This window comes from Gopherus evgoodei, unplaced genomic scaffold (genome assembly GCF_007399415.2).
Source record: "Gopherus evgoodei ecotype Sinaloan lineage unplaced genomic scaffold, rGopEvg1_v1.p scaffold_64_arrow_ctg1, whole genome shotgun sequence".
NCBI classification, from domain to species: domain Eukaryota; kingdom Metazoa; phylum Chordata; order Testudines; family Testudinidae; genus Gopherus; species Gopherus evgoodei.
In genome coordinates, this window is record NW_022060085.1 from 176,425 (window position 1) to 248,165 (window position 71,741).

General features: G+C 45.9%; 4 protein-coding genes across 4 annotated transcripts; 3 read left to right on the forward strand and 1 right to left on the reverse strand.

Moving 5' to 3' along the window:
• The first annotated feature begins 5,429 nt into the window (after nucleotides 1–5,429).
• On the forward strand, nucleotides 5,430–6,377 carry LOC115643613 (olfactory receptor 52K2-like). Its single transcript, XM_030547622.1, has one exon. The coding sequence runs from the start codon at nucleotides 5,430–5,432 to the stop codon at nucleotides 6,375–6,377; it is 948 nt and encodes a 315-aa protein (XP_030403482.1).
• Nucleotides 6,378–11,704: 5,327 nt separating this feature from the next.
• Nucleotides 11,705–36,862, forward strand: LOC115643605 (olfactory receptor 52M1-like). The gene is made up of 3 exons (XM_030547614.1): nucleotides 11,705–11,812; nucleotides 33,763–34,323; nucleotides 36,779–36,862. Exons 1-3 carry the CDS (start codon nucleotides 11,705–11,707, stop codon nucleotides 36,860–36,862), a joined length of 753 nt encoding a protein of 250 aa, XP_030403474.1.
• Nucleotides 36,863–49,853: 12,991 nt separating this feature from the next.
• LOC115643606 (olfactory receptor 51G2-like) lies at nucleotides 49,854–50,888 on the forward strand. Its single transcript, XM_030547615.1, has one exon. It carries the CDS (start codon nucleotides 49,854–49,856, stop codon nucleotides 50,886–50,888), a length of 1,035 nt encoding a protein of 344 aa, XP_030403475.1.
• A 4,949-nt stretch (nucleotides 50,889–55,837) lies between these two features.
• LOC115643607 (olfactory receptor 51G2-like) lies at nucleotides 55,838–56,794 on the reverse strand. The gene has a single exon (XM_030547616.1). It carries the CDS (start codon nucleotides 56,792–56,794, stop codon nucleotides 55,838–55,840), a length of 957 nt encoding a protein of 318 aa, XP_030403476.1.
• Nucleotides 56,795–71,741: the final 14,947 nt, after the last annotated feature.

The following is a 71,741-nucleotide window of genomic DNA, read 5'->3' on the forward strand; positions in this document are numbered from 1 at the left end:
ACTTTGCTTAATGTTAGCAAAGTCTTGACCATTACTTTAGTTCAGGCCTCAGGCCTCATACTGGGCCTTTATCAAGGCCTTCACTTACTACAAGCCCGTTGTTAATATTTAAGAGAAATAAACAAAGTTCTTTAGTCTCTGTCTCTGTCCGGCATTTTCTGCAGCTTCCAATTATTTTTGTGGCTCTTTTCTCCACCAGCTCAAATTTTTCATCATCCCTTTTGAAATGTGGACCCCAGAACTAGACACAGTCGGTTTCACCAATGCCAGATGCAGAGGTTATCATAAACCTAGTCCCAGATTTGGACCTTAGCGTCCAAAATATGGGGGTTAGCATGAAAACCTCCAAGCTTAGTTACCAGCTTGGACCTGGTAAAGCTGCCACCACCCAAAAAATTAGAGTGTTTTGGGTCACTCTGGTCCCCCCAAAAACCTTCCCTGGGGACCCCAAGACCCAAATCCCTTGAGTTTCACAACAAAGGGAAATAAACCTTTTCCCTTCCCCCCTCCAGGTGTTCCTGGACAGATACACAGAAGCAAACTCCGTGAATCTAAACAGAGGGAGTCCACCCTCTCTATTTCCAGTCCTGGAAACACAAGCACTTCCCTCTTTACCCATAGGGAATGCAAAGTCAAGCTAGTAAATCTAACACACACAGATTTCCCCCTGACTTCTTCCTCCCACCAATTCCCTGGTGAGCACAGACTCAATTCCCTGGAGTCCCCCACTAAAGAAAAACTCCAACAGGTCTTAAACAGAAAGCTTTATATAAAAAGAAAGAAAAAGTACATAAAAATGGTCTCTCTGTATCAAGGTGACAAATACAGGGTCATTTGCTTAAAAGAATATTGAATAAACAGCCTTATTCAAAAAGAATACAATTCAAAGCACTCCAGCAACTATATACATGTAAATACAAAAAGAAAAACAATAGAAACCTTACTGCCTTACTATGTTGTACTTACAACTTGGAAACAGAAGATTAGAAAGCAGGAAACAGAAATCACTTCTCATAGCTGAGAGAGTACAGGCCGAAGACCAAAGAACAAAGGACTCACCAACCAACTTCCCTCCACCCAGATCTGAAAAAGTCCTGTTTCCTGATTGGTCCTCTGGTCAGGTGTTTCAGATTACTTCTTTCCAGGTGAAAGAGACGTTAACCCTTAGCTATCTGTTTATGAGAGAGGTAAATTGCTTCCCTGCTTCAGCTCACCACTCCCCTATTTATGCATCCAAAGCAGGGCCGTCCTTAGGCATAGGCAGAATACGCAGCTGCATAGGTACCACATAATTTGGGGCACCAAATTTCATGGGGCTCGAGGCAGCCGCTTGCTGCGTATGCGGCGCTGACTCCAGCGGCCAGCCCCATCCCCCAGCCAGCCCCCCTGATCTGCCCCTGGCCTCCCCCCATTTGACCCCTTCCCCCCAAGCCCCTTCCATGGCTCCACCTTGCCCCATCTCTTTCCGCCCCTGTTCCCCCCCACCACTCCCCCATTCCACCCCTTCCTCCACACCCCCTCCCCCAGGCGACATGGTTCGCGGGATTAGCAGAGGTACTGGAGCCGGCAGAAGGGGTCAGGCCTGCCCCTGCACTCACCAGGGGTGGCCGCTGGAAACAGAGCAACTGGGCCCCAGCTTGCTTCACTCTGCCAGCTCGCAGCCGCGTTGCTCCTGCTTCCCACCACTGGTGAGTGTAGGGGTGGGCCTGACCCCTTCCTCCAAGAAATAGGGCTGGGAGCTGCGGAAGTGGAGTGGGCTGAGGTCGGGTCGCTCTGCTTCCCGCTGCCACTGGTGAGTGAGAGGGGGCAGGCCCATCTCCTGTTCCCAGTGCCAGGCCCCCCGCTAATCCCTGCAGCCCTGATCCAAAGATCACATCAGCACTTTTGACCACAGCATCGCACTGACAGCTCACAATGAGATGATTGCCCACAGTGTTGCCCTAAATTCATTTCAGGGTCCCTGCATTCCATAATACAGTGCCCTAGTCTGTGGATCAGGCCTGCATTCCCTGTATCGAGAGGATCACTTTTCATGTGACTGGATAAAAACATTTTGTTTTCACAGGCCCAGCTCACCAAATGCTCCAGATCAATTGGTGTGCCTGCCCTAGATGCTTCATTGTAACCACTCTGCCAATCTTTGGGTCATCCACAAATTTTGTCTGCAGTGATTTTCTATTTCCTTCCAGATCCTTGATGAAAATATTGAATAGCATCAGGCCTAGAACTGATCCCTGCAGAACCCCACTAGAAACACCTCCATTCCCTGCAATACCTCATTGACAATGGCTTTCTGAGATCTGTCAGTCACCCAATTTTTAGTCCATTTTACGTATGCTCCACTGATATTGAACAGTGTGGGGTTTTTTTTATCTGAATATTTTCCCCTACTAAATCAAATGTCTCAGAGAAAATTAAGTCTATTGCATCTGCGCAGTTCCCTTGATCAACCAAATGTGTACAATTATTAAAGGATGAAATTGGGTTTATATGGCAAGACCTGTTTTCCATAAACCTTGTTGCTTACTGGCATTAATTATATTCCTTAGAGGTTTTTTTCAACTAATCTCATATCAGCTTTTCCATTGTTTCTTAACTTTGTTGAGGTTGATCAGTCAGTTCGTAACTCTGGTGTTTGTAACTCTGAGGTTCTCCCTTAGATACTGTTTAACATCCTCCTTGACTTCTAATGGACTGGAAAGTATTTCAACATTTCATGTGACATTAGTACTTCATACTGCTTCTTTCTGAATGCAGAACAAAATGATTTATTTAACACACTACTTTTTTTGAAACATAATGAAGCTTCCTTTCTCCTTTCAGAATTGGCCTACATCTTTTCTATGATTTCTTTTCTATTAATATACTTAAGATACTCCTTATTTAGATCCTTAGCCCTGCCAAGCATGGATTTTTCCCTGATACTTTTAACATCCCTCATCAATTTTCATATAGATTCCAGTTTGTATTATTTGCTTTCTATTTTTCCTTTCTCCCATTTGTTTGATATTGTTTTTCAACTCTAATTGCTGCCTCCACTTTGCCACTGAACCAGCGTTTTCTCCAAAGTTGTCCACTTTCTTGACTGTGGACTTGTGGTTTTAAGCTATCTAAAAATCTCTTCTTCAAGAAGTCCCACATTTCATTCCCATTTTTCTGTCTAAATTTTTCCTCCCAATCAGTTAAGATGATAATTTTGCTCAGCTTTGGGGAATTAGCTCTTTGAAGAACGAAGTATCTATAGACATTACTGGTTGGGAACTGTTCTCTATCCATTTCAATGTCAATTGTTCCATTCTTAATTTTGCTCTCATATGTCATACACGCCCTTTGTCTCTTCTCTAAACTAAACAGTCCCAGAGTTTTCAGTCTGTCTGAATATGGCAACCTTCCCTATTCTCATAGCCTATCTCAGAAATCCCCTTTCTATCTGCTATATCCTTTATAGCATGGGTAGGCAACCTATGGCACGTGTGCCAAAGGCTGCACATGAGCTTATTTTCAGTGGCACTCACACTGCCCAGGTCCTAGCCACCGGTCTAGAGGGCTCTGCATTTTAATTTAATTTTAAATGAAGCTTCTTAAACATTTAAAAAATCTTATTTACTTTACATACAACAATAGTTTAGTTATATATTATAAACTTATAGAACGAGACCTTCGAAAAACATTAAAATGTATTACCAGCATGGGAAACCTTAAATTAGAGTGAATAAATGAAGACTCGGCACAGCACTTCTGAAAGGTTGCCGACCCTTGCTTTATAGAGACTGGGTGACCAAAGCTGAGCAAATGTCCATCCCTTTCATTCGATATCTGAACTTTGTCTTTCTTTTGGCCACAACTGCCAATGAGCAGGTGTTTCTCTGGAGCTGCTATCATCTTTTCACTGAGGTGTATTCTAGGTGGGATGTTTCACCCATCAAAGATTTTTCCACGCTTAGATTTTGAGTCACCAGGTGAATGGAGAACTGCCTACAGCATGGACTCTCTAGCCCGGCATTCATTGGATCAAGGAGCAATGAGGGATAACCAGTATCCACACTCGTGTTTCCTGCTGGTGCTTTACCACACTACGGCATGTAGGAATAATAGATACATGGCATCAAATATGGAATTGGCATTAGTAGGGTCAGTTGTTTATAATTAATTTCCCTAATGTGACAAAGTTCATCCTCTACCTTGGTGGATCCTGCGCATATTGGCAGATTTGCTCACTTTAGTGATCTTCCCCACAGTCTGGGTCAGCTCCTTCTGTGTGTGAACAGGAGTTGGGAGGTTTGGGGGGAACCCGGGCCCACCCTCTACTCTGGGTTCCAGCCCAGGGCCCTGTGGATTGCAAGTGTCTATAGTGCCTCCTGTAACAGCTGCATGACAGCTACGACTCCCTGGCCTACTTCCCCATGGCCTCCTCCAAACACCTTCTTTATCCTCACCACAGGACCTCCCTCCTGGTGTCTGATAATGCTTGTACTTCTTAATTCTCCAGCAGCACACCCTCTCACTCTCAGTTCCTTGTGCCTCTTGCTCCCAGCTCCTCACACGCACTTCCTCTCCTCTGGCTCCTCCCTGCCTGACTGGGGTGAGCTCCTTTTTAAATCCAGGTGACCTGATTAGCCTGCCTTGATTGGCTGCAGGTGTTCTAATCAGCCTGTCTGCCTTAATTGGTTCTAGCAGGTTCCTGATTACTCTAGTGCAGCCCCTGCTCTGGTCACTCAGGGAACAGAAAACTACTCATCCAGTGACCAGTATATTTGCCCTCTACCAGACTCCTGTACCCCACTGGCCTGGGTCTGTCACATTGAATAATGAAAATGTCAATTCTTAATGTGTGAAGAGCGACCAATCTGCTTCACCCATGAGAACAGCCCCCAGTAGTGCATGTAGTGTCCCATATTAACACTGTCTCTCCATTCAAGCATTTGGACTGTAACCATCACCCTAGACCCTGGGCACATACAAAAAGTTTGCATATGACATCCTCCTCCATTCTCACAACCTGTCTCACAAATCCCCTTTCTGTCTGCTATATCCTTCATAGAGACTGGATGACCAAAACTGAGAATATATCCAGAGCAGGGTTCTCCATCGCATTCCTTCAAGCATCCGAACACTCTCATCGGCCACTGCTGTGAATGAGCAGGTGTTTCTGTGGAGCTACTATCAATGATGCCAGGTCCTTTCCCTGAGGTATGTTCTAGTTGGGTTGTTTGCCCTGGCATGTCTTGGAAAAGGTTTGGTTTTTTTCCACTCTCAGATCTCCCTAAGCTTGTGCATGCAGTTTCTCATGTTAACTTCGTCTCTCCATTCAGGCATTTGTTTTCTGAGGAACACCCTAGACTCTGGGCACATACAGGAAGTCAAGGGAACGTATGGTACATACAGGAGACACCATTTTGCTCAGAGTTGGACACCTTCTCCCCTACTCCATGTCTGATTCCAACACAACTGACTTCACCAACCCCTCCACCTTCATCTTGCTGGGCATTCCTGGCCTGGAGGCAGCTCATGTCTGGATCTCCATCCCCTTCTGCACCATGTACACCATAGCCATCTTGGGGAACTTCACCATCCTTTTCATCGTGAAGATGGAACTGAGCCTCCATGGGCCCATGTACTATTTCCTCTGCATGCTGGCCATCAGCGACCTTGTCATGGCCATGTCCATCGTGCCCAAAATGCTGAGCATCTTCTGCTTCAATTCCAGGGAAATTGATTTCGATGCCTGCCTCACCCAGATGTACTTCATTCACTGTGCCTCAGCGATGGATTCTGGGATCTTTGTGGCCATGGCTTTGGATCGCTATGTGGCCATCTGTGATCCCCTGAGACATTCCATCATCCTGACAAACCCCATGGTGGCCAAGATCGGCCTGGCTGTGCTGCTTCGCAGTGGCTTGCTAGCATTGCCTTTGCCTTTCCTGGTAAGGCAATGGCCATATTGCAGAACCAACATCATCCGTCAGCCATACTGCGCACACATGGCCGTGGTGAAGCTGGCCTGCGCCGACACCCATGTCAGTAGTTACTATGGCCTCTTTGTGCTATTCTGTGTGATGGGTCTGGATGTGATTTTTATCACTGTGTCCTATATCCAGATCCTCAGGGCCATCTTCAGCCTCCCCACAAAGGATGCCCGGCTCAAGACTTTTGGCACCTGCGGCTCCCACCTCTGTGCCATTTTAGCATTTTACATCCCAGGACTCTTCTCCTCCCTCATATACCGGTTTGGGCAGAATATAGCCCTGCATTTCCACATTCTCATTGGCACCATATGCCTCTTGCTGCCATCCATGCTGAACCCTATCATCTACGGGGTGAGGACCAAACAGATCCGGGACAGAGTGCTCCGGCTCTTTACTCATAAAGAGACCTAAAGTTTTCTCCTGGTGCTCTGGCTCTCAGACCAAGCTCCATGCAGAGCTGGCTAGTGACATGGTGCTGGGCACTGTTCCCTGAATCACGGACTGGACAGTCACAGGGACATTAAACCCTTCCCTAACCTTACTGCACTGTGTCATCCTGATAAACTGGAGAATCAGTCTGTATACAACTCCTTAACTCATTGGGTTGCCACCTTTCTAACTGCTGGTAACTGGACCCCGTGACTCCTCCCTACCCCCCCATTCCTTTAAGACACTGACCTCTGCCCCATGTATTTCCCCTAGGCCCCTTCCCATGCCCCACCTAGTCCATTGAGACTCAGCCCCATTTCTTCCACCATTGCCCTGCCCTTGTCCCTGGCTTGTCTACTCCCCTTCCCCCATCACTCACTAGTTCTTCTCCACCTCCATCTCTGCCACAAGTGGGATCCCTCTTGTCTGGAACTGGTTGGGGGCAGCTGAAACCTGACTAGCGGCTTGCCTGTTGGTATGATGTGGCCCTGGCTGAGCAGAGGCAGGCGTGGGTTAATGACCCAATGTCTGCACCCTGCTCTGCAGGAACTAGACACAGCCAGAAGTCCTTCTTGGCTGGACTGTCTAGTTCAAAACCAGGCACCCGACTGTGACAGATTTTCATTACCAATTCACCCAGGATGACAGTTGATCAGGCTGTGGCCATGGGAACTTTTGGGGAGGAGATGACATAACACACCAAGTGTCTAAATTTTAAAGGTTTATTGATAAAATAATAAAATCACTGCAGAGAGTGCTGGGAACACTCCCACATCACTCAGGGGAAGAAAGAAAGTGTTAACGCCCCCAGGCCCTAACCCACTTTCATACTCACACACACGCGGCCCAGACTGGCCAAGTCTGGGTGAAACATCAGAAGAAGAAGGGGGAGGAAGGGTGGACGAGGGTGCTGTTCTGGGCCCAGGCCGTCTCAGAATCTGTTGTGCTCTCCAAATTGCACCAGCTCGCACGAGAGTTTTAAGTCTTGGGCTTCTTTGGGGGTATTTTCATCCAGAGCCATCTGTTCCTGGTGATCTTTGCACCAGTCCAAACGAGCTTTCTATGTGTCACAGGGGTAGCCGTGTTAGTCTGGATCCGTAAAAAGCAACAAAGAGTCCTGTGGCATCTTATAGACTAATGGATGTATTGGAGCATAAGCTTTTGTGGATGAATACCCATTTCATTGGATGCATGCAGCTACCCCTCTGATACTTGACAGGCTTGCTGTGGTCTCTTTCCCTTTCTCAAAACATTCTAGCTTCAGGGATTCCTGACATGGCTCTCCCTCTTCTTGTCTCACCTATGTTTTCAGACTGGCAGGTCTGGGCTTTGTTTTCCTCTCCATTGGCTTTGCTGTTCAGCAGGTGCAGATCAATGTAGTCAGTTTCCCACAGCAGCTTGGGCTATTTTCAAGCCCTCATCTTTCTCAGCTATCATCCAACTTTTGGCTGTGAGCAGTGTCCTTGGGCGGAGACCAGCATGTTATCTTCAAACTGAGCCTGCCAGCTGCAGGGCTAAGTTCACCTATTGTCTTCTCTCTTTTTCCTCCACTTTTGGCCTCTTGTACCCACAAAGGAAACTTCCACTGTCCATTCACACCTTTGACCCTCCCAAAAATGCTTTGTGATGCTTGCAACATTGTTAGCCACATACAATGCTGATCTGCCTTCCCCAGAGGACTCCCTATGGTGAGGGGGCCATTGGGATGTGACACAACAATCCTGCATTGCACCCAGATACAGAAGCCAAAAAACAGAGTGTCCAGATAAAACCTAGATGGATGGAAACCCCATTAACTCACCCTTTGTTATAGAAACCTCCTGTATACCCTATGTCTTTGGGCTTTTCCTGTATTCTTCTCTCACACACCTTGTATGAAGGAGAAGAAGGCTGAAGCATAGGTTGGTCATTGACTCTCAGCCCTAGTGAGAACTCATCCAGTAGAAAGGAGTAACTGAATTATATATAAAAGCAGTCTTCTCCAGCTTCTCTGCAGAGGGGTGGCCATGGGAGGAATGGAACCTCCCCAGAAGAGGAAACAGAGAAAGGAAGTGTTGTTCCATGCCTTCAAAAACACAGAGACTGGATGAGTCAGAAGAAGCTGGGGCACGAGAGAGGCACCAGGGCATCAAAGGGGACTCTTTGGTTGCAGGGCTCTGGCTGCAGCAGAGACAGGTTTCAGCGGGAGAAGAAGCCAGGAGTTCCAGGAGGTGGCCCCTGAAAACCCTAGAGGGCTTTAACCAATCCCAGTGATGCTCCAGGATGATGTGGACAAAGTAATGCATATTGGAAAACGTCATCCCAGCTATACATATAAAATGATGGGGTCTAAATTGTAGCCAAAAATTTTAGTTCATTTTTCATTTATTTTGTGATGTTATGATTAATCAATATGTTATACTTTATTTTCACTGTATGTTAATTAGGGTTAAGTTGTGGAATTGTAGAAGTGTGAGACTGATCAGTATTTAGAGGAACCAAGTACTAGACATGAGTAAGACAAGTTGAAATGCAAGAACCTGTAGGCTGAGGCCTGCAAGATTTTAGTTTAGCTATTGTAGGCATTGGAGACAAGAAATGATGGTATAAGTGACTGAAAAATAACCCGATGCCCTAAAATTATGGGAAAAGAGGCAATAAGTGATAATATTGTTCAAAATTACCCAGAAGTTTAATATTAGATCATAAAAATACTGTAAAAGCAAACTTGTCTCAGACATATGTCTTAATCACAGGATACAAGTTGTGCATCAATGGTAATAAGAATAAAGGGAATTTACCACACCTGTAGAAAATTGGGTTCCATTAAGTTTTCAGGGGACAAAATGTAGATATAGACAGAATCATATTATAAAAAGGGAATGTCCAGAGTGGCAAAAATCAACTCTCTATGGAAGATTCCAACAGGATCCATCCGTCTACTGATGATCAAGCTATGAGAGACCTATCAGACCATAACACTATTGTTAAGGATGGGAATATAAGTATATTTGAAACTGGTGCAGAGGTGTGCATAGAATTTCTATATACTTGGGTAATTGTAATTTTAATAAAACCTATAAAGTACACCAGACCTTGTACTGATGAATGTATGTGTGGTCACTACCTTTGGTCTTTATGTGTTCCTAGAGACTCTAAATTTGGAGCAAGCAGCAGAAGTGACTTTCACTCTGTTAAGATTGAAACTGTAATCACCAGGGCCGAAGCCACAGTGGTGTAATGCCACATTACAAAATTTATTTTAAATAAAACAAAAGGCAACAAAATCAATGTTCCATCTTATTTTTTCCTATTCATTTGCAGAATGAATTTTGCTCTTTGAATCAATATCAACGTAATGTGCAGATGTGCGCCACCAATAGAAACAAATCTCTCTCTCTCTAGATAGATAGATAGATAGATAGATAGATGGATAGATAGATACACTCAAAGAATTAAATTTAAGTGTAAGAGAGAAATAAAATTTTGAAATGCACAGACTAGTCAAAAACCTAAAATAACAGCACTTGGAAAGAATAAAATCACAGAGCATATATGTGCACTGCAGGAAGTATCAAGGAGTAAGAACCACAACAACACTTCAGTTTATTTACCTGCAAGCCTTCCTGTGTACTTGTGGGCCATCCCGTGGTTAATGAAGAATGAGGTCTCACAGGGGCACGTGACCATGTCACCTGACACTGAAATCCATCTTAAATCTTGTATTTTTTTCCTTTTTGAAGGAAGGGTGTGGGCCAAGCACAGACAGAAGATTTCAACCTTATGGGGCAAAGGGTGCAGCAGTCATGAGGAAACCCCTGCTTACCACCTGAGATGTCTGCTGGAACTAACAAGGAGTTTACCAGGGGAAAAGATTGGGCCCAGACTAGGAAAGAGTCTAGTCTGTGAAATAAGCTTATTGGAACATCTTTGAGGGTGAGATATTACCTGTAATCAGTTTCTTAATGTATTAGGCTTAGACTTGCATGTTTTGTTCCATTTTGAATTGTGACTTACTTAGTTCTGTTGTGACAGATTTTTGTTACCAATCTGCCTGGAATGGCAGTTGATCAGGCTGACACCACAGCATCTTTTTGGGAGGAGGAGATGACAAGGCACACACCCTCAGTTTCTAAATTTTAAAGCTTTATTAATAAAATAATAAAAAAGGATAGTGGTAAGTGCCAGAATTGCTTCTACATCACTCAAAGGAAGGAAGAAGCGTTAGTGCTCAAACCCTGATCCAATTTCATATTCATAGCCAAGCCTCCTCAGGCTGGCCAGGCCTGGGGGTGCCATCAGATGAGGAAGGGGGTGGGATGGATGGAAGTCTGTCCTGTGCACAGGTTGTCCGGGTTCCACTGCAAAGTTTCCAACCTGCTTCTGCTCTTGAGAGAGTTTTATGCCCTGGGGTTTCTTGGGGGGGTCCCCCTCAAAGATCTTTGTCTCTGTGCTTGGTATTCCAGTCCAGACCACCTTTTGTGGCTTCTTCGGCTTTCCCCAAAACAACCAGCTTCAGGACCATGAGACGGTCATGTTTTTCTCTTGCTGGCCTTCATCAGTCTCATTTCTTTTTACAGCATCTGCATTTTGTTCTGTGATTCTCCTTTCTCACAGCAGGGCAGTGCTGAAATCCCCCCGCCTCTTTCTTTCTTGGCAGGTAGCAGCACATCTGCGGCCTTGAGCTTGCTGAAGCCAACGTCTTATGTCGGGTCTAGCAGGAGTGCAGAGTTAACCCATTTTCTGCTTTTTCTCTCTCTCTCTCTCTGCTGTTTTTTTCTTCCCCCTACTCCTTGGCCTCCTGAAACCTGCCAAGGAATCTTCCATTCCACACCCACACCCTTAACCCCTTCCATAATGCTTTGTGATGCTTGCAACAGTGTTAACAACATACAGTACTGATCTGCTTCCCCAGGGAACTCGAGGGAGGGGGCCATTGGGGTGTAACACTGTCTGTTATTACTTGAAACCACTTAAATTCTACTTTATATACTTAATAAAATAACTTTTGTTTTTTAATAAACCCAGAGTAACTGATTAATACCTGGGGGTGGGGGAGGGGGGCAAACAGCTGTGCATATCACTTTATTAGTGATATAGAGGGTGGGCATTTTATGAATTTAACATGTATACGGTGGTATCCCATCACATCAAGTGACAGTCTTAAGGGGGTCTCTGTGACCGAACCTGTCACAAGGGGGTAGGGCTGTCCTAAGAGAGAAAGCCTTAAAAGCCTTAATTTAAGTGAGAAGGGGGAGCTAGTGAACAGGGGACTGCAAATAGGGGAGTTTGAGAGGGAGTTTGTAAGAGGATGTCCTATGATAGTCACTATGGTTAGGAAGGTCCACATCGCCTGTGGCAACACTGCTCGTGTCTCCTCCGCCTGCATCAGTATCCAGACAGACAACCTGACCATGGACGCTTCTACCCAGATTCTGGTGTGGCCTTGCAGAGCCTGTGGCCTGTCACTCTCAGAAAACCAGGGGGGGCGGAGCATCCAGTGTAAAAGGTGCCTGCTGGTCGAATCTCTCAGGAAGCAGGTGGCAGAGCTACAGGATGAGGTGGCTAGGCTGAGGCAATATTGATATGGAGATGTCAAGGCAGGGGAAGCTATCCACTACAGAGGGCTACTGACACACTACTGGGGGAAGGGGAGATGGCTCTGTCAGGGGGAGAACTCTGCCAGCTAGTTACTTCTGGCAGCAGGCAGTGCTGCACCCCTAAACACAACCCATCCACTGTGGTGATGGAGAACTGTTACGCTGCCCTGGCAATGAGAGATGAAGAATCACCCCTTAAGGTGCAGGAGGAGAAGCCATGTACCCCCAATGCTGAGAGGTCTTCAGCCACCACTCTCAGGAGGAAACGTAGGACAGTGGTAGTTGGAGACTCTTCTGAGGGGGACCGAGGCACCTCTCTGTCACCCTAACATGGGAGGTATGCTGATTGCCAGGGGCCCATATCAAAGACGTTATGGAAGGACTGTCGAGGATCATCTCGCCTTCTGACTACAACCCCATGCTACTCATCCATGTGGACACTAATGACACTGCGAGCTATGACCCTCAGCCGATCTAAAGTGACTCCCAAGGCTCTGAGAGTACAAGTGAAGGAGTTTGGAGCACAGGTGGTGTTTTCTCTGGTTAAAGGTAGGGGCCTGGGCAGAGACAGATGCATCCTGGGAGTGAATGTCTGGCTTCAAAGATGGTGTCACCAAGAGGCTTCGGCTTCCTTGACCACAGGATACTGTTCCAGGAAGAAGGACTGCTAAGCAGAGATGGGATCCACCTATTGAGCAAGGGGAACAGCATATTTGGATATAGACTGGCTAACCTAATGAGAAGGTCTTTAAATTAGGTTTCCAAGGGGGCAGGTGACCCAAGCCTACGGGTAAGTAAAAGACATGGATATCTGGGAGAAGGGTCAGAAATGGGGGGAACATGGGCTCTAATAGCAGGGGTCATGGAGAGACAAGACAGAAACTGGGGGGAGGAGATCAAATCAGTAACTGAAATGTCTGCATACTAATGAAAGAAGTATGAGGAATAAGCAGAAAGAACTCATAGTGCTAGTAAATGAACACAACTGTGACATAGTTGGCATCACAGAGACTTGGTGGGACAATATGCATGACTGGAATATTGGTGCAGAAGGGTACAGCTTGCTCAGGAAGGACAGGCAGGGAAAAAAGGAAGAGATGCTGCCTTATATATTAACATATATATATACTTGGTCTGTGGTTGAGATGGAAATAGGAGACAGATTTATGGAAAGTCTCTGAGTAAGGATAAAAGAGGTTAAAAAAGGGGTGCTGTCATTGTAGGGGTCTACTAGAGACCGCCAAACCAGGAAAAAGAGGTGGAGGAGGCTTTTTTTTAAACAACTAACAAAATCATCCAAAGCACAGGACTTGGTGGTGACTGGAGACTTCAATTACCCAGACACCTGTGGAGAAAATAACACAGCAGGGCACAGATTATCCAACAAGTTCTTGGAATATATTGGAGACAGTTTTTTATTCCAAAAAGTGGAGGAAGCAACTTGGGGAGAGGCTGTTCTAGATTTGATTTTGACAAATAAGGAGGAACTGGTTGAGAATTTGAAAGTGGAAGGCAGCTTGGGGAAAAGGAATCATGAAATAATAGAATACATGATTCTAAGGAATGGTAGGAGGGAAAACAGCAAAATAAAGAGAATGGATTTCAAAGAGGCAGACATTAGCAAACTCAGAGAGTTGATAGGTAAGATCCCATGGGAAGCAAGTCTAAGAATAAAAACAATTGAAGACAGTTGGTATTTTTCAAAAAGACATTATTAAGGGCACAAGAGCAAACTATCCCACTGCATAGGAAAGATAGGAAGTATGGCAAAAGACCACCCTGGCTGAACCAGGACATGCTGAATGATCTAAATAAACCCAAAAAACATGTCCTACAAAAAGTGGAAACTGGGTAAAATGACAAAGGATGTATATAACACAATTCTGTAGGGGAAAAATTAGAAAGGCCAAGGCACAAAAGAAGATCAAACTAGCCAGAGACATAAAAGGCAACAAGAAAACATTCTACAAATTACATTTCTTTTATACTTCTGTAACTAGCTAAGTTATAAGAATACAGCTAAATTCTGAAAGTATAGACATTTGCAGACAGGCATGAACATCTATATCCTAACACTTCTAATGTAATACAGCAAATGAAAGAGGATTGGTGGACATGGAAAGCAGTCAAACTTCAAGACACAGACAACAGACTTGATCTTAACGCATTCTAGGATGAACTGAAGGCAGTCTGTGGGCCATGCATTTCTGGCAGGCGCTATGCCAGTGTGCTTTGCCGGGCTGAACATTTTCTCAATTTATTAAACCAGACATCAACTTTTGACAGCAGCATTCTTGAAGAGATTTCTCAGTGGGCTAATGATTCACAGCTCATTATACCAACAACTCATGATGTGGTACAAAAAGATGTAAAACAGATAAAATCTGGAAAGGCACCTAGCGGTGATGTGATTCCATGAGAGATTTACAAAACTCCTGTATCTAAAACTAGAAATATGAAATATAACTCTGAGGGTCTATTGTAATTATGCAAATTGTGGGCCATTAATGGTGGATTGGAATCTTGATGACTCTCATTAACTAGGACAATTTACTTCAGATGGCTCTGTTTTACCTGTAAGTCTTCCTGTATATGTGTGTGCTGGCAGATGGACAATGACGTCTTACAGTGACATGTGAACATGTCACCTGAATTGGAATCCATCTTTAATTTAGTGCTTTTCCACTGAGAAGGAGAGGTGGGAACCCAGAGGGACAAAGGATTCCCCCCTTATGAAAAGTGGGTGGAACAGAGAAAAGGGAGCAGCCATCATGAGAAATCTCCTAACTGCCACTTGAGTTGGAACAAGAGCTGTAGCAGGGGAAAGGACTGTGCCCAGACTAGGAGGTCATCCAGGCTGGGAAAGAAACTTATTGAAACATCTCTCAGCATGAGATTTTTATCTGTACTCAGTTGTATTACTGTATTAGGCTTAGATTTGTGTATTTTATTTTATTTCACTTGGTAATTCACTTTGTTCTGTTACTACTTGGAACCACTTAAATCCTACTTTCTGTATTAATTAATCCAGAGTATGTATTAATACGTGGTGGGGGGCAAACAGCTGTGCATATTTCTCTATCAGTGTTATAGAAGGCGAACATTTATGTGTTTACCTTTTATAAGCTTTATATAGGGTAAAACGGATTTATTTGAGGTTTGGATCCCATTGGGAGTTGGGCATCTGAGTGTTAAAGACAGGAACAATTCTGTAAGCTGCTTAGTTAAGCGTGCAGCTTTTGGGCACTTGGTTAAGACCCTGGGTCTGTGTTGGAGCAGATGGGCGTGTCTGGCTCAGCAGAACAGGGTACTGGAGACCCAAGCTGGCAGGCAAAGCAGGAGCAGAAGTAGCCTTAGCACATAAGTTGGCAGTTCACAAGGGGAGTTCTGTGATCCAGCCCATCACACCCTCCTTTAATTCTTTATCTTTATCAGCTGCTCCATCGTTTTGCCAGGCATATATCAGATTGACAGGCCCATAATTATCTGTGCTATCCTGTTTACCCTTTTAAAAAATTAGTACAACATTCACTGTCTCAGTCTTCTTGCACTTCTCCATTTCTCCAACTAATTGAAAATTAACATTAACTGCCTTCTGAGCTCTTCAGCCAGCCCTTTCAAAACTCTTAGATGCAAGTTATCAGAATCTGTGGATTTAAAAATGTGTAACTTTAGTAGCTTCTTTTTAACATCCTCCTGAGATGCTAGACGGGGCTGGCTCCAGGCACCAGCACAGCAAGCAGGTGCTTGGGATGGCCAAAGGGAAGGGGCGGCACATCCAGGTCTTCAGCGGCAATTCGATGGTGGATCCCTCGGTCCCTCAGTTCCTCTCAGAGGGAAGGACCTGCCATGGAAGTGCCATTGAAGAAGAAAGCGAGGCTCCGATTGAGGTGGCAAAAACCCTAGAGCCAGCCCTGATGCTAGTGGAATGTAAAAAGTGTTATCATCACCTTACAAGTGATAAGATGATAAGTGATAAGATGATAAGATGATAAGTCTATATCATCTATTCTTTCCCCAAATATAGAACAGAAATATTTAGCAAATACTTTTGCATTTTCTACATTATTATTGATAATTTTACCATTTTCATCTAGTAAAGACCAATACCATTGTCTGGATTTTTTTTGTTCCTAATATATTTTAAATATTCCTTCTTATTGTCCTTAACTCTCTTGGTCATGGATTTCTCCTTGTGTCCCTTGGCTTCCCTAATCAGTTTTATAGATTCCATAAGTTCCCCTTCCTTCCATTTAATTTCTAAACCTACCTTCACTTCCCCTCTAAACGGGGTCAGATATTTTAGCCAGCACAAACTTCTTTCTTGATTGAACATTTTGTGACATTCTGGGCATCTAATGAGGGATTTTTAAAAGAGTCTCAATTATAATTCACATTTTTCTGATTCAATTCTTCCTCCCCGCTCCTTTGGCTCAGAGTTGTTTTCAGCCTTGTGAAACTGGCCCAGTTAAAGCCCCAAGTGTATCCATTGCTGGTCTGGAATTCCCCCAGGTTAGATGTGCACTTTCTGAGCAAGGAAACTCTCCTCTATAAGATATAGGCCTGGTCTACTCTAAAAATTTATCTCGAATTTAGCAGCGTTAAATCAAATTAATCCTGCACCCGTCTACACAACGAAGCCCTTTATTTCAATATAAAAGGCTCTTAACATCGATATCTATACTCCACACTGACGAAGGGAATAACGTTGAAATTGGTATTGCCATTTCCAATTAGGGTTAGTGTGGCCGCAATTTGACAGTATTGGCCTCCGGGAGCTATCCCACAATGCACCATTTTGACTGCTCTGGACAGCAATCTGAATTCAGATGCACTGGTCAGGTAGACAGAAAAAGCCCCGTGAACTTTTGAATTTCATTTCCTGTTTGCCCAGCATGGAGCGATGATCAGCACAGGTGACCATGCAGTCCCAGAGTCAAAAAAGAGCTCCAGCATGGACCGTACGGGAGATACTGAATCTGATCTCTGTATGGGGAGATGAATCTGTTCTATCAGATGAAATGCCAAAACATTTGAAAAATTCTCCAAGGCTATGATGGACAGAGACCACAACAAGGAGTGCTGCATGAAACTTAAGGAGCTGAGACAAGTGTACCAGGGAGCCAAAGAATCAAATGGACGCTCACGGAGGGTGGGGCGACTGATTACTTTAGCTACCCCACAGTTCCTGCACTCTCCAAAAGCAATTTGAATTCTTGGTTGAGATCCCAAAGCCTGAAGGGTCAAAAATATTGTCGCGGGTGGTTCAGGGTATATGTCGTCAGCCCCCTCCTCCCCCCACCTCATGAAAGCAAAGGGAAAAAAATCTTTTCTCACCTTTTTTCAATGTCACCGTATGTCTACTGGATGCTACTGGCAGACGCAGTGCTGCAGTGCTACATAGCAGCATCCCCTTCCCTTGCCTTGCGGATGGCAGATGGTACAGTAGGACTGGTATCTGTCATCGTCGTCCCGTGAGTGCTCTTGGCTGGCCTCGGTGAGCTCGGCTGGGGGCACCTGGGCAAAAATGGAAATGACTCCAGGTCATTCTCTTCTTTAAGCTTTGTCTAATGGAGATTCACTCCTGCCTGGAATATCATGGCAGCTGGAGGATGTCCAACCCTCCCCCCTTTGATCTCTGCTTGCAGAGGCAATAAAGTCAATGTTGTTTCAAATTCATGCATTCTTTATTACTTCATCACATAAATGGGGGATGAGCTAGAGCTGCTGTGGGAATTGAGAGGCGTCCAGTGCCTCTCCCCTGCCCCCAAGCTGCTGTGGCAAGAGAGGGCTGCAGGGAGTCCTCTCTCGCTGCCGCAGCCTCTGGCAGCCCCCGGCAGCCTGAACCCCAAGGCTCTCATCCACAGCCCTACTGCAGAGTCTTCACCCCCAGCCAGAGCCGTACCCCCTGTAACAAGGGGTGTTCTTGGGGGACATGCTGAGAGTATCAGTGCAGGACAAATTGCTTAGAGCAGGGCAGTCACAGCCAAAGAGAGAGGATTTTGGTTTCACCCCACTGGCTAATGAAAAGTCATACAAGCAATTCCCTTGGATGCACCAGTACCTTTGTATCACCACCAATAGCACTCTTTATATGAACAAATGGTAACGAAAATCAGTGTCCCCAATTAAAGATTCTCCTGATCCCAAAGGATCAAGCCCCAGACCCAGCTCAATATATCACTCAGATTTCACCCACAAATCGTGCTGTTGCCAATCCTTTTAGAAACTAAAATCTAAAGGTTTATTCATAAAAAGAAAGAAATATAGATGAGAGTTAAAATTGATTAAATGGAATCAAATACATACAACAATTTCAAAGTTCTTAGTTCAGGCTTATGGCAGTGGTAGAATAAACTGCTGGTTCAAGACAAGTCTCTGGAGTACATCCACAGATTTGGATGCGTCGTTCAGTCCTTTATTCAGAGCTTCAGTTTGTAGCAAAGTTCCTCCAGAGGTTAGAAACAGTATTGAAGAACAAATGGAGGAGTTTCCAGGGCCTTTTATATCCTCTGCCATATGCAAGGACACTCCTTTGTTCTTACTGTGAAAAATCACAGCAGCAAGATGGAGTTTGGAGTCACATGGGCAAGTCACATGTCCATTCATGACTAAGTTATTTACAGGTAGAGCAGCCATTGTTCACATGATACCCTGAAAGTTCCCAGGAAGGCTCCTCAGATGTGGATTGAAGTATCCTAAGGTCCATTGTCAGTTAAATATTTCTTGATTTGGAACTTAAACTGAATAGTCCCTTCTCAATAAACTGGCCAAATGCTTCACTGGTGCTACTTAGAATCGAACACATTGAAATACAACACGTTACCCTTACAAGATTTGGTGCAACTTTATGACCTTGGTTGTAACAACGATCTATGCAGTCACAGTTCATTTAGGTAATGTCATACCCCCAATGCAAAATTCATGCAGGAAGGAATGACATAAACATTAGCGACTGCATATCAAGAGGTGTCCATCCTTGGTTCTGTCTTACTAGAGTTAGTATTGGGTTAGAATCTGTATCAATGTATAACAGAAATGGTTCATCAAAGTCATGTTATGTAACATGATTGAATCTCTTTAAAAACTCAAGGTAAAACTTGGTTAGAACAATAGTGGATTGGATCTGTTTTTCCAGTATGGTTTCTGCATGTTTCATGTGATCTTGCCTAGAGCCAAAGAACATAGCTACTTAATCCATACAAGCTCTGCCGATGTTTGGAACCCAATTAATATCAAGTCAATGTAGATGTTAATGTTGTCCATGGTATAGGAATCTTGGCATTTATCCCGTGCACTGCCACAGGCTGGGGACCGATGGACTAAACAGCAGTTCTGCAGAAAAGGACCTGGGGATTACAGTGGGTGAGAATTTGGATATGAGTCGGCAGTGTGCCCTAGTTACCAAGAAGACTAGTGGCATTTTGGGCTGAATTAGTGGGAGCATTGTGAGCAGATTGAGTGAAGTGATTATTCTCCTCTATGCAGCACTGGTGAGACCACATCTGGAGTACTGTGTCCAGGTGGGGGCCCTCCACTACAGAAAGGGTGTGGACAAATTGGAGAAAGTCCAGCAGAGGGCAACAAAAATGATAAGGGGGCTGGGGCAAAAGACTTACGAGGTGAGGCTGAGGGAACTGGGCTTATTAAGTCTGCAAAATAGAAGAGTGAGAGGGGATTTGATAGCAACCTTCAATTATCTGAATGGGGGATCCAAAGAGTATGGCGCTCAGCTGTTCTCAATGATGACAGATAAGAGAACAAGGCGCAGTGGTTTCAAATTGCAGTGGAGGAGGTCTAAGTTGGATATTAGGAAACACTGTTACCTTAGGAGGGTGGTGAAGCACTGGAATGGGTTACCTAGGGAGGTGGTGGATTTTCCATCCTTATCGGTTTTTAAGGTCCAGCTTGACAAATCTGTGGCTGGGATGTTTTAGTTGGGGTTGGTCCTGCTTTGAGCAGGGGATAGGACTGGATAACCTCCTGAGGTCCCTTCCAACTCTAATCTTCTATGATTCTTCTATGATTCTATGATTTGATGATCACCTCTTCAGTTCTTTCCCTCTGAAGCACCTGACATTGGCCATCGTTGGAAGAGGATACTGGGACCGATGGACCATTGGTTTTACCCACTATGGCCATTCTGATGTTCTTTTTTAGATTGCAGATTTATCGCCCCCTGCTGTAATCTGTTAGACCCCTCTCCTCTCCCAGAGCTGAGATAGAACCCAGGAGTCCTCTTGGGGTCTCTCTGTCTCCTCAGTTCTTAAAAAAAGTAAGAATATACATTCAAATTTTAAGACTCCCCAGTGTCCCTTAAGTGACTTGATGTAAGATGTAAGAAAATGTTAGTACCACAGCTAAGTTGGTCTAATATTTATTTATTGTTATTTCTTTTAGACAGGAATTAGATACAGTGCCCTTGTCAGCTAATTGCTAAGTTATCTGCCCAAAGCCGAGAGTTTTCAGGTGTCTAATTAAATAGAGACCCCTTCAAGACTGTCCCTTGATGCACTGGGGTACCAGTGATGACAACCCTTCTGCTAGAATGGGTGCCCCTCCACTCTTGTCTTGCTGAGCCAGATACTCCAGTTCAGCTTCAGCACAGACCCAGAGGTTGGATTATGGACCTCTGCAGTTCACAGAAACTGAGATTCACTCGGCCCAGAGCTTCTCAGTTAACAGGGACTTTCCCAGTGTTTAGCCTTTCTGAGAGCCTGAACCGCAAATAAATCTGTTTTACTCTGTATATAGTTTGTTCAGGGTAAATTCATACAATGTCCTCCGTCTGTATCACTGGTGGAGAGAGATGCACAGCCTCCTCCAGCTACCAATTACTTACTCTGGGCTTATTAATGAACAAAAAAGTGATTTTATTAAGTATAAAAAGTAGGATTTAAGTGGTTTCAAGTAATAACAGACAGAACAAAGTAAGTCACAAAGCAAAATAAAACAAAACACGCAAGTCTAAGCCTCACACATTAAGAAACTGCTTACAGGTAATATCTCACTCTCAAACATGTTCCAATAAGTTTATTTACAGACTAGGCTCTTTCCTAGTCTAGGCACTATCCTTTCCCCTGATAGAATCCTTGCTATTTCCAGCAGATGTCTCAGGTGGTAAGCAGGGGTTTTCTCATGACTGGTCTCCATTTTGTCCTGCACCACCCCCCTTTTATAGCTGTGGCACAAGGCGGGAATCTTTTGTCTGTGCTTGGCCCCACCCCTCCTTCTAAATGGAAAAGTACAAGATTGAAGATGCAGCAAAGAGTCCTGTGGCACCTTATAGACTAAAAGACGTTTTGGAGCATGAGCTTTCGTGGGTGAATACCCACTTCGTCTGTTAGTCTATAAGGTGCCACAGGACTCTTTGCTGCTTCTACAGATCCAGACTAACACGGCTACCCCTCTGATACTTAAGATTTAAGATGGATTTCAGTGTCAATCAACATGGTCACATGTCCCTGTGAGACTTCATTCTTCATTACCCACCGGCTGGCCCACACATACACAGGAAGGCTTGCAGGTAAATGAGCCATTTACAACTCACTGTTTCTGAACCATCCTGAATGGTCTCCACTTAATCTGACTAAATTAGTAGTATAAGTTTATACCCTATATTTCTAACTTCAGAAATAAGAATTACACATGAATACGAATAGGAAAATGAAATTTAGCAGATTATAAGTTTTCCAATGATATGTTACAAAAGACCTTTTGCATTAATCACATTCCAGCTATGTCATTTTCAGATTCATAAGCCTTCCTCTCAGCCTCAGCACAGAGCTCAAGATTTCTCATCTCCCTTGGGGAAGGTCCTATAATTGCTGTTTACACCTAAAGCTGGATAAAAAGCACAGAAGTGAAGACATGGAAAAAGAGACATTAGCTAGCGTGTGTCCAGTCTCCAGCCTATTTCCATCCAGATGCTGTTTCTCCCCTTGAGGCTGAGCAAACTCCACTGAGATTGCACAGAGCTGTAATATAAACAGTGCACAGCTCTGTGTTGGCTCTCGGCGCGGGATGCTGCGACAGATTCTGGGGTGAGAGAAGTATGGGACGGGATTCCCAGGGAAGATACTTCCAACTCAAGATTCACAGGTACCCATCTCTTGCTGAAGAGCTCACCTGGTCGACAAACCCAGTGCAACATGGGCGAGATGGGATAGGGAGTAAGACTGTACTCCTTTCTGCTCTGCACAACCATTACATTTTCTTTTACCAGTGTTATCTGTTCAGACTTTCAGTGTAATTGAATGTTCCCTTGTTTGTGAGTGGTGAGTGTTAGAGGGCTTATTCCTTCACCTGCTTACTTCCTTGGTCCTTCTCGCCTGAACAGAGAGCAACAATACCCGAAGTCCGAAGGTGCAAACAATTTGATGTTTATTGGGGTGAACTTCCAGTAAGCAATGATTCAACTTTCCTTCCTCAGTGTCCCCCTTCCCAGCTCTGACACCACAGAACCTTTTCTGAGTCGCTGTTCCCATTTCCTGTTCCTATTCCCCCCCTAGTGAAACATAATTCCAATTCCACCACCCCCATTCCCTTATAGTAAAACTTGAGTTCTGCTTAGCTATACCTAAACCAATAATTTTACTGAAATTTAACTAACCAAACGTAACGTACTATAACATGATTATCTAACCAATTATATCCCACCACCTTAATTGGTTTACACCCAACAAATTAATTATACAACAGACAGAAACAATCACAGAACCAGACGGAGACCATGCAAATAAACAATAGCAAAGTGGGAACTCTAATGACAAAACAATACATAAGTGAGGATTTCACAACTACATCTATAAGGACACAAGGGATTCCCAGCTCTGTCTATTGATAAGTGAGTCCTTACCAGACAGAAAACTATCAAACTAAATTTCATAGATTCATAGATTCTAGGACTGGAAGGGACCTCGAGAGGTCATCGAGTCCAGTCCTCTGCCCTCATGGCAGAACCAAGTACTGTCTAGACCATTCCTGACAGACATTTATCTAACCTACTCTTAAATATCTCCAGAGGTGGAGATTCCACAACCTCCCTAGGCAATTTATTCCAGTCTTTAACCACCCTGACAGTTAGGAACTTTTTCCTAATGTCCAACCTAAACCTCCTTGCTGCAGTTTGAGTTCATTGCTTCTTGTCCTATTCTCAGAGGCTAGGGTGAATGAGTTTTCTCCCTCCTCCTGATGACACTCTTTTAGATACCTGAAAACTACTATCATGTCCCCTCTCAGTCTTCTCTTTTCCAAATCAAACAAACCCAATTATTTCAGCCTTCCTTCATAGATCATACTCTCAAGACCGTTAATCATTCTTGTTGCTCTTCTCTGGACCTTCTCCAGTTTCCCCACATCTTTCTTGAAATGCGGTGCCCAGGACTGGACACAATATTCCAGTTGAGGCCTAACCAGCACAGAGTAAAGCAGAAGAATGACTTCTTGTGTCTTGCTCACAACACACCTGTTAATGCATCCCAGAATTATGTTTGCTTTTTTTTTGCAACAGCATCACACTTGACTAATATTTAGCTTGTGGTCCACTATGACTCCTAGATCCCTTACTGCTGTACTCCTTCCTAACCAGTCTCTTCCCATTCTGTGTATGTGAAACTGATTGTTCCTTCCTAAGTGAGCACTTTGCATTTGTCTTTATTAAACTTCATCCTGTTTACCTCAGACCATTTCTCCAGATCATTTTGAATTATGACCCTATGACCCTTGCAATCCCTCCCAGTTTGGTATCATCTGCTAACTTAATAAGCGTACTTTCTATGCCAACATCTAAGTCGTTGATGAAGATATTGAACAGAGCTGATCCCAAAACAGACCCCTGCGGAACCCCACTTGTTATACCTTTCCGACAGGATTGGGAACCATTAATAACTACTCTCTGAGTACAGTTATCCAGCCAGTTATGCACTCACCTTATAGTAGATCCATCTAAGTTGTATTTGCCTACTTTATTGATAAAAATATCATGCGAGACCATATCAAATGCCTTACTAAAGTCTAGGTATACCACATCCACCACTTCTCCCTTATCCACAAGACTCATTATCCTATCAAAGAAAGCTATCAGATTGGTTTGACATGATTTGTTCTTTACAAATCCATGCTGGCTATTCCCCATCACCTTACCACCTTCCAAGTGTTTGCAGATGATTTCCTTAATTACTTGCTCCATTATCTTCCCTGGCACAGAAGTTAAACTAACTGGTCTGTAGTTTCCTGGGTTGTTTTTATTTCCCTTTTTATAGATGGGCACTATGTTTGTCCTTTTACAAAGATAATAGCTAGAGGCTCAGATACCTCCTCTATTAACTCCTTGAGTATTCTAGGATACATTTCATCAGGCCCTGGTAACTTTCAGGCATCTAACTTTTCTAAGTGGTTTTTAACTTTTTTTTTTTTATCTTCCAAACCTACCTCCTTCCCATTAGCATTCACTATGTTAGGCATTCCTTCAGACTTCTCAGAGAAGACCAAAACACAGAAGTCATTGACCATCTCTGCCATTTCCAATTTACCTGATGGTATGGGCCCCTTTTTGAGGGCCTGGAACACCAATTGCACATCCTCCTCTCTCTGCTTTTGAAGAGTAGAGCTAATTTTGATTCCATTAGGGGTCCATCTAGAGGCTGCTGAGCTGAATTCACTTTGGGCCAATGGTGCACCAGCGCCGGGGCTACCCTACTATGAGCTGAAATCACTAAAAGAGCTAAGCTTACTGAGCTGAGATCACTGAGTACTGTGTTAACTAGTGGGGGAGCCTGAAGATCTATCGCTAAGCGACTGGCAGAGTGGAGCAGTTTGCAGCATGTTGGAGCAGCCCATGGAACAGTGAGCAGAGTGGAGCGGTTTGTGGGGATGCCTGGAGTGGCTCACGAGTCAGCTGGAGGAGCGGCGCAGCTGGTGTAGTGGAGCTGGTCATGGTGAAGGCTGCAGAAGAACTCCACGGAGAGATGGGGCAGTTGGCCCTGGCCCACGTAAGGTGCCCCTTAACACGCTCATAGACTCATAGGTCAGAAGGGACCAATATGATCATCTAGTCTGACCTCCTGCACAAGGCAGGCCACAGAACCCTACCCATCCACTTTTATAACAACCCCTAACCCCGGACTGGGTTATTGAAATCCTCAAAATTGGTTTGAAGACCTCAAGCTGCAGAGAATCCACCAGCAAGCGACCCATGCCCCATGCTGCAGGGGAAGGCGAAAAACCTCCAGGGCCCCTGCCAATCTGCCCTGGAGGAAAATTCCTTCCCGACCCCAAATATGGCGATCAGCTAAACCCTGAGCATGTGGGCAAGACTCACCAGCCAGCACCCAAGAAGGAATTCTCTGCAGTAACTCAGTTCCCATCCCATCCAACATCTCCCTGCAGACCATTGAGCAGACTTATCTGGTGATAATCCAAAATCAATTGCCCAAATTAAACTATCCTATCATAACATCCCCTCCATATACTTATCAAGCTTAGTCTTAAAGCTAGATAAGTCTTTTGCCCCCACTACTTCCCTCGGAAGGCTTTTGCAGAACTTCACTCCCCTAATGGTTAGAAACCTTCATCTAATTTCAAGTCTAAACTTCCTAATATCCAGTTTGTACCCATTCGTCCTCGTGCCTACATTAGTACTAAACTTAAATAATTCCTCTCCCTCCCTAACGTTAACCCCCCTGATATATTTATATAGAACAAGCATATCCCCCCGCAGCCTTCTTTTGGCCAGGCTAAACAAGCCAAGCTCGTTGAGTCTCCATTCATAAGGCAGGTTTTCCATTCCTCGGATCATCCTAGTAGCCCGTCTCTGGACCTGTTCCAGTTTGAATTCATCCTTCTTGAACATGGGACACCAGAACTGCACACAATATTCCAGATGGGGTCTCACCAGCGCCTTATATAACGGTACTAACACCTCCTTATCCTTGCTGGAAATACCTCGCCTGATGCATCCTAAAATCGCATTTGCTTTTTTAACAGCCGTATCACATTGGCGGCTCATAGTCATCCTGCTATCAACCAATACCCCAAGGTCCTTCTCCTCCTCTGTCGCTTCCAACTGATGCGTCCCCAACGTATATCTAAAATTCTTATTATTAATCCCTAAGTGCATGACCTTGCACTTTTCACTATTGTATTTCATCCTATTACTATTACTCCAGTTTACAAGGTGGTCCAGATCTTCCTGAATAGTATCCCTGTCCTTCTCCGTGTTAGCAATACCCCCCAGCTTTGTGTCATCCGCAAACTTTATTAGCACATTCCCGCTTTTTGTGCCAAGGTCAGTAATAAAAAGGTTAAATAAGATCAGTCCCAAAACCGATCCTTGAGGGACTCCACTAGTAACCTCCTTCCAGCCTGACAGTTCACCCTTCAATACAACCTGCTGGAGTCTCCCCTTTAACCAGTTCCTTATCCACCTTACAACTTTCATATTCATCCCCATCTTTTCCAATTTAACTAACAGTTCCCCATGTGGAACCGTGTCAAACGCCTTTCTGAAATCGAGGTAAATTAGATCTACCGCATTTCCTTTATCTAAGTAATCCGTCACCTTCTCAAAGAAGGAGATCAGATTGGTTTGGCACGATCTACCTTTAGTAAATCCATGTTGAAATTCGTCCCAATTACCATTGACCTCTATGTCCTTAACTACTTTCTCCCTTAAATTTTTTTCCAAGACCTTACATACTACAGACGTCAAGCTAACAGGCCTATAATTACCCGGATCACTTTTATTCCCTTTCTTAAAAATAGGAACTACGTTAGCAATTCTCCAGTCGTACGGCACAACCCCCGAGTTTATCGATTGCTTAAAAATTCTCGCTAACGGGCTCGCAATTTCACGCGCCAGTTCCTTTAATATCCCCGGGTGGAGATTGTCCGGGCCCTCCGATTTTGTCCCATTAAGCTGTTCAAGTTTTGCCTCTACCTCAGTTGCGGTAATATCCACTTCCATATCCACATTCCCATTTATCATCCCTCCATCATCGCTAAACTCCTCACTAGTCTTATTAAAAACTGAGGCAAAGTACTTATTTAGATATTGGGCCATGCCTAGGTTATCCTTAACCTCCATTCCATCCTCAGTGTATAGCGGCCCCACTTCTTCTTTCTTTGTTTTCTTCTTATTTATGTGGCTGTAGAACCTTTTACTATTGGTTTTGATTCCCTTTGCAAGGTCCAGTTCAATGCGACTTTTAGCCTTCCTCACTTTATCCCTACATGTTCTGACCTCACCAAGGTAGCTTCCCTTGCTAATCCCGCCTTTCTTCCACTCCCTGTAAGCTTTCTGCTTTTTCCTAATCCCCTCTCTGAGTTGCTTGCTCATCCAGCTTGGCCTACAACTCCTGCCCATGTTTTTTTTCCCCTTTCTTGGGATGCAGGCTTCCGACAATTTCCGCAGCTGCGACTTAAAGTAATTCCAGGCTTCCTCCGCATTTAAATCCACAAGTTCCTCCGTCCAATCCACTTCCCTAACTAATTTCCTTGACTCTTTAAAGTTAGCCCTCAAGAAGTCGAAAACCCTAATCCCAGATCTACATTTGTTTATCCTTCCATCTAGTTTGAACTGAATCAGCTCATTATCACTCGAACCAAGGTTGTCCCCTACCACCATTTCTTCTATGAGGTCCTCACTGCTCACCAAAACCAAATCTAAAATGGCATCCCCTCTCGTAGGTACTTCAACTACTTGATGAAGAAATCCATCCGCTATCACATCCAGAAAAATCTGACCCCTATTATTCTTGCAAGCACTCGTCCTCCAATCTATATCCGGGAATTTGAAGTCTCCCATAATCACACATTTCCCCTTTGTGTTTACTTCATTAAAGACATTAAAGAGGTCTCTATCCATCTCCAAATCAAATCCCAGTGGTCTATAGCACACTCCAAGCACTATCTCAGGGGAGGCTCTAGTTGCTTTTTTACCCAGTGTGATTTTTGCCCAGACAGACTCTGTCTTATCCATTCCATCGCTTCTTATTTCATTACAGTTAATCTCATCATTGATGTACACGGCTACTCCACCACCTTTGCCTTTCTTCCTGTCTTTTCTAAACAGCACATAGCCTTCAATACCTGTACTCCAGTCATGAGTACTATTCCACCAGGTTTCTGTTATCCCTATAATATCAGGTTTCACTTCCTGCACCAGTAACTCCAATTCCTCCATCTTGTTACCTAGGCTCCTAACATTAGTGTACAGACATTTTAATTTTTGGCGTTTGGCGTCAGTGACATTCTTTCCCCTGTCGTGCACAGACCTTCTACCACCAGCATCACCCGTTAATCTGGTTCCTACTCCACTATTGCTCCTTGGATCAATTCTTTGGTCCGCAAGGGTATCCCCTCTCACTTTGTTTACTTCCCTCTCCAGGTTATATTCCGGCGTGGAGATCTCCTGAACATCTCCCAACCATCTCCCCCAACTTCCTAGTTTAAAGCTTTCTTGATGAGGTCGGCGAGCCTCCATCCTAGAATTCTATTTCCCTCCTTACTTAGATGAAGTCCATCCTGAGCGAACAGTTGTCTATCCGTAAACGCTTCCCAATGACTACATCCCAAAGCCCTCCTTATAACACCAATGCCTGAGCCATCTGTTGATCGCCATAATCTTGTCACTCCTTCGTCGCCCCGCTCTAGGAACCGGCAGAATCCCACTGAAGATCACCTGAGCCTCGATTTCTTTGAGCGTCTTCCCCAGTCTGGTATAGTCCTCCTTGATACAGTCCAGCGAGTAACTAGTCGTATCATTCGTTCCCACATGAAGGACAATCAACGGATTCTTTCCCGCTCCCGCTAGCATCCTATTCAGCCTCAGGTCCACATCCTGTATCTTAGCCCCTGGCAGACAGCACACCCTTCTGTTCTCCCGATCAGGTCTAGTTACAGGCCTGTCTATTCTTCTCAGTAAAGAGTCTCCAATCACGTAGACTTGCCTTTTCCTGATGACAGTGTGATTCTCCGGTCTATCCCCCACACCAGCTGGCCGCAAGTCCTCTCGATTTGTATTCGCCCTTACAATCCTCCTAGGGCTCATACTTGGTGTCGCCTCCATTGACTCCTCCCCTCCTTCTGCAGGACTAGCTGCTCGTCTCTTTTTCCTTGCCCTCTCTCCTTCAGCAGCCTGCTGTGCTCCATCTTCATTTTCCAACTCAGCAAACCTCTTCCTGAGTTCTATTTCTCCATCGCTGGCCCGTCTTTTCCTCTGCCTGGTTCTCCTAGTCACATGCTTCCACCATCCACTTTCCTCACCCAGCAGCCCCTCCTCAGAGTTCTTTGGTACTGCTTCTATCCGCTCGTCTGAGCTTGTCCCCTGTGCCTCATCATGTCTGTGCTCCATCATCTGCTCAAACCCCCTTCTAAACTCAGCCAGAGTTTCCACCTGCATCTCCAGTCCCCTTACCTTTTCCTCCAGCAGCTCTATCAGGCGGCACTTCATGCAGACAAAACTCCTTTCAGGTGCCCCTTCCAGAACCATGTACATGCCGCAGCTACCGCATCCGGTCATCCTCAGTGTGTCTCTACCTGCTGCCTCTGCCTCCATCATACTCTTCCAACTCTGTGCCTGGCAATCCATGCCTCACACCGCACCACAGGCCACCAACAAGCACCCGGCTGCTGGCAGATCCCTGTCCCTTCCCTTGTTTGACTTCCTGGTTTCTCTGCCTTGGTCTCCCCTGGAAACTCCCACTGAAACTCCCCTGTTAGCCGCCTCCTGCGCCGCTGCAGCTGTCTGTGCCGCTGCCTGAGTGCCTGGCTCCTTATATAGGACCCCTAATCAGGTAAGCCCCGCCCCCAACTCAGGGCTCAGCCTCGCTCCCAGCACACGGCCCCTAGCAGCCTGCACACACACACAAACTCCACAATACAATCCACAAACCACAAAAACCTGCTCCTCCAACAGAACTCCCACTGAAACTCCCCTGTTAGCAGCTCTGTTGGCTGGCTCCTGCGCCGCTGCAGCTGTCTGTGTGTGCCCTCCCCATTTCCACCCAGGCTGGAGGGGTAAAACTCTGGGGTGGCACTGACCAGAGACTTTCGGGTTGTTGGACTTTGGGGTGATTGGACTTAAGACCCTAAGGGGGAAAGGACATTGCCAAATGTACTTGGAGGTGGGTTTTTTGCTTATGGTTTGTGTTATAATCCTATTTGTGGTGTTTCTCCAACGTGATACCACATTGTTTTCCTCCTTTATTAATAGGATTCTGTTACATTCAGATTCCGTGCTTGCGAGAGGGGAAGTATTGCCTCCTAGAGGCGCCCGGGGGGTGTGGTATGTAAGTGTCCCAGGTCATTGGGTGGGGGCTCGAGCCGGTTTTGCATTGCGTTATGGAATTGGAACCCCTGGATACTGAACCCGGCCCTTGTTGCTGCCAACTCAGAGGGGCAGAAGGGTTACATCAAAATCCACCTTCCTGAAATCCATTGTCTCTATTTTCCTATACTCCTTTCTACTCTTCTTTAGAACTGTGAACTCTATGATTTCATGATCACTTTCACCCAAGCTGCCTTCCACATTCAAATTATCAACGAGTTCCTCCCTATTTGTTAAAATCAAATCTAGAACAGCTTCCCCCCAGTCACTTTTTCCTTTTACACCTTCTAGGCTCTTCCCTTTTCCTGGAGGTGATAGATCAGATCCCCTTCCTAATAGCCTCACATTGCCTTACTGGTTGGGAATGCGAGGATGTGACTGTTCATTTCCCAGCTTACGGCTGCCTCTGCTGCTTGGCCAAAGGCTTTAGCCTAAGAGCAAGTCATCAGACTATCACAGGGAGAGAAGGCCCTTACACAGATTCTTTCTTTTATACCTCTATAACTAGCTAAGTGATAAAGATACAGCAAAATTCTTAAAATATAGGCCTTTGCAGGCAGGCCTGAATATCTATATCCTAACAGTGAGTTAGAATAAATATAAATGCGTGATCTAGTTTATTTATCAACAAATTCATAGACTTCATGCTCAGAAGGCACCAGTAGATCATCCTGTATTACCTACTGTATAATACAGGGTGTTACATTTCACCCAGTTTCCGCTGTATTAAGGCCAAAGACTTGTCTTTGACTAAGACTAGTCTACGGTATAATTTCACCTCATAGAATCATAGAGCCACTGGATGAGAAGGGACGGCAAGGGTAATCTAGTCTAACCCCTTGCCAAGATGCAGGATTTGTTTTTTCTAAACCATCCAGGACCGATGAGTATCCAACCTTCTTTGGAAAACTTCTAGCGAAGGAGCTTCCACGTCTGTTCCATTGTCCTCCTTGTCTTACAGTTAGGAAGTTTTTCCTGAGATTTCATCTAAATCTGTTCTGTTGTAGTTTGAACCCGTTGACACTTGTCTTGCCTCTGTGGCAAGAGAGAACAACTTTTCTCCATCTTTTTTATGGCAACCTTTCAAATATCTGAAGACTTCTCTCATGCCCCTGCTCAATCTCTTCTTTTCCAAACTAAACATACCCAGTTCCTTCAGCCTTTACTCATGTGGCTTGCATTCCATCTCTTTGATCATCTTTGTCTCTCGCCTTTGCATCCTTTCTAATGTCTCTAGATCCTTCCTATACATTGGTGACCGAAACTGGACACAATACTCCAGCTGATGCCTAACGAGCGCTGAGTAGAGGAATACTGTCACCTCTGGAGATTTGCATGTTGTTAATGCAACCTAAAACTTTATTTTCTTTCTTTGCAATAGCAAATAAATCCACTCCCGCAAGACATGTAGATATATCAACCTAACACCAGTGTAGACAGGGCCAGCTCTAGGCACCAGCTTATCAAGCAGATGCTTAGGGCGGCAACTCCAGAGCGGGACGGCATTTTCAGCTGTTAGGCGGCAATGACCTCCCGCTGAATTGCCACAGTTAAAACATCTGTGTCTGCCCTGACTACCTCATTGTAACCACTCTGCCAGTTTTGGATCCCCTGCTCTTTTATCTGCAGTGGTTTTCTATTTGCTTCCATATCATTGGTGAAAATATTGAATAGCATGGGACCTGCAGAACCGCACTAAAACCATCCTCATTCCCTGCAATACCCCATTGACAACTGCTTCCTGAGATCTGTCAGTTAGCCAGTTTTTAGCCTATTTTACACCTGCTCTGCTGATATTGGATAGTGTTTTTATCTGATAGTTTCCCCGACTACATCAAATACCTTAGAGACATTGAAGTCTATTGTACATGTACAGTTCCCTTTGTCAACCAGTTGTGTACAGTCATTAAAGGATGAAAACTTATTTGGCAAGACCTGTTTCCATAACCCTGTTGGTGACTTGCATCAATTATATTCTTAGACTTTTTGTTAGCTAATCCCATGCCAGATTTTCCATTTTTTCCTAACTTGTCATATCCTTTAAAAAAACTTTCCCTTTAATTTTAAATAGTTTATGTTTCTGGTGTTCATAACTCTCAGGTTCTACTGTAGATGCTGCTTAACATCCTCCTTAACTGCTAATGGTCTAGGAAGTATTTCATCAGCTCATCTGATATGAGATCTTCACTTTCTGACTGTGGAATTGTGGCTTGTTAGCTATCTATAAACTCTTCTTAAAGAACTTCCAATTTTCCTTCCTGTTTTTCTGAATATTTTTTCCTCCCAATCAGTTTTGTGGATAATTTGTCATCTTTGAGGAATTAGCCCCTTTGAAGCACTAATTATCTATAGATATTACTTGTTGGGAGCTGTTCTCTGTTTGTTCATTTGAATGTAATCAGTTCTATTCTGTTATTTTGTTCTCCTCTATCATATGCCCCCTTCTTTGTGGCTTCTCTAAACTAAACAGTCCCAGAATTTTCTGTCTGTTTGCTCAGGAATAGCTCAGCGGTTTGAGCATTGGCCTGCTAAACCGAGGGTTGTGAGCTCAGTCCTTGAGGGGGCCACTTAGGGATCCGGGGCAAAATCAGTACTTGGTCCTGCTAGTGAAGGCAAGGGGCTGGACTTGATTGACCTTTCGGCATCCCTTCCAGTTCTATGAGATAGGTATATCTCAAAATATTAAATATGGCAGCCTCCTCCATTCTCACAGCCTGTTTCAGAAATCCTCTTTCTATCTGCTATATCCTTTATAGAGACTGGGTAATCAAAAGTGAGTGCGTTTCCAGAGGAGGTTGTTCTCCATCCCATTCTTTGGGCATCTGAACATTTTCTTTGTTTTGGCTGTGAACGAGCAGGTGTTTCCACGGAACACCTATCAATGACACCCTGGTCTTTTCCCTGAGGTGGTTCTAGCTGGAATGATTCCCCTTGACACATGGATTGGGAAAGCTTTTTTCTTTTCTTTCTTTTTCTTTCTTTCTTTTTTTTTTTTTTTTTTACAATTTCAGATGTTGAGCAATCCGGTACATGGGGGAATAGCAATGACTTTCTAGCCTGGCTTTCATTGCATTAAGGATGAATGAGGGATAACAAGTATCCAAACTTGTGTTTCCTACTGGTGCTTATTAAGGTTTCCCAGACCACAACATGTAGAAATTATTGCTGCATGGAGGACCATCAGATATGGAATTGGCATTAGTAGGGTCAATTATTCATAATTCATTTATCTGAAAAATGAAAATGTGTGCCAAGAACCACCAATCTGTTTCACCCATGAGAAAAGTATCCAGTAGTGCAAGAAGTGGCTCATATTATCACTGTCTCTGCATCCAGGGTTTTCTACTGCGACCATCATCCTGGGCCCTGGGAACGCCTCAGAGTTGAACAACTTCTCCCTTACTCCATGTCAGATTCTAATAAAACCGACTGCACCAACCCCTCCACCTTCATCCTGCAGGGCATTCCTGGCCTGGAGGCTGCCCATGTCTGGATCGCCATCCCCTTCTGCACCATGTACTTCATAGCTGTCTTGGGGAACTTCATCATCCTGTTCATTGTGAAGACGGAACCAAACCTCCATGAGCACAAGTACTATTTCCTTTCCATGCTGGCCATCACCGACCTGGTCCTGTCCACATCCACCCTGCCCAAAATGCTGAGCATCTTTTGGTTCAGTTCCAGGGAGATCGATTTCAGTGCCTGCCTCACCCAGATGTATTTCATTCACTGCATCTTAGTGATGGAGTCTGGGATCTTCGTGGCCATGGCATTTGATCGCTACGTGGCCATCTGCAGTCCCCTGAGACATTCCACCATACTGACATACCCTGTTGTGGCCAAGATCAGACTGGCCTTGGTGTTGGGTGGCATCATGTTCATACTGCCCTATCCCTTCCTCACAAGGCAATGGCCATATTGCAGAACCAACATCATCCCCCACTCTTACTGCGAGTACATAGCTGTGGTGAAGGTGGCCTGTGGCGACACTCGTGTCAGTAGTTACTACAGTCTCTTTATGGTACTCTGTGTGAGGAGTCTGGATATGATTTTTATCGCAGGGGATGGGGAGGAGCGGGGGGCAGGGACTCAGGAGAAGGGGAGGAGCAGGGGGCAGGGACTCAGGAGAAGGGGAGGAGCAGGGGGCAGAGACTCAGGGGAAGGGAAGGAGCAGGGGGCAGGGTCTCAGGGGATGGGGAGGAGCAGGGGTCAGGGACTCAGGGGAAGGGGAGGAGCAGGGGGCAGGGACTCAGGGGAAGGGAAGAAGCTAGGGGCAGGGACTTGGGGGAAAGGGAGCAGCAGGGGGTAGGGAACTCGGGGGAAGAGGGGAGCAGGGAGCAGAGACTCAGGGGATGGGGAGGAACGGGGCGCAGATACTCAGGGGAAGGGGAGGAGCAGGAGACAGGGACTCAGGGGAAGAGGAGGAGCATGGGGCAGGGACTCAAGGGGAGAGGAAGAGCAGGGGGCAGGACTCAGGGGAAGGGAAGAAGCTAGGGGCAGGGACTCGGGGGCTGGGGAGGAGCAGGGGGCAGGGACTCAGGGGAAGGGAAGGAGCAGGGGGCAGAGACTCAGGGGATGGGGAGGAGCAGGGGGGCAGGGACTCGGGGAGAGGAAGAGCAGGAGCAGGACTCAGGGGAAGGGAAGAAGCTGGGGGCAGGGACTCGGGGGCAGGGGAGCAGCTGGGGCAGGACTCAGGGGAAGGGAAGAAGCTGGCGGCAGGGACTTGGGGGAAGGGGAGGAACAGGAGGCAGAGACTCAGTGGACGGGGAGGAGTGAGGGGCAGAGACTCGGGACAGGGAGGAGCGGGGGGCAGGGACTCAGAGGATGGGGAGGAGCAGGAGGCAGGGACTCGGGGAGAGGAAGAGCAGGGGGCAGGATTCAGGGGAAGGGAAGAAGCTAGGGGCAGGGAATTGGGGGATGGGGAGGAGCAGGGGGCAGGGACTCAGGGGAAGGGGAGGAACAGGGGGCAGGGACTCGGGGGACAGGGAGGAGCAGGGGGCAGGGACTCGGGGGATGGGGAGGAGCAGGGGGCAGGGACTCGGGGGAAGGGGAGGAACAGGGGGCAGGGACTCGGGGGAAGGGGAGGAGCAGGGGGCAGAGACTCGGGGAGGAAGAGCACGGGCAGGACTCAGGGGGAGAGGAAGAGCAGGGGGCAGGACTCAGGGGAAGGGAAGAACCTGGGGGCAGGGACTCGGGGGCAGGGGAGGAGCAGGGGCAGGGACTCAGGGGAAGAGAAGGAGCAGGGGGCAGGGACTCGGGGGGAGAGGAAGAGCAGGGTCAGGGACTCAAGGGAAGGGGAGGAACAGGGGGCAGAGACTCAGGGGAAGGGGAGGAGAGAGGGGCATAGACTCGGGATGGGGAGGAGCGGGGGCAGGGACGCAGGAGAAGGGGAGGAGCAGGGGGCAGGGACTCGGGGAAGGGGAGGATCAGGGGGTGGGGACTCAGGGGAAGGAGAGGAGCATGGGGCAGGGACTCGGGGGGCACGGGAGGAGCAGGGGGCAGAGACTCGGGGAAGGGGAGGAGCAGGAGGCAGGACTCAGGGGAAGGGGAGGAGCAGGGGGCAGGGACACAGGGGATGGGGAGGAGCAGGGGGCAGGGACTCAGGAGAAGGGGAGGGGCAGGGAATTGGGATGGGGAGGAGCGGGAGGCAGGGAATCAGGAGAAGGGGAGAAGCGGGGGGCAGGGACTTGGGGGAAGAGGAGGAGCAGGGAGCAGGGGATCAGGGGATGGGGAGGAGCGGGAGGCAGGGAATCAGGAGAAGGGGAGGAGCGGGGGGCAGATACTCAGGGGAAGGGGAGGAGCAAGGGGTAGGGACTCGGGGGAAGGGGAGGAGCAGGGGGCAGGGACTTGGGGGAAGAGGAGGAGCAGGGAGCAGGGGATCAGGGGAAGGGGAGGAGCGGGAGGCAGGGAATCAGGAGAAGGGGAGGAGCAGGGGGCAGGGACTCAGGAGAAGGGGAGGAGCAGGGGGCAGGGACTCGGGGGGAGAGGAAGAGCAGGGTCAGGGACTCAAGGGAAGGGGAGGAACAGGGGGCAGAGACTCAGGGGAAGGGGAGGAGAGAGGGGCATAGACTCGGGATGGGGAGGAGCGGGGGGCAGGGACGCAGGAGAAGGGGAGGAGCAGGGGGCAGGGACTTGGGGGAAGAGGAGGAGCAGGGGGTAAGGACTCAGGGGAAGGGGAGGAGCAGGGATTGCATCAAGCCTGAACCAATGCTGATCCCAGCAAGCACGGTGATGGGGGGTTCCTGAGTGAAGGGGGTGGGTAGGAGAGTTTGTGTTTTGGAGAAGATTGGATTAATGAAACACCACAAAGGGGGCTTGTTTTAAGTATGCCTGGCTGAGTGTCATGGATGCCTGGGGGCACTCTGGCATGGCAGCCATGTGCAGGAACTTGGGCAGAGTGGACTGTGCTCTTGAAAGCTTTTACTTCCCAGTCGGAGTGAAGCTCATCCCCCAGGCTGCTCTAAACTCTGCTGCAGCCGGGAAGCGAACAGTCCAGCGAATCAAACCACTGTAACTGGGTCCTTGCCATCCACATGCTCTACAGCAAAGGGCTGGCTTAGCAGAGAACCCAGCTGGGCCTGTCACTGCGCAGATGGCTGGAAGGCTGGTCCTGTGGTCTGGGCACCGCTCTGTGACTTTAGAAAGCTCGGTATGATTCTCTGGCCATGTGTGACCATGGGGAATCCATTGGCTGTCTCTGAGCCTCTTCACAGGTCTATAATAGGCGTCGGGAAGATAAATACATTCTAGATGCTCAGATAAGAACATAAGAACAGCCATCAGACCAAAGGTCCATCTAGCCCAGTATCTGTCTATCGATAGTGGCCAATGCCCGGGGTGCCAGAGGGAGTGAACCTAACAGGCAGTGATCAAGTGATCTCTCTCCTGCCATCCATCCTGCCATCCATCTCCATCCTCTGACAAACAGAGGCTAGGGACAGCCATCCTGCCATTCCTTACCCATCCTGGCTAATAGCCATTTATGGACTTAACCACTATGAATTTATCCAATTTCCTTTTAAACGGTGTTATAGTCCTAGCCTTTACAACCTCCTCAGGTAAAGAGTTCCAAAAGTTGACTATGTGCTGCGTGAAGAAGAACTTCCTTTTATTTGTTTTAAACCTGCTGCCTATTAATTACTTTTGGTGACCCCTAGTTCTTGTATTATGGGAATAAGTAAATAACTTTTCCTTATCCACTTTCTCTACATCACTCATGATTTTATATACCTTTAACATATCCCCCCTTAGTCTCCTCTTTTCCAAACTGAAGAGTCCTAGCCTCTTTAATCTTTCCTCATATGGGACCATCTCCAAACCGCTAATCATTTTAATTGCCCTTTTCTGAACCTTTTCTAGTGCCAGTATATCTTTTTTGAGGTGAGGAGACCACATCTGTACACAGTATTCGAGATGTGGGCATATCATGGATTTATATAAGGGCAATAATATATTCTCAGTCTTATTCTCTATGATCTTTTTAATGATTACTAACATCCTGTTTGCTTTTTTGACTGCCTCTGCACACTGCGTGGACATCTTCAGAGAACTATCCACGATGACGCCAAGATCTTTTTCCTGATTCGTTGTAGCTAAATTAGCCCCTGTCATAGTGTATGTATAGTGGGGGTTATTTTTTCCTATGTGCATTACTTTACATTTATCCACATTACATTTCATTTGCTATTTTGTTGCCCAATCACTTAGTTTTTTGAGATCTTTTTGAAGTTCTTCACAGTCTACTTTTCTATTAACTATCTTGAGCAGTTTAGTATCATCTGCAAACTTTGCCACCTCGCTGTTTACTCCTTTCTCCAGATCATTTATGAATAAATAGAAAAGGATTGGTCTTAGGACTGACCCTTGGGGAACACCACTATTTACCCCTCTCCATTCTGAGAATTTACCATTAATTTCTACTCTTTGTTCCCTGTCTTTTAACCCGTTCTCACTCCATGAAAGGACCTTCCCTTTTATCCCATGACAACTTAATTTACGTAAGAGCCTTTGGTGAGGGACCTTGCAAAAACTTTCTGAAAATCTAAGTACACTATGTCCACTGGATCCCCCTTGTCCACATTTTTGTTGACCCCTTCAAAGAACTCTGATAGATTAGTAAGACACAATTTCCCTTTACAGAAACCATGTTGACTATTTCTCAGTAGTTTATGTTTTTCTATGTGTCTGACAATTTTATTCTTAACTATTGTTTCAACTAATTTGCCCGGTACCAATGTTACACTTACCGGTCTGTAATTGCCAGGATGACCTCTAGAGCCCTTTTTAAATATTGGCATTACATTCGCTAACTTCCAGTCATTGGGTACAGAAGCCGATTTAAAGGACAAGTTACAAACCTTAGTTAATAGTTCTGCAACTTCACATTTGAGTTCTTTCAGAACTCGTGGATGAATGGCATCTGGACTTGTTAACTCTGAGTTTATCAATTAATTCCAAAACCTCCTCTAGTGACACTTCAATCTGTGACAGTTCCTCAGATTTGTCACCTACAAAGGCCAGCTCAGATTTGGGAATCTCCCTGACATCCTCAGCCGTGAAGACTGAAGCAAAGAATCCATTTTGTTTCTCTGCAATGACTTTATCATCTTTAAGCACTCCTTTTGTATCTCAATCATCAAGGGGCCCCACTGGTTGTTTAACAGGCTTCCTGCTTCTGATGTACTTAAAAAACGTTTTGTTATTACCTCTGGAGTTCTTGGCTAGCCATTCTTCAAACTCCTCTTTGGCTTTTCTTATTACACTCTTGCACTTAAGCTGGCAGTGTTTGTGCTTCTTTCTATTTGCCTCACTAGGATTTGACTTCAGAAATTTGCCAAGGGAGATTGTGAAGGCCAAAAGTGTAACTGGATCCAAAAGGAATCAGATAGGTGCATAGAGGCTAGGTCCATAAATAGCTATTAGCTGGGATGTTCAGGGACGCAGCCCCATGCTCCTAGAGTCTCTAAACCTTTGACTGCCAGAAGCTGGGTGCAGAAGACAGGGGAAGGATCACTCAATGGATGCCCTGTTTTCTTCTTTTCCTCTGAAGCATCTGCACTGTTCACTGTCAAAAGACCAGAAACTGGGCTAAATGAGCCATTAATCTGAAACAATATGGCCATTCTTATGTTCTTAAACTGTTCTACTGATGGATGAACTGCTGCAGACATGCCTTCTCCAGGGGATCTCTCTGTTATAGAGCTGGCATAGACACCATGGCAGAGGTCCAAGGCCTGCTGAGTGTGGGAGGCTGATGTGGGTGAGTGCTGCCCCCTAGGAGTGAAGTCTTGTAGCAGGAGTCACAGAGGTCCATGGTTCCAGCTAAAGATGGACTGAAAAACAAAATTCCCCCAACAATTTTTTTGACCCAAACAAAATGTTTCCTTTTCAGTCATAATGCTGCCCAGCTGCAGCTGCTTGGATCCCCAAGAGAAACTGGAGGCTTTTCATCTGCCTATTCCTCATAATGTAAATTAAGGTTGCAATGACCGAGTCTATGGCTGCACTCTGGAAACGCAAATGTCTAAACCTCCCAACCAGTCTATGGCTGGGGTATTGTGCCCATCTGATACTCTAACCAGCCTTCCCATCTCTGTGCAGCCCCCTCCACCCTGTACAAGGCCCCTTCAGCAGGTCCTGTGGGCAGTGGCTAGTGTGACAGGCCCTAGCAGCACAACTCTGAAGAACCTGTGCTAGCAGGGAGCTGGAGAGTGTCCTAGAGCAGTTGTGGAGGAAAAGAGACTGTGGGTGGGTGGGTCTAGCTACCAGTGGATCTCTGAGATCTGTGCCTATCTTGGGGGATCCCAAGGTCCTGGGTTCCCCTTTTCATTCCACAGGGAGAATTCTAGGACTGGAAGGGACTGCAAGAGTTCATCTAGTCCAGATCTCTGAGCTCGTGGCAGAACTAAGTACTAGCTAGACCATTTCTGACAGGGATTTGTCTAACACGCTATATAATCTCCAATCATGGAGATTCCACTACCTTCCTGGACCATAAAGATCCAAGGGAAATCTCCATGTAGGGAGCTTTGTGAAATCTCCCATCCCTGGCCTGCACCCAGGGTTTGTAATGCAGGAAAAGTGGCTGCTGGAGAGAAATCTGGTCCTATATTATTATTTATTTATTATTACACCCCTACCCCGATATAACGCTGTCCTTGGGAGCCAAAAATCTTACTGCATTGTAGGTGAAAGCGCTTTATATCGAACTTGCTTTGATCCGCCGGAATGCACAGCCCCACCCCCCTGGAGCACTGCTTTACCGCGTTTTATCCAAATTCATGATATATAGGGTCGCATTATATTGGGGTAGAGATGTAATTATTATTATTAGTAGTAGTAGTACATTTTATTTCAGCCAGATCACAGCTCTGAGAGCATCATCGTTACCACTCAGCCACTCGCAAGGTAGCCATATGACTAATCAGAACCAAACAAACAGTGATGACAAGCCCAGATTCCAGGAACTGAGCCTGCAGCAGATTTTGTGCTGCAGTCGAGTTGGGCAGCATCATCACACGTCCCTTGTGAGTTGGCCTCCTGCAGTTTGCTGTTGGCCATGACAGGGTTAAAGCTGGTGTACACTAAGCGAAGCAGGTGAGGTTTCCTGATCACCAAATGGCCCCAAGGGAATGTGCAAACGTGCTTTATAAAGGCAGTTCCCTCTCTGTCTGAACAGATACTGCCTGCTGCCTGTGCTACCTCTCCAGTGACTCCTGTCCTTTATGGTGAAGACCTCTGGTGTCAGCTACTCCATGACTAGCAGGAATTAGGTACGTTGGCAGATTTCATGATCCTTAAAATGCAAAGTGAAGGGGAAAGATGGTTCTGTGCAGAGGCAGAGCACTCAGCTGGGCTGTCGGGGTCACTCAGTGATGGGGCTGGAGAGCAGACAGCGCTGAATAGCTAGGTAGCTCCCCTGCATCTGCCCATGCTCCACGGTGGGTCATTCAAGCTACACAAAAACTTGATATTCCAAACGAGCTCGGAGTGTTAAAACCCCAATAACCACGTCAGGATTTCTCAGGGACTCCCATTTCTAGAGGTGTCATGTGCTCTGGGCCCGATCCTGCTGGGGCTGAGCAAGATGAGACCCCACGGAATGTCAGTGACTAGTTCCCAAATCGCCTCGGGTTTATTTTCTTCTGGAAATTTAATCAGCAAATGCATTTTCAAAGGTCTTATTCTCTGGCTTAATTGTGTATGCAGGAGTTCAAAACTGTGTTGCTCTGTGGTAATAGGTGCGATGAGGCATATTTCTGTTTCCTGACTGGCTGCAGGCTCCAGCCTTTCTGCCCTGTAGAGACCGCTCAGAGTTCCAGGGCTACCGGCATCTCTCCCACCTCTCTGGTGTCCAAGTGCCCGATGACAGGCCCTGTAGCCTTCCCTCTCCTGGGGTGAAATCTCTCTATTCTACCACCCTCAGCCTGGGCCCGGGGTACTGCACACTGAGGGTCACCTGTGCTTGCTGAGCTCGTCCAAGTGGGTTCGGCACCTGTGGTTCTTCCCTCTAGGAGTCTGTGAGTAGTGCTGAGATGAGTGGCCAGCCAGCCTTCTGGAACCAAAATATTGTTTAATCTGAACAGCAGGAATAAAGTGTAATCTGGGAGAATACGGGGGTTTTCAAACAACAGTCTGTACATGTCTCTGAGCCCAAGCCTTCCCATTCTGACGGGGACCCAGGCAGGTCGAAGGCCTTATGACTTCCCCAGCATTGTCTGTATTTGTCAGTCTGAAGAGATTCTCACAACAGCTACTCCACCTCTGGACAGATTCCCAGCGCTGGCAAAACAAGCTGTGTGATGTGGCTAGAGGCCAGAAATAGGCTCTTTGCAGCTTGTAGCTCTGGTGTTGTCTCTCAGTCTCCCTGGGGTGGTTACTGAGCGATGGCTTTTATTGAGCTGTTGCTTCCCTTCCTGCTTGTTTTTCAGCAGCCTGGTGTTAAATTAAGAAGAGCCAGACTGGTTTCACCCAATACAGCCATAATATAAAAATTCCAATAGTGAACCCAATAGAGCTATATAAGAAACATCCCAAGAACCGGGTTTGACACACACATTCATTATGGCAGTTCAGCTCCATGTCTGTCCCAATACCATTCCCATTTGCCATGGATTTTATGAATACAGGTCCGAAGCAGTTAGAGAGCAATAGACTACTTTCATGTGGGAAATGATGGTCCACTTGCATTTGACTTTTAAATGCACTTCCTGCAAACCCTCACTGTGCCTGAATAACAGCTGTTGGGGTCACTATGTACTAGAACAGGGGGCCCCAATGTGATGCCCACGGGCACCACGGCACCCGCAGGGGCATCTAAATGCGCTCGCGTCCTGGCTGGTGGTCAAGCATTCACCAAAATGCTGCCGAAATTCAGCAGCATTGCCTCTGGATGATGCCGCTTGCTACCGACAAACAGCATCATCGAGAGGTGTCGTCGCCGTAATTCGGTGCCAGACAAAAAGGTTGGGGGCCACTGTACTAGAGAGTGAGAGCCCAGGGAATGAATATTTTCTATACTGATCCCAGTGCCTGTTACCACTCCAGATACAGGCTGCAGACTGACAGAACAGAACCTGAGGAGAACCAGTTAGTTATTAACCCAGAGACAGAGGAGCTACTAGACTTTTGTTGCTGACAAGCAACTGAATGAGGGCTGAGACGCTGGGATCTTTTCAGTTTCAGGAGAAATACAGATGACATACATGTAATCCTTCTGCCAGATGTAGTCGGCAGCAACCAGAGCCAGTTTCAATATCTAGGGGTTTCTTTTCAATAATACAACAAAGAGGATCAAGCCGTCACCCAATAACCAGGGAAAGTTACACACCACTCCTGGGCACCTCTGAGAGGCAATACTTCCCTCTCGCAAGCACAGAGTCCAAGTGTACAAAAGAAACTTTTAATAAAAGGCGAGAAGTCTCCCGACATTAATTAGGGAAAATGCCACAACAGGATTCATAATCTTAAAATTGTGAGCCGGGCACGTCTTCTGTCTCATGCTCTTGAGTTCTACAACCCAAAGTTCCTTTACTCTGCCCCCATCCCACTCACGGTGGTTGTCCTTGGTCAGTGAGGCCCTGGGGTTCAGAGGTGCATGTGTGTGATTTAACCTCCCACTTGCCATCTGATCACTTGCTGTGGTTGGCCACCCCCACCAGCCATGGGTCCTCTCTGGTGACTGCCCCACTAGTCACTTGCTCCACTCTGGTCGATTGACTGTCAGTTACATTCTGCTGCCACCTGCCCTGTGACCTCTGTGACTGACAATTATTCATGACTGTCAGCTTGTAGAAGGCTGGGCAGCAATGCTTTTCCACCACCAGTGATTTCAGCTCTCATTTAAACACTTACAATAAAAAAGGTTCCCAATGGAGTCTATTCAGCTCTATCTTTGAATGATGGGGCGGAAGCAGGACCTCTTGGAAATAGTGACCATAATACAATAGCATTCAACATCCCTATGGGGGGAAGAACACCTCAACAGCCCAACACTGTGGCATTTAATTTCAAAAGTGGGAACTATGCAAAAATGAGAGGGTTAGTTAAATAAAAGTTAAAAGGAACAGTGACTAAAGTGAAATCCCTGCAAGTTGCATGGGCCCTTTTTAAAGACACCGTAATAGAGGCCCAACTTCAATGTATACCCCAAATTAAGAAACATAGTAAAAGAACTAGAAAAGAGCCACCGTGGCTTAACTACCATGTAAAAGAAGCAGTGAGAGATAAAAAGACTTCCTTTAAAAAGTGGAAGTCAAATCCTAGTGAGGCAAATAGAAAGGAGCACAAACACTGCCAGCTTAAGTGCAAGAGTGTAATAAGAAAAGCCAAAGAGGAGTTTGAAGAACGGCTAGCCAAGAACTCCAGAGGTAATAACAAAATGTTTTTTAAGTACATCAGAAGCAGGAAGCCTGCTAAACAAGTGGGGCCCCTTGACGATCGAGATACAAAAGGAGCACTTAAAGATGATAAAGTCATTGCAGAGAAACAAAATGGATTCTTTGCTTCAGTCTTCACAGCTGAGGATGTTAGGGAGATTCCCAAACCTGAGCCGGCTTTTGTAGGTGACAAATCTGAGGAACTGTCACAGATTGAAGTGTCACTAGAGGAGGTTTTGGAATTAATTGATAAACTCAACATTAGCAAGTCACCAGGACCAGATGGCATTCACCCAAGAGTTCTGAAAGAAGTCAAATGTGAAGTTGCGGAACTATTAACTAAGGTTTGTAACCTGTCCTTTAAATCGGCTTCTGTACCCAATGACTGGAAATTAGCTAATGTAACACCAATATTTAAAAAGGGCTCTAGAGGTGATCCTGGCAATTACAGACCGGTAAGTCTAACATTGGTACCGGGCAAATTAGTCGAAACAATAGTTAAGAATAAAATTGTCAGACCCATAGAAAAACATAAACTGTTGAGAAATAGTCAACATGGTTTCTGTAAAGGGAAATTGTGTCTTAGTAATCTATTAGAGTTCTTTGAAGGGGTCAACAAATGTGGACAAGGGGGATCCAGTGGACATAGTGTATTTAGATTTCCAGAAAGCCTTTGACAAGGTCCCTCAGCAAAGGCTCTTACGTAAATTAAGCTGTCATGGGATAAAAGGGAAGATCCTTTCATGGACTGAGAACTGGTTAAAAGACAGGGAACAAAGGGTAGGAATTGATGGTAAATTCTCAGAATGGAGAGGGGTAACTAATGGTGTTCCCCAAAGGTCAGTCCTCGGACCAATCCTATTCAATTTATTCATAAATGATCTGGAGAAAGGGGTAAACAGTAAGGTGGCAAAGTTTGCAGATGAAACTAAACTACTCAATATAGTTAAGACCAAAGCAGATTGTGAAGAACTTCAAAAAGATCTCAAAAAACTAAGTGACTGGGCAACAAAATGGCAAATGAAATGTAATGTGGATAAATGTAAAGTAATGTACATTTGAAAAAAAAACTCCAACTATACATACAATATGATGGGGACTACCTTAGCTACAACGAGTCAGGAAAAAGATCTTGGCATCATCGTGGATAGCTCTCTGAAGATAACCACGCAGTGTGCAGAAGCGGTCAAAAAAGCAAAAAGGGTGTTAGGAATCATTAAAAAAGGGATAGAGAATAAGACTGAGAATATATTATTGCCCTTATATAAATCCATGATATGCCCACATCTCGAATACTGTGTACAGATGTGGTCTTCTCACCTCAAAAAAGATATTCTAGCACTAGAAAAGGTTCAGAAAAGGGCAACTAAAATGATTAGGGGTTTGGAGAGGGTCCCATAAGAGGAAAGATTAAAGAGGCTAGGCCTCTTCAGCTTGGAAAAGAGGAGACTAAGGGGGGATATGATAGAGGTATATAAAATCATGAGTGATGTGGAGAAAGTGGATAAGGAAAAGTTACTTACTTATTCCCATAATACAAGAACTAGGGGCCACCAAATGAAGTTAATAGGTAGCAGGTTTAAAACAAATAAAAGGAAGTTCTTCACACAGCGCACAGTCAACTTGTGGAACTCCTTGCCTGAGGAGGTTGTGAAGGCTGGGGCTATAACAATGTTTAAAAGGGAACTGGATAAATTCATGGTGGCTAAGTCCATAAATGGCTATTAGCCAGGATGGGTAAAAAATGGTGTTCCTAGCCTCTGTTCATCAGAGGATGGAGGTGGATGCCAGGAGAGAGATCACTTGATCATTGCCTGTTAGCTTCACTCCCTCTGGGGCACCTGGCATTGGCCACTGTCGGTAGACAGGATACTGGGCTAGATGGACCTTTGGTCTGACCCGGTACGGCCGTTCTTATGTTCTTATGTTAGGAACAGATTAAACCATACCTGGGACCCTTAAAGAGAGCCCACATCTCCTGCCTGGGATACCTGTCCCCACCCCTCTTACCTTCACAGGGCTCCGGCATTTGAGCCCATGGCTTAATGAGATACTTTCAGCTGAAGATAGCCACCTCATTTCGGACAAGTTGAACACACTTTTGCTCTCCTTTATTCATGCAATAAAGACAAAAACATTAATAATAGTATTTCACTATCCTCGCTTTTAGTACTAAGGGAGCTGTACACCAGCAAAAGTTGAACACTTTGAGAAACACCTCTTTATCTACTGATATCAAGGGAGAGTAGGTGTGTTCATATAAATAGAGTTTGCTCCTCAAGTCTCTCCCTCTTCCAGGTAGCTGTCAGAGGAGAGTTCATTCAGACCCTATTTACATATGCTACTTTTTAAGTCCCACCTGAGAAATCTTCTCTGAAAGAAGATTCGTTATGCCAAAACTTTTCATTGTAATGCAAATATTACAAACCAAACTTTCATGTGATGCATGTATATTGAAAGCCAGCAGCAGAGTCATTTGAATCTCTACAGGAAGGAGCGTGGTAACTTTACTGCTTAATGGCTTATGCTTTAGAAAGTATATCAGAAGTACTCCACAAACTGTTTGTTATGGGTTTGTGCTATTAACTCTTTCTTCTGTGAACAGCTGTATGATACTCTCCCCAGAAGCTGCTTCTAACACTTACATTCAGAGTCATAACACAATCCCACTGCAATACCTGTGCAAGACATTCAAAAAAGTCATGAGAGACCAGAACCGCTAGTCTGTGTTTCAGCAAACAGAGCTGAGGTGCAGGAAAGTGTAATATTGGTTGTATGTAATTTACTGTCATCACCTCTTACACAAGAGTGGCTGAAATAACTTGCACATTCAGTTGGATATTAGTGCAAATCTAGCATTTACACTATTCACTCATTTGTGACACCAGCTCCTCCCCTGCCCCTGCCCAGCTGAAGTAACTGTCTGTGTTAGATTGTAACTTGCCAGATATCTACAGACCATTGCATGGGGAGAGGATTTAGGTCCTGTGAGGATGAAAAGAAGCCTGTGGATTATAAAACTCTCTGGATTCATTCAACTTTGGGCAGGCAAAAATCTTCAGTTTCTCTTGAAGGGATTCTTGGGGGTCAGAGTGTATCATCTGGGGCATTTGGTAAGGGAAAGTTAATAGAACTCGGTTCTGATTGAATGTACACATGTAAATCTAAAGTGATGCTGTTGAACTCACTGTTATTGAATTAAGCACCTGGTCCTAAGAATTTATCCCCAAAAACCTGCAAAGCGGCAGTGGCATCATTTAAACTCTCAGGAGAGGACAAAATTGTGTGTGTGTTTGTGTGAAGGTGCGCGTGCGTGTGCGTATGTAATGAGGCTGTCATAAACAGACAGTTAAGGGTTTATTCCTCTTTTACCTGTAAAGGGTTAATAAGTTACATAGCCTAGCTGACACCTGACCAGAGAAACCAATGGAGGGACAAGATGTTTTCAAAGAGGGAGGAGGGAAATCAGTCTTTGGTCTGTTCAGAAAAGTTTGTGCTGGCGTGAAGGATCCAGGAATCAGCCATCTAACATTTCTTAAAAGTAGTAAGTGTTTAGAGAAGTAATGTATTAGATTATGTGTATTTTCTTTTGTGACTCGTTTTGCATAGAGGGAGAATCAAATGGGGTTTCTTTGTGTAACTAAGGTTTTGCCCAGAGGAACATCCTCTGTGTTTTGAATCTGTTGTCCATGAAAGTAGCTTGCATGCTAATCTCACAGAGGTATTCCTTTCACCCTTTTCCTTTAATTAAAAGTCTTCTTTTAAAGAACCTGATTGATTTTTCCTTGTTTTAAGATCCAAGGGTTTTTTGGATCTGGGCTCACCAGGAATTGGTGGGAGGTGAATCAGTCTCAATCCTGCCAGGAAAAGGGGGATAAAGACTGGGGAAATATTTGGAGGGAAGATAGAGTTTCCAAATTATTCTCTCAAAAATGTTTGTTTAAACTAGTTGGTGGTGGCAGCTACTATATCTAAGCTGATAAATAAGCTATGGGGTTATCTCATGTAGGTCCCCATATCTTTACCCTAAAGTTCAGAGTGGGAGTGACACCTTGACAGAGGCAATGAAACACATTTATAAATAGCTTGAATGTAGGACACATAAATACCATTTTCACCATGCACGTGTGTCATGATATAAATCCCCACTCTGAACCTTAGCGTCCAAAAGGTGGGGTACCAGCATGAATCCCCCTAAGCTTAATTACCAGCTTAGATCTTGTAGTGCTGCCACCAACCAGGACTTGCAGTGCCTGGTAAACTCTGGTCCCCCCAAAACCTTCTCAGAGGACCCCAAGCCCCAGACCCCCTGGATCTTGCACAAGGAAAGTAAACCCTTTCGTCCACCGTTGCCTCTCCCAAGCTTTCCCTCCCTGGGTTACCCTGGAAGATCACTGTGATTCAAACTCCTTGAATCTAAAAACAGAGAGGAGTGCACCTTGCCCCCTCCTCTTTCCCCCTCCCCAAGAGGTAATACAGATTCAAGCTCCGTGAATCTAAAACAGAGGGATTCTACCTTTCCCCCTCCCTTCTCTCTCCCTATCTCCCACCAGTTCCCTGGTGAGTACAGACTCAATTCTCTTGAGCCTCAACAAGGGGAAAAAAATTAATCAAGTCTTAGAAAGAAAACTTCTCATAAAAAGAAAGAAAAAAAGTAAAAGTTGTCTCTGTAATTTAGATGGTAAATGTTACAGGGTTTTTCAACTTATAGACACTAGAGAGGAACCTTCCCCCCAGCACAAATACACATTAAAATCATTCCAGCAAAATACACATTTGCAAATAAAGAAAACAATCAAAAAGACTAAACCACCTTTGTACTTATCCTCACTATTTGAATAGAAAATTAGAGAGCCTGTAGGTACGACTGGTTAACCTCAGAATCCAGAGAGAACAACAGACAAAGAAAACACACAAACAAAGACTTCCCTCCACTGAGATTTGAAAGTATCTTGTCTTCTGATTGGTCTTCTGGTCAGGTGGTCCAGGTTCACTGCTTGTAACCGTTTACAGGTAAAAGACATTAACCCTTAACTATCTGTTTATGACAACTTGCCATGCATTTACCCACATGCCATGGTACAAAGGGCCAGAGTCAGAAGTGGAGGGCCAGAAAATGTGTGTGTATGAGGATCACATTTCTAAAATCACACAGTGCTCAAATAGGCTGTGGAACTCACAGTCAAAAGATATCACAGGGGCCAAGAGCTTAGCAGAATTCAAAGAATGATGGGCTCTTTATATGGGTAACCAGAAATTCCAGTTACACTAGTGAGACTTTAGAAAAAAAAAGTCTTGTAAGGGCTCTAAACCTTACTGATTTACATCACAAAATATGTCTACTAGTGGGTGCCAATGAAAACTTTTCCCTGGGAACAGTTTATCTCAGAGCTGCCTATTGCAGGGTTTCTTCCACCTTCCATGGAAACATCTGGAGCTGGCCATTGAATACTGGGCTAGATGCAGTGCAGGTCTGATCCAGTCTGGCCATGCCTATGTTCCTTTTGTTGCTGCAAATCCAAGACTATATATTTGCTGATCTTCCTTCAACTCCTAGGAGTCTCTAGATTTCCACTGAGAGCAGAAAGATGTCTTGTTAAATATCATCTAGTCTCCTGTTCTTTTTCCTTTTAGGAAGGAGAGTTCAAAACGCCTGGGACCTGCCCAGTACATTATGTCAGCTGTCAATGACACCAAATCCAACTCTAAAGTGTTCCTTCTGACTGGGATACCTGGGCAGGAAGATGTCCATCTCTGGATCTCTATCCCCTTCTGCTTAATGTATGTTATCTCAATAGTAGGAAATTCAGTCATCCTGTTCATTATAAAAACAGATCCTAGCCTCCATGAGCCCATGTACATTTTCCTTTCCATGTTGGCCGTCACAGACCTTGGCTTATCGATAACCACCATGCCAACAATACTGGGCATATACTTGTTTAACTCTAGGGAGATCAGCCTTGATGCCTGTTTTGCCCAGCTGTTCTTCATCCACTCACTGTCATTCACTGAATCCTCCATTCTCTTGTTGATGGCCTTTGACCGCTTTGTTGCCATCTGTAACCCACTGAGATACGCTTCCATCTTAACTCGTCCAAGAATAGCCAAGATGGGACTGATGTTTGTGTTAAGAGGGTTTATCCTAACATTCCCACTCCCCTTTCTCTTGAAGCGGTTCCAATACTGTCGAGCCAATGTCCTCTCCCATTCCTACTGCCTTAACCAGGAGGTCATGAAGATCGCTTGTTCAGATATCACAGTCAACAGCCTGTATGGTTTGTTTATTACACTCTTAATGGTGGGGTTGGATTCGCTGTTCATATTCCTCTCTTATGTGAGGATCCTCAAAACAGTGCTGAAAGTTGCATCCCCCACAGAATGCCTGAGGGCCCTGAACACCAGCGTCTCCCACCTCTGTGCTGTTCTCCTCTTTTACACACCAAAGATCAGCTTGTCTGTGTTACACAGATTCGGGAAGGGCTCTCCTCCATTGCTTCAGATTCTCCTGGGCTACGTCTACCTGCTGGTCCCGCCTCTGATGAATCCAATTGTGTACAGCATGAAAAGCAAACACCTTCGTGTGAGGATAATCAGGTTGTTTGTCAAGCGATGGGTCAGTTCATTACCTGGGTCCAGCGCTGGTTACATGGCAGATGAAAACCAGGGGACATCTATTCCATCCTGGACCCTTACATTCGAGATGACATAAGCTATTGATCTCCACTTTGGAGAGAGAGGTTCAGGCAGGATCTAAGGCCTGGAATAATGGGATAGGGGCTGCTCCTGCTTCCTGATGAGGGAGAACAGTGCACTTGGGGAAGATGACCAAGGCAGACAGCAACATTTACAAAATTACTATGTTCCTGCAGAGACTGGGGGAATGGTGGGGTATTGGCCAATAAAGAGCTGTATCGACGGTTGGAGCAGTCTTGATACAGTCAATAAGGAGACGGGCTGTGGATGTTGTTTTGCACTATAACTGGCCCATCCTTGGCCCATCTCTGCTTAAAAATCCAGGGGCCATGAAAAAAGCTGCAATGCTGTTGTGCTCTCACAGTCTTTCCCCTTCCTCTGGGTGCTGCGTAATCCATGGGTGTTGCACCAACTTTGGCCAGGCACTATTCAAGGGGCATGGACACCCACCCTTCCCCTACCCCCTTAGCCAACTCCTAATGACTGAATCATGTAAGAGACATGATTAACACCAGTACCCCAGGAGAAGACATTCACACAGCCCCAAGAGCAGCCCCCAGCCTCTAATTCTGCCCCCCCCAGGATGCATCCCCTTAGGGAAATTGTAGAATTTGAGGCTCCCCACTGAGGCCTGGGCTCCCAGGGCAGCTCTCACCACAGCCCAGATCTGGCCTGGCCAGAGGGCAGAACCTCAGGGGTAGTGGAGGAGCAAGGGAAGGGCCCACTAGAAAGTGATGGGGACAGGGTTCAGGGTGTCAGGGGAAGAGATTGGGCAGCGGGTGCAGCAAGCCTGAACCAACGCTGACCCCAGCCAGAAGGGTGGTGAGTGGCTCTTGAATAAAGGAGAATGGTGGGACTAGAAGTTAGTAGACCTTGTGTTTTGGAGAAGACTGAATAAATGCGACCCCACAAAGGGGGCTCTTGTTTTAAGTATCCCAGGCTGAGATTCAGTTATTGCAAGGATATTAGAGGAAAGGACAGGGCACCTGCAGGGCTACCTCAGATCACAAGGAGTCACTCTGGTGTGACCCCTGTGTGCATGGACTGGGCTAGAATTTTCCACGCTCTTGGAAGCCGTTACCACTGCGTGGAATTCCACCCAACACCCAAGCTGCTCTAAACTCTGCTGAGGCAAGGGGAGAATAGGCCAGTGAATCAAACTTCTGTAACTGGCTCCTTGCCATCCCCGCTCGCTGAGTCCAGCTGGGCCTGTCACCACTCACATGGCTGGAATGCTGCCTGTGATCTGTGCATTGCTCTGTGACTCAACAGAGCTGGGTTTGATTCCTTTCCCCTATGTGGCTATGCGCTATTGGCTGTCTCTGAGCCTCTGCACAGGTGGGGAATAACCTTGCCCTGTCTCACAGCAGTGATGGGAAGATATATACATTCAATGTGCTCAGATTCTCTCACTAGGGAGCTACATGGGACTCTAAGATCAGGGTGTGACTACTTCCCATATTCTTCATAAAAATATAGTTATAAAATGATTATAGCATATCTAGGATGTATTTTATGCAAGATGAATCATGTAAGGTGCCATTGGAAAGATACTGACTATGATTATCCTATTTGTATGCACGTTCCATTTCTGTCTCTGAAGTTAGGGAATATTGACTAGGTAACAATTACAAGTGTGTTTACACCTGGAGAACACCCACCAGGTATTATGCAATCAGCCTGGATGGGCCATAAGGGAGAACAATAAGAGTTTCGTATCAGAGGGGTAAGACCAAGGTTTGCCTGCTCTCGTGCTCCAGTCCAGTTAAAAGACTGAGCTGTAGCTTTGTTCTAGTCAAGTTACCTTCTTAGCTTTCAGATAGCATCATTTTTTCACTATTTCTCACCATATTTGAAAAGAGGATAAAAGCAAGAAACATCACCTATCAGTGTGCTTTTATCCGAACAGGCTTAAACTAAAACATTCTCAACCTTGAATTGATTACTCAGACCAGCGATGAGAACGATTAACTAACTGTACATTTATAAATGGCTAGCATAATATCTAACACTTAAGGTAACATGATGAAGTGGGTATTCATTCACCCACGAAAGCTCGTGCTCCAATACGTCTGTTAGGCTATAAGGTACCACAGGACTCTTTGTCGCTTTTTAATAGGAGTTTGAACATGCTAATCTCCCACCTTCCTGAGAAGCTTCCTGGGATGCTGTTTTGACACTGCAGCTTCATGTGATCATATCACATGGTATTGGACCCCATCTTGGCCTGCTGATATTGTTCCAAAAATAGAGGGTGGGGCTCAAACTGGGAAAAGAAGCATTCCTGCCCTGTGTAAATCCTATTTAAGGCATGGAATTGAGTTAATCAGGGTCGGTTCTTCACAGAATCCTCACCCAAAATGACTGCTGAAAACACCCAAGACTGATCTGGGGAAGAAAGAACTAGACCCAGGCTAGAAGGTGTCCAGCCTGTGAAAGGAATACCTGGAGTTCTACACTGCAAGCAAGAGCAGTTTGTTTTCAAGAAACTCTGCAACCTGCTTAGAAGGACAGTTAAGGATAGAAATTATTACTTGTAGCCAGTTCCTTTAGTGTATTAAGCTTGGTTTGAGTGTTCATTTTGTTTGCTGCCACTTATAATCACTGAAATCTATCTTTTTGTAGTTAGCAAACTTGTTTATTCTAAAACCCAGTTTGTGGAATTCATAATGGACCAGAGGAGCTGTGTGTATATTCCTCCACATTCAGGGAGGGACTGCTGGACAGTTCTCTGTGCAGTGCATGACAATACAATTTTGGGTTTACACTCTTGATGGGGTGAGTATTTCAGCGCCAGGCAATTCCTGAGCTGAGTCTTGCTGTGCAGAGCTGATCTCAGTGTCTGTGGCTTTCTGCAGCTGGATGTGTCCCTACCCGTGTGTGTGCTGTAGGAGGCTTGAGGGCCTGGCTCAGCAGGACAGTGTAAGAGAGCCCAGGCTGGTGGAACAGGCGGGCTCAGTGATACCCCAGTACATCAGGTGTCATCCCACAGGAGGGAGAGGTCTATCATACAGGGCTATGTCAGGGTTCCAAAGAGCAACACCTCTGACATTTGTCTATAAGAGGTTTCTTACCCTGTAACACGGACACAGCTGAGCACAATGGTGCCTGGGCCCAGGCTCACACAGGTTTCAGCACATGCCGCTTCCTCAAGAAAGGGGCAAACAGATGGGAAGATGCTCTCAGAGACACAGGGAAACTAGGCTGGGTCCCAATAGCTCCTTGGCTTCCCAAAAGAATGTAAACTGGGCCAGTTCTGTTCCTCTATCTCCAGAGCAAAGCCTGTCTAACTTAGCTTGTAGTGAGACGCTAGATGGATGAGTGTACATATGTGATAGCTGCTTGTTATTTTAAAACTATTTTATGTAATACTTTGTGCTGTTTACTAATAAACCTATTTGTTTTAAGGAAGCTGATTGCTCTGGTCACAAACACCCAAAGGGAAGCGACTGAGATATCCCATCAGACCTACTTGGTGATAAGTATTAGCATAGATGGGGTGTTGTTCCCAGATCCAAGAGTGGGACAATTGTGAGATTCCCTCCAAGACAAGATAGGACCTGTTTTAGAGGATAAAGAAACCATATATTTCAGTGTCAAGATTGATTCCCTACTCTGGCACTCTGAGTGCAGAAGTGGGGGCCCAAAAGGACTTTAAAAAATGAATACAGATCCTCCTGGCTTGGTTAGCAGTTCTGCCACCACCCAAGCGCAAAACCCCTTGGAGAGCTCAGGAAGGCACATTTGGGAATTCCTTCCTGTGGGGTACCCTCAAGCCCTTTCATTCCTCCTCTGGGAAAAGCTGAGAAAAGGGAAAAGAAAAAAAATCGGCTCTTGCTACCAGCTAACTGAAAACCAGGTGCACAGACCTCGTAAAATACAGAAATCCTGACAGAAATCCTTCCTCTTCCCAGGCACAGGACAGTAGCAGAAAAATATGACGTGGAACTTAAAGAGGTAAGAACTCTGCTACATGTTGTGCTGTCACATGTAAAAACCATCCCATCCTTTTGTGGCATCCTCCAAAACTACAGCAGCAGGTGGCTGGGATTTCCATGGGGTAATTCTGCCTAGTTGAAAAGAAATAATAAAAGATCAAGCTCGCTTGACGGTTCTGGTTTCAGGTCAGGATTTATTATTATTTTTCAGTCTTTACCATCGTGCCAGGGATGTGAAGGACACAAAGCAGGACATGATGCGCTTACAGGATAAAATAGGCCTTTGGAGGTATCTGGTGCATTTGGCCACGCTGAAGCTGTGCCCCAGCTGTATGGGCCTGGGGTGGGATGGGTCATAGGAGCTGGCTATACAGGGATCAGTCACTCAGTGCTTAATAATAATACCTAGCACTTGTCATCAGTACATCTCAAAGTGTTTTAAAAGACAGTCAGTGTTAGCACTCCCATTTTACATATGGGGAAACTGAGGCACAGGGTGATGAAGATACTTGGCCAAGGTCACCCAACAGACCAGGGGCAGAGCCAGGATTAGAACCCAAGTCTTGTTTGATGCTCTGTCTGCTCGATCACACTGCCTCTTTACATGCAGGCACCTCTGGGTGGGATGTTTTTGGCAGCTGTTTAACCACACTTAGAAATTTTGCACATGATTATGAGGCAAGAAGTGAAGCAACTGTCAGGCCAGCATTCTAGCAAGTATCTCAGGAATAACTTTACTGAAGTCAGAGGAGTTGGATGTAATGAGGCGCATAGCAGCTGTTCTCTACCTAGGGCTACCAGTAGCCATCCGGCGGCTAACCTCTGGGATATCCTTACATTGTTTTCCCCATTTGCCTTTGACAGAGAATCCCATTGGACGATGAGCCTGGCTCTGCCATAGCCTCACACCTCATGACACCTTATAAACCTGTGAAAAGTGGGTGCAAATGCTACCAGATTCACAGAGATGCTTTTTACACAGATGTGAATGATGGCATGGGTGCAGGGCCAGTGTGAACAAGCCCCCTCAGTCTTTATTTGGGATCCTCTTTCTCTGGAACCTCTGGACTATCCTCCTGCAGATCTGCTTGGTCTTCACGCCGTACACGATGGGGTTCATCATGGGTGGGACCAGCACATAGACATAGGCCATGAGGACGGGGACGAGGGGAGAGGCACTTTCCTCGAAACGATGGATCATGGAGATGCCAATCATGGGGATGTAAAAGATCAGGACAGCACAGATGCGGGAAACGAAGGTGTTCAGAGCCTTGAGGCACTCCTCCTTGGATGCAATGCTCAACACAGTCGTAATGATCATGACATAGGATAGTACAATGAGCAGCGCATCTAAGCCCATCGTGATGATGACCACAAACAAGCCGTAGATGCTGTTGATCATCCTGTTGGAGCAGGCCAGCTTCATGACATCCTGGTGCAGACAGAAGGAGGGGGAGAGGACATTGGGAAGACAATACCGCAGCCGCCGGAGGAGAATAGGGGTTGGCATTACCATGACCACGCTCCTCGCCATGAGAACCAGCCCTATCCTGGCAACAGTGGCGTTGGTTAAGATTGAGGCATACCTCAGGGGCTTGTGAATGGCCACAAAGCAGTCAAAGGCCATGGCCAGCAACACAGCTGACTCCATGACAGAGAAAGTGTGGATGAAGTACAGCTGGGCGAAGCAAGCATCGGCATTAACCTTCCTGGAATTAAGCAGGAAGATGCTCAGCATTGTGGGCAGCGTGGAAGCTGACAGGCCCAGGTTGGTGAGTGCCAGCATGCTCAGGAAATAGTACATGGGCTGGTGGAGGCTCAGCTCCGCCCGTATAATGAACAGGATGATGCAGTTCCCTAGGACTGCCACAATATACAAGGAGCACAAAGGGATGGCGAGCCAGCCGTGTGCTTGTTCCAGCCCTGGGATGCCCATCAGGAGGAATACTGCAGAGCTGGCTGAGGTGTGATTGAAAGCTGCCATGCTGCCGTGCCCGGGTCAGCGACACTGTTCCCTAGAACGAGAAGCAATTTTGTTATTAAAGCCATGATTGGGTGCCACAGAATCTATTCCCAACATAGTACAAATCCTTGAGCCAAACTCTTCCCAGGTGTACCTCCACTGATTCCCAAGCAATTGCTGCAGCAGTGAATTTGGGATTCGCTGTTACTGGAGAGAGAGGAAAAAAAAAACACCTGTTCCCTTTTAGAAAGGCATCTTGTTTAGCTTTGACTAGCTGCAAGGACCTTGTTGTATGAAGTTGTGCATTCTGTGCATCACTTATGATTTCTCCTGAGGCAGCAAAACCCCACCCTGTCATTGGTTAACTGACTCCATCACTGCTTCATGGGAACAAGAGATCAGAGCTGTGTACTTCTAATGTACTGCAGCTTCAATCAAGTTAATACATCTCTATTGTCTCATTCCAGAGCTCACATACTTTTCACCAGGGGCTGACTCCGGAGGTCCCTGCTCAGGAGAAACTTCCACTGCAATCCATGGGAGTAAGGACTCAGTGACCACCGAGAGAGGGTTTTGGAGCTGGCCCAGTGACACAGATGAGCCTGATCCTTACCCCTGAAAGACTGTTCAGCATTGGTGAATGGGTACTGAGAAGGTACTGAAGATACACTGTGGGTTCAAAGGTAGATGCCAGAAGCTAGGCACCCAAATCTGCATTTAGACACCCAGTTAAATCAGCCCTATTGCTAGTAGCGCAGCACACTCACAGCTCCCAGTGGCTTCCTGGAGTGGACCTGGGGGTATTCTTTGTACTGTTGGCCTGTGGGGAGCAGTTGCTTTTTTCCCTCCCTGCCCCACTACCTCCAGCACACACATATCCACCCCCTTCCCCTCACTCTTTCACAGTCCACGACACCATTCACTCTTTTCAAAGGAAATGAATTTGCATGGAGAACCTGAAACAGCAAGTTCGGCCTTTATTGCAAACTCTTGGTTTTAGTGAGAGCTGCAGATGGGGTCATCCTGGGTGGGCTCAGTTCTCCTCTCACATGCTACGAGCGATCCACTGAAGTCAAAGTAGCTGCACCAATGGACAGGTCCCGCAGCAGTGTTCCAAGACCCTCCTGGGGGCTTTTGGGGACTACACTCCCAGCAGTAGCAGCTTACGCCTTTTTTCACACACTGTAACATCCTGGCTGGCACCAACGTAAGGGAATGGAGTGTCAGAACCTTTGGACTGAAACTACCAGCCCCCTGTAGCCCAGTGGGCCAGCTTGCCTCTGTTACATTCGCTTTGCATTATACAGTACAAGCTTTGTTAGCCTGCACTTTAATATCCAGAAAACTCAGTTAACCGGCATCTGGGGCTGGAGCACTTGCAGGGTCCCAGCACTCAATAACTCCTCCTCCGCCCTCCTACAGTTTCTGAAACACCAGAAATAAGCTCAGGATGAAGGGAGAGGACCTGGGGCAGGGATGTTCGAGGGAAGAGGCAGGGCGGCTGCAGAATACCACGATTGTGGGCCAGGAGCACAGCACTGCAGCTGGCAGCAGGACCAGGTGTGCAGTTCCGTGGCTGTAGGGGGTTTTATCCAGAGCAATATCAGCCAACCATAGAACATGAACTGACACCAGGTTTCGGTCAGAACATCTGACCGCAAGGATGCCATGATAATGGATTGATGTACATGATAATGGGGTGAAATCATAAATACACTAACCTACAGAAGAAGGACATCTTAACATTACAAAATCTAATTTTACGATACTAATTCCCCCCTACTGTTAATCACACCTTCTTGTCAACTATTTGAAATGGGCCACCCACATTACCACTACAAAAGTCATTTTTTCTCCCTTGGTATTCTACTGTTATTTGAATTGTCTCATTAGACTGACTCCCCCTCGACCTGGTAGGGCAACTCCCATCTTTTCGTGTACTATGTATAATATATAAATATACCTGCTACTGTATTTTCACTCCATGCATCTGATGAAGTGGGTTCTAGCCCACAAAAGCTTATGCTCAAATAAATTTTTTAGTCTCTAAAGTGCCACAAGGACTCCTCGTTGCATCCCAGGGCAGCAGGATATAGAGATGTAGACTGCTGTTGTCATCATGAACAGGTCTGACTACCAAAAGGAGGCCTCCAGACAACTCTCCAACACCAAATTCTATAGGCCACTTCCCTCAGATCCCACTGAGGAATACACTAAGAAACTGCACCATCTACTCAGGACACTCCCTACACTAACACTGGAACAAATCAACATACCCTTAGAGCCCCGACCAGGGTTATTCTATCTACTACCCAAGATCCGCAAACCCTGAAATCCTGGACGCCCCATCATCTCGGGCATTGGCACTCTCACTGAAGGACTGTCTGGATATGTGGACTCTCTACTCAGACCCTATGCCATCAGCACTCCCAGCTATCTCCGTGACACCATTGATTTCCTGAGGAAACTACAATGTATTGGTGACCTTCCAGAAAACACCATCCTAGCTACCATGGACGTAGAGGCTCTCTACACGAACATCCCACACACAGACGGAATACAAGCTGTCAGGAACAGTATCCCTGATGATGCCACAGCACAACTGGCTGCTGAGCTCTGTGTCTTTATCCTCACACACAACTATTTCAAATTTGATGACAGTATATGTCTCCAGACCAGTGGCACCGCTATGGGCACCCGCATGGCCCCACAATATGCCAATATTTTTATGGCCGACCTGGAACAACGCTTCCTCGGCTCTCGTCCACTCACGCCCCTTCTCTACCTACGCTACATTGATGACATCTTCATCATCTGGACCCATGGGAAGGAAACTCTGGAAAAATTCCACCACGATTTCAACAGCTTCCACCCCACCATCAACCTAAGCCTGGACCAATCTACATGGGAGGTCCACTTCCTAGACACCACGGTGCAAATAAGTGATGGTCATATTAACACCACCCTATACCAAAAACCTACCAACCGCTATGCCTACCTTCATGCCTCCAGCTTCCATCCCGGGCACATCACACAAACCATTGTCTACAGCCAAGCACTGAGATACAATTGCATCTGCTCTAACCCCTCAGACAGAGACCAACACCTACAAAATCTCCACCAAGCATTCTCAAAACTACAATACCCGCACGAGGGAATAAGGAAACAGATCAACAGAGCCAGACATGTACCCAGAAGCCTCCTACTGCAAGACAAACCTAAGAAAGAAACCAACAGGACTCCACTGGCCATCACATACAGTCCCCAGCTAAAACCCCTCCAACACATCATCAGGGATCTACAACCCATCCTGGACAACGATCCCACACTTTCACACGCCTTGGGTGGCAGGCCAGTCCTCACCCACAGGCAATCTGCCAACCTGAAACATATTCTCACCAGTAACTGCACACCGCACCATAGTAACTCTAGCTCAGAAACCAATCCATGCAACAAACCTCGATGCCAACTCTGCTCAAATATCTACACCAGCAACACCATCACAGGACCTAACCAGATCAGCCATACCATCACTGGTTCATTCACCTGCACGTCCACCAATGTAATATACGCCATCATATGCCAGCAATGCCCCTCTTCTATGTACATTGGCCAAAATGGACAGTCGCTACGGAAAAGGATAAATGGACACAAATCAGATATTAGGAATGGCAATATACAAAAACCTGTAGGAGAACACTTCAACCTCCCTGGCCACACTATGGCAGACCTTAAGGTGGCCATCCTGCAGCAAAAAAACTTCAGGACCAGACTTCAAAGAGAAACTGCTGAGCTTCAGTTCACCTGCAAATTTGACACCATCAGCTCCGGATTAAACAAAGACTGTGAATGGCTTGCCAACTACAAAACCAGTTTCTCCTCCCTTGGTTTTCACACCTCAACTGCTAAAACAGGGCCTCATCCTCCCTGATTGAACTAACCTCATTATCTCTAGCTTGCCTGCATATATGTACCTGCCCCTGGAAATTTCCACTACATGCATCTGATGAAGTGGGTATTCACCCATGAAAGCTCATCCTCCAAATCATCTGTTACTCTATAAGGTGCCACAGGATTGTTTGCTGCTTTTACAGATCCAGACTAACACGGCTACCCCTCTGATACTTGAATTACATGAATTCAGGATCTGGCTCATTGATATGAGTGGTGCTACACTTGTTTACACCAGCTAAGGATCTGGTCCTTGGAGCTCAACAGAACTAGATCAGTTTACACCAGCTGATGATCTGATCCATTGATATTACTGGAGCTAGGCCAATTTACACCGGTTGAGTATCTGGTCCATTGACATCAGTGGTGCTACACGCGGTTACACCAGCTGAGGATCTGAATCGAAACTATTAAATCATAATAAGGGCATCTATATCCTTTAATGTGCTATGTTCTTAGTTGTTAATTCTCAGTGTTCTTCTCCAATCACCACTCCTGCAACCTCCTCCATTTGACAAACTGGTTTTGAAAAATTTAAGCTCCCACATAAACATCTGTCCACTTCTAAAGAACTGTCTGGAGAGCTCTGACCTGTGCAGTTAGCTCCCTAATCTCTATGTGTTCTTTTCTGTTTCATTTAATATTTTTCACCTGCCTCCTCACATCCCATGGTTCAACCAGGATTGGGACTAGAAGAGCAGAGATCCTTCGGCCTGGAAACGTCCACAGTTAAAAGCAAGACCCAGTGAGCTTGAGCTAAAAGACCAGAGGCTTTAGCTGAGAGCTGTAACAGACCTATATCAGGATCAGGAACAGAGGGAAATGTCACACACAGTGCCCCATGTGTTATACAAGCTCTCCCCCTTCCTGGGGCTTAGTTTTCTTAATGCAGAAATTAGCACTAATCAAACAGGAAGTTTAGCTCAAACCTCCTCTATAGGTTGCTTTGTTCATATGGATCCTTCCTTCTGGCTGCTCAGCCCACACCCTAGATCCTCTCTTCCCACACAACCTCTCCCTTCTCTAAAACAAAGGAAAACATTTGCTCCTGTTTCAAATGTAGTCCCAAATTTCTAGTCCAAGCAATTACCTTTCAACAGCACTGGTACATTCATAGAGCTTAATACCAGAAGTGGCCAGAGGGACAGGGGAGGAGGGAGAAGAGAGCAACAACGTGAGTGGACAGGGAGGAGAAATACTGGGTGGAGTGAAGGAGCAGGGAGATAGAATGCAGGAGGGGCAGGCGATTGAGTGGGGGCAGTAAGGATGATAAGGAAGTAAGGGAGGGACAGAACAGCAGGAGAAATTCACTGGACCCAGTCTTTCCCATCCCGGCTCTCCACTTTCCTGATCATGGCCTTGAGGGTCCTATTGAACCTTTCTACAAGACGGTCTGTTTGTGGGTGGTATACAGTCCACAGGGCTTGTACATGGAGCAATGAACAGAGATCTTTCATCAACTTGGATACGAAAGGTGTCCCTTGATCAGTCAGTATCTCCTTGGGTAGCCCAACCCGGGAAAAGATCTGTACTAGCTCCCTAGCTATTGTCTTGGAAGCAGTGTCGCGTAGCGGGACAGCTTCCAGGTATCGGGTTGCATAGTCTAATACAACCAGCACATGTTGGTGGCCCCAAGCTGTCTTCTCTAGGGGCCCAACAGATCCATGGCTTTGCATTCAAATGGTACCTCTATTATTGGAAGAAGTATCAAAGGGGCCCATAAGTGTGGGCGAGGGCTATGTAGCTGACACTCTGGACAAGAGGTGCAGTATCGCCTGACATCTTCATGTACTCCTGGCCAGAAAAACCTCTGCAGGATCCTGGCCTGGGTTTTCTCTACCCCTAAGTGTCCTCCAAACAGGTGACTGTGGGCGAGGCTCAATATGGCTTTTTGATGTTTTCGTGGCACGAGAAGTTGATGTATCTCCTGCTCCTGCATTTGCACCACACGGTACAGGAGATCTTTCTTTCCTATAAAGTAGAGTCCTGGACCCCAGACCTTCCCCTCCACTGGTATCCCATCTATCTCAGCCACCTCTTTCCTGATGTTATCATATCTAGGGTCCTCTGCCTGGTCCCGTCCCAAAGTCTCTATCCCAGGACTAACCTGCTTGAGCTCTCAGGGTCCGGCTTCTGCTTCTTCCAATGGCTCATTGCCATCATGGCTGGGGCCAGCCTCTGGCTCACCTTCTGTGTTGGTAGTTTCTCTGATGGCTGCTCGTGTCTATCTGCCTACTAGCGCGGTCTTCTGGCCCTAGGTCAGGATCCGGGTTCCCAAAGCCTTCGCGGCCTTCCTTTCTTTTTTTGTCTTCCGGGCCTTTTGGGGGGCTGAGAATAGATCCTGAGAAAACTCAGAAAACATTGGGGGTTGACACCCCCCAATGATGAGTCACTGCCAACAGGGTCTCCACTTCTCTCCAGCCTTTCCAGGAGTAACTTATCAAACCCTGGATAGTCACTCCCAATAACTACAGGATATGGGAGTTTAGGAATTACGCCCACTGTCACCTTAATGGGGTTCCTCTGAACCTCTATCTCCACTGGGATGGTGGGGTAATGGCTCATGGCCCCATGAACGCATGTCACTGCTATGTGTTTGGCTTGTAGCAGCTGGCTACTTTTTACCAGCTTACCCGATATAAGGGTGATAGCACTTCCACAGTCCACAAGTGCTGTAGTCTCTGCTCCATTTATCTTCACCAGCCTGGTGTAGTTATGTGGGGCTAACGCGATGCCCGCAAGGTGGATAAAGATGCATGGGACCTCCCAATCCCCCAAGTTGCATTGCATAGGCTCCTCGGTGCTGGGACACTGTGCTGCTATGTGTCCCCACTCCCCACATGAATAACACCTATAATTGTTTCTAATTATTCTCCTATGATGTGGGCTAGGGGGTTTAGTCCCAGGGTTCCCCCCACTCAGGCCAATCCTTTCCTTCTGGAGTCTCTGCTGGATTTCAGCCCTCCTCTTCCTCCACCACCTAGGACTCCCCAGGGATTTGGCTGTCCCACCTTCCAGGGCTGGGGTTGGGTGTTTGCTATGAAAGGGGCTTTCCTTTGGTAGTTCGGTCAATTCCCTGGCTGTCATGCTTCTTTCTACCAGCGTGATCATCTCGTCAAAGGTGGACGGATCTTTCTGGCCTACCCATTTGCGGAGATCTGGTGGCAGTGCCCTCATGTACTGGTCAATAACCAGAACCTCTAGGATCTCTTCTGGACTCCGGGACTCTGTTTGCAACCACTTTCGTGCGAGATGGATGAGGTCATACAATTGGAACAGCGGGGTTTTGTCTTCCTGGTACCTCAAGTCATGATAATACTGGGCCCGCACTGCGATTGTTACTCCAGATCTGGCCAGGATCTCTGCCTTCAGCTGGGAGTAGTCTGCTGCAGCCTCTTCAGGCAGATCATGGTAGTCCTTCTGGGCCTCCCTACAGGAATGGGGCAAGGATGCCAGACCACTGATCTCGAGGCCAGGCCTCCCATAGGGCTGTCCTCTCAAAGGCCAAAAGGTATGCCTCTACATCATCCTCCCATGTCATTTTCTGCAGCCAATGGCTAGCCCGTATGAGCCGCGTCCCATCATGGCCACGGTTCAACTCTGTGAGGGTCTTTACCTGGTTTACCAGTTCCCGCAACATAGCTCGGTCTTGAGCAGCTTGGTCCATCAGCAGGCGATTAGTCTCTTGTTGCAGCCACACTGCTTCTTGCTAGGTGGCTGCCTGGACACGGGTAGCCTCCTGCTGGGCTGCCATGGCTTGTATCAGTGCCCGCACTACGTCATCCATTGTAGTGACAAAAAAAAATTAACCCTCTCTTTTTTTTTTTTAATCACCCTCCTTCTTCCGCCACACTGTGGACACCAAAAATCCCACCTGTGACACCAGTTGTGACAAAGTTCCTCCTTTACCTTGGTGGGTCCTGTGCTTATTGGCGGATTTGCTCACCTCAGTGATCTTCCCCTCTAGTGGAACCCACAGTCTGGGTCAACTCCTTCTGTGTCTGATCAGGAGTTGAGAGGTTTGGGGGGAACCCAGGCCCGCCCTCTACTCCGGGTTCCAGCCCAGGGCCCTGTGGATTGCAGCTGTCTATAGTGCCTCCTGTAATAGCTGCATGACCGCTACAACTCCCTGGGCTACTTCCCCATGGCCTCCTCCAAACACCTTCTTTATCCTCACCACAGGACCTTCCTCCTGGTGTCTGATAATGCTTGATTGTCTGATAATGCCTCATTCCTCCAGTAGCACACCCTCTCAGTCTCAGTTCCTTGTGCCTCTTGCTCCCATCTCCTCACATGCACTTCCTCTCCTCTGGCTCCTCCCCGCCTGACTGGAGTGAGCTCCTTTTTAAACCTAGGTGCCCTGAATAGCCTGCCTTGATTGGCTGTAGCTGTTATAATCAATGTAGCTATCTCCAGTGTCTTCTAGAAAGATCTTAATTGGCCCCAGGTGCCTTGATTAACCTGGAGCAACTGCCATTTGGTTACCACGGTCCTAGGGATTTGTTTAGCCTGGGGCTAACATACCTGTTCCTCAGTACTTTACTGTAGCCATCTGGCCTTGCCCCATCACAACTGGTATGCCCTGAATATGAAATTTTGACATTGTAATTTGACATTGTAAACTGAATTCTAAAGGAACTTTTTGAAACTTCGAAGCTCACCATCTGTGTGATGAATCTGCACATCAATGAATTGAACTCATGTCTGAATGTATAGAAATATTTTAATCATACTCTCTTCTGTTTTTTACTAAATTTCAGTTTAGTTAATGAGTGTCTAGCTGGTATCTCAGAAGTAAATCTGGCATTAGATAAGGCTCAGGGAAATGTTTCTCTGTAGAAAATTACTGTGCAGAACTGTAACAGTGAAGGAAATGTTCCTGTGTTTGTTGGGGTAATGACTTGCCCATGAAGGGAGCTATCCCAATCTCCAAGCAATTGTCCTTAAACAGTCATGTGTGCTGGAACAGGGGGAAAGGATATTCCAAGTTGTTTGCCTGTTAAAGGCGAATGTTTCCCCAGCTGAAGGTCCTTTCAGCTGAGTGAGAATCCCTCATTTGGGAGAGGTTAAGCACAGTTCTCCTCACCTTTGTTCTTACAATAAAGAAAATAACATTGATAACAACATTTCCCTACCCCTGAATTCAGTACGATGGTGATTTGTAACCCAGCACCAGCCAAAGTAGATCACTTTGAGCAACACCACTATCTGCTGAGTATCTAGGAAGACTAGGTGTGTTGATGTAAATACCATTTGCTTCTGAAGTCTCTTCCACTCCCAGCTAGCTGTCAGGGGGAACTCATTTAGACCTTGCTTACAAAGGCTTATGCACTGAACAATATGCCAGGGTCGCGTGCCAGAAAAGAGGACTGGACTCATTTTTGATCATGGCTCTGCAGCTTTTTTCATGGCATGTAGATTTTTAACCAGAGCCTTGAAAGTGACAGGCCAGGTCTAATGGGAAACAATAGCCACATCCATTCTCTTTATTAACTGCATGAACAGGAATTCTGAAGTCAGAGCAGCCAAGGATATGGCTTTTTATGGGCCAACATCCCACCAGTCCCCTGTCTCTCCAGAAACACAAGAACTTTGTTCATGTCACTGCCTCCCTTGGTCTCCTTCCCCCATTGCACTGTCCTCCCTCACCAGCGGGTCAGGACATCCATCTCCCATTGTGCCAGGGCTTAGACCTCATCTGAACCTCTCTACAAAGTGGAGATAAGTAGCTCATATGTTCTCAGATGGAACGGTCCAGGATGGAATAGGTGGTTGTGGTCCATCTTTTTTGTCTCCTAAGTCACCAGTGCCATAGCCAAGTGATGAACTGACCTGTCACTGGAAGAACACCCTGATTATTCTTTCATGAAGGTGTTTGCTTTTCACGCTGTACACGACTGGATTCATCAGAGGCGGGACCAGCAGGTATACATATCCCAGGAAAATCTGAAGCGAGTGAGAAGAGCTATTCCCAAATCTGTGTATCACAGGCAAGCCAAGCATTGGTGTGTTGAAAAGCAAGACAGCACAGAGATGGGCCACGCAGGTGTTCAGGGGCCTGAGGGACTTCATGTGGGATGTGATGCTCAGCACTGTTCTGAGGATCATCACATAAGAGAGGCAGATGAGCAGCGAGTCTAACCCCACTGTTAACAATGCAATAGACAAGCCATAGATGCTGTTGACTGTGATATCTGAACAAGCTAACTTCATGACCTCTCGGTTCACACAGTAGGAATGGGAGAGGACATTAGCTCGACAGTATTGGAACCGTTTCAAGAGAAAGGGGAGTGGGAATATTAAGGCCACTGCCCTTAGCACACACACCAGTCCCATCTTGACTATTTTTGGGAGGGTTAAGATGGACGCATATCTTAAAGTATTGCAGACCGCGACAAAGCGGTCAAAGGCCATCAAGAAGAGCATGGACGATTCAATGTATGAAAGCGAGTGGATGAAAAACAGCTGAGCAAAACAGGCATCGAGGCTGATCTCCCTAGATTTAAACAAGAATATGCCTAGTATCGTCGGCATGGTGGTTACCGATAAGCCAAGGTCTGTGACGGCCAACATGGAAAGAAAAATGTACATGGGCTCATGGAGGCTTGGATCTGTTTTTATAATGAACAGAATGACTGAATTTCCTACTATCAAAATAACATACATTAAGCAGAAAGAGATAGAGATCCAGAAATGGACATCTTCCAGCCCAGGTTTGGATTTGGTGTCATTGACAGCTGACACAATGTACTGGGCAGGTCCCAGGGGTTTTCAACTTTCCTTCCTGAAAGGAAAAAGAACAGGAAACTCGACTATATTTAACAAGACATCTTTCTGCTCTCAATGCAAGTCTAGAGACTCCCAGGATCTCAAGGAAGATCATCAAAAACATAGTCTTGGATTTACACCACTGATGGGAAGATAGACACTGCCAGACTGGATAAGACCTGTACTCCATCTAGCTCAGTAGCCAGTTTCCGATGCTGGAGAGAAAGGGGGAAGAAGCCCTTCAATAGGCAGCTATGAGATAACCAGCTTCCAGGGAAAGTTTCCTCCTGACACCCAGCACTTACACATATTTTGTGGTGTAAATCAGGAAGGTTTAGAGCCCTTCCTATACTTTATTAAAAACAATCCTCACTGCTGTAATTAGATTTTCTGGTAACCCATATAAACACCCAGTTCCTCTACACCAGCCACACTATCACAAGAACTAACCAGATCAGCCACAACATCACTGGTTCATTCACCTGCACGTCCACCAATGTAATATACACCATCATGTGCCAGCAATGCCCCTCTGCTATGTACATTGGCCAAACTGGACAATTCTTACGTAAAAGGATCAATGGACACAAGTCAGATATTAGGAATAGCAATATACAAAAACCTGTAGGAGAACACTTCAACCTCCCTGGCCACACAATAGCAGATTTAAAGGTAGCCATCCTGCAGCTAAAAAACTTCAGGACCAGACTCCAAAGAGAAACTGCTGAGCTTCAGTTCATTTGCAAATTTGACACCATCAGCTCAAGATTAAAGTAAGACTGTACTGAAGAAATCTGTATGTTGGATACTGTTATTTATCTTTGACCGTATGTGCTGTATTGCTATAATAAGAGCATGTTTCGATTTATGAGGCATCCTAGTTCACCTACAGATTGTCGTCTTATCAGTGGAAGGATTTTTTTGTTCAGTATGAACAGCTTTACTACACTGTGGTGTCTTTCCTCCACTTTGGAGCGACTCAGGGTACTGGCATCCCCAACTGTCCCAGTTTGCATATTTGTGTTGTTCTCCACAGGGGGGAGTTCCGCTCTCAGAACAGACTGAACCTTCTCACTATCCCTGCAATACAATGGAATTATTATGGTTACGGGTGTAACCGAAGTTTGGTGGGTTACACTCAGGCCAGGCCCTTGTCTCCGGCTCTTTAACAGAGCACTGACTCTGCTCTCCCAGGAGCCCCTCTCTGCCTGAACACGGGTTGCTTTTACAGGCCCAGCTCACTAGATGACATCTACTCTGTCTTTCCATCCAGACTCCAAGGAGGACTGGAGAACTGAGCAGGATTATGACATCACAGGTGTCAAGGAGGCTGAACAGCTGTAACATAAGAATGGTCACACTGGGTCTGACCAAAGGTCCATCTAGCCCAGTATCCTGTCTTCTGACAGTGGCCAATGCCAGGTGTTTCAGAGGGAATGACCAGAACAGGGAATCATCAAATGATCCATTCCCTGTCATCCATTTCCAGTTTCTGGTAAACAGAACCTAGGGACACTCAGAACATGGTGTGGCAGCCTGGCCCATCTTGGCTAATAGCCATTGATGACCTATGTTTCATGAAATTATCTAGTTCTTTTTTTGAACCTTCTCATAGTCTTGGCCTTCCCAACATCCTCTGGCAAGGAGTTCCCTGGCTTGACTGTGCATTGTGTGAAGAAATACTTCCTTTTATTTCTTTTCGACCAGCTGCCTATTCATTTCATGTGGTGACCCCTAGTTCTTTTGTTCTGAGAAGGAATAAATAACACTTCCTTATTTTTTTTTTCCAAACAAATCATGATTTTATAGACCTCTATCATATCCCCTGTAGTTGTCTTTTCTAAGATGAAAAGTCCCAGTCTTATTAATCTCTCCAACTATGCAAGCTGTTCCACACCCCTAATCATTTTTGTTGCCCTTTTCTGAACCTTTTCCAATTCCAAGATATCTTATTTGAGATGGGGAGACCATATCTCCATGCAGTATTCCTACGCTTTGTTTCCTATGGTTCAGCCAGTTACTGATCCATGAGAGGACCCTTCCTCACTCAAGAACTCAGATGCAACCTGCTGTGAGAAACTCGTTTTAACAAGGATGCCCCTGTGCCAACACAGGCTACAGGTCAAAATGTGTAACTTCAATAAGAACGGTATTGGAAGAGCCCAAAAGAACCACTACAGGAATGTATTGACTATGACCCATTCCTTCAGATGCACTGTGGCCTAGTGGATAGAGCACTAGATGGAACTCAGAAGACTTAAGTGGTAGTCCTGGCTCTGCTACTGTTGTGCTGGGTGACCTTGGGGAACTCATTGCGCTTCTCTGTGCCTCAGTTTCCCCTCTCGAAATGGGGGCTAATGCTACAGACCTCCTTTTGAAAGTGCTTTGAGGTCTACTGATTGAACATGTTAGATACGAGGTAGGGCTCTTTATTATTTTATGATATAGGGTGCTTCTCTTAAAGCTCCCACTGCTGGAGTCAAGTAATTTATTTGAGAATCTCTGCTCTTTCTTTTATTTTATTTGTTAGCCAATTTGAAGCCCTGATAGTTGCAGAGAGAAGCTGGAGAACGTGAATTGAGTGCAACTTAGCGGCTCAGCCACCAGAAGGCAAATGAAAAGTTCCCCAGATGAATATTTTTGGAAGATCTCATTATTTTGAAGCCAATCTCACGATTTTGGTGGGGTACAGCTCATGGTGTTGGAATGCTTGGGCTGGCAATACCATGAAAGCTTTTCTGCACACGTAGCACTAGATAATCACATCAGGGCTGCTTCTCACTTCAGGCTGGGAGATTCTGCTTCAGTCACAGGGGGTTTAGGAGTTCCCACAAGTAGGGAAAAAATGTCCCTTGCCTGAGGGCTTGAGAGTCAAAGATCGGAAAAGACCCAGGGTTTTCCTGGGAAACCTGATGCCCTCTCTCCTGACTTATTCTGAGCTCAGCAGCTCAGCTCAGTTTAATGGTTGCCCCATCCCATCTCCTGATCTAAGTACAGCATTGACACCTCACAGACAAGAGGGAGATTGCAGGAGGGCAGCCCCATTGTGACCTAGACATGACATCAGCGCCTGCCTGATGCCAGAGCAGCAACCTGCCCTCAGGTGTAGCCTGGGTAATTGTTGCTGGTTTGAGAGTGTCTGTGTTGAGAGTGTCTTAGTGTTTGAGCCCGGGGAAATGAGTTCACTCCTCCGCTATCTCAACTCTGCCTCCTGCCTAGAGTTCCTGAAATTCATGCTGCTCTTTCTGGTCTGTTATGCTGTGATAAGGCTCGCCAGATCTGAGGTAAGTGAAACTCCTACAGAGATGGAAAGGCTGGACTGATGCCAGCTGAATGCAGGAACCAAATATAAGTATTTTAAAATCAGCGGGCTTGGATCATCTCCACCCAAGAGTCTTCAAAGAGCTGGCTCAGGAGGTTATTAGTCCACTGATGTTAATTCTGTAACCAGTTTTGGATTCCTGAGGGAATTCCAGAAGACTGGAAGTGTGCTAATGTTTTTCAATATTCAAAAAGGTATGGGAGGTTGACCCGGCTTCTTATAGGCCACTTAGCCTGAAATAATGGACAAACTGATATGAGAATTAATCAATAAAGAATTAAAGGAGAGGAATATATTTAAAGCAGGTTAACAACGTTTTATGGAAAATGGACCATGTCAAACATAGATGTGACAAACTTAGAGTTTTGTAAGGTGTCGTTTTTCATAGATTCCAAGGCAAGATGAGCCCATTGTGATCTTCTAGTCTGACTCTCCAGTCTAACACATGCCAAAGAACTTCCACACAATAATGCCTATTGCATACCTTTTATTAAAATGTCCAATCTTGATTTTAAAAACTGCCATGATGGAGAATCAATCTACCATGACCTTGATAAATTGTTCCAATGGTTAGTTCCTCTCACTGTTAAAAATGGACGCCTTATTTCCAGTCTGAATTTGTCTAGTTTCAGCTTCCAGCCATTGGACCATGTTAGACCTTTCTCTGCTAGACTGAAGAGCCCATTTGTAATTATTTCTTCCCCATGTAGGGATTTATAGACTTTTCCTCAAACCACCCTGAACCTCTGTAAGCGACATTGACTGAGCTCCTAAAGTGTATCATTACAAGGCATGTTTTCTAATCCTTTCATCATTCTTATGGCTCTTCTCTGAACCCTCTGCAATTTATCAACATCCTTCCTGAATGTTAGACACCAGAACTGGACACAGGATTCCAGCAGTGGTTGCACCAGTGCCAAATACAGA

Excerpts from the sequence above, each read along its gene's own strand:
- LOC115643613 (XM_030547622.1), top strand. The coding sequence starts at position 5,430 with ATGTCTGATTCCAACACAACTGACTTCACCAACCCCTCCACCTTCATC.
- LOC115643605 (XM_030547614.1), top strand. The coding sequence starts at position 11,705 with ATGGTTAGGAAGGTCCACATCGCCTGTGGCAACACTGCTCGTGTCTCC. Across the intron at positions 11,813-33,762 it reads ACGCTTCTACCCAGATTCTG|GGCATTCCTGGCCTGGAGGC; the intron begins GTGTGGCCTTGC and ends TTCATCCTGCAG. Across the intron at positions 34,324-36,778 it reads GTTACTACAGTCTCTTTATG|CCGGGAAGCGAACAGTCCAG; the intron begins GTACTCTGTGTG and ends ACTCTGCTGCAG.
- LOC115643606 (XM_030547615.1), top strand. The coding sequence starts at position 49,854 with ATGTCAGCTGTCAATGACACCAAATCCAACTCTAAAGTGTTCCTTCTG.
- LOC115643607 (XM_030547616.1), bottom strand. The coding sequence starts at position 56,794 with ATGGCAGCTTTCAATCACACCTCAGCCAGCTCTGCAGTATTCCTCCTG.